General features: G+C 39.5%; 1 protein-coding gene across 3 annotated transcripts; it reads right to left on the reverse strand.

Moving 5' to 3' along the window:
* Positions 1 to 9,411: 9,411 nt before the first annotated feature.
* On the reverse strand, positions 9,412 to 35,473 carry AGL12 (AGAMOUS-like 12). 3 transcript variants are annotated; one of them, XM_079037816.1, is made up of 7 exons: positions 35,119 to 35,473; positions 33,173 to 33,251; positions 31,877 to 31,938; positions 31,606 to 31,705; positions 24,702 to 24,743; positions 10,086 to 10,127; positions 9,412 to 9,726 (listed from the first exon to the last, which is right to left on the reverse strand). In XM_079037816.1, exons 1-7 carry the CDS (start codon positions 35,298 to 35,300, stop codon positions 9,634 to 9,636), a joined length of 600 nt encoding a protein of 199 aa, XP_078893942.1. In that variant the 5' UTR covers positions 35,301 to 35,473; the 3' UTR covers positions 9,412 to 9,633. The 3 variants fall into 3 exon arrangements, with proteins under 3 accessions (XP_078893942.1, XP_078893941.1, XP_078893943.1); XM_079037815.1 differs by having other exon boundaries at positions 33,173 to 33,254; positions 35,119 to 35,472; XM_079037817.1 differs by lacking the exon at positions 24,702 to 24,743 and having other exon boundaries at positions 33,173 to 33,254.
* Positions 35,474 to 72,089: the final 36,616 nt, after the last annotated feature.

A 72,089-nucleotide genomic window follows, 5' to 3' on the forward strand; every position in this document is an offset into this window, starting at 1 on the left:
CACCATAATAAGCTCTAGCTCATTTCTCATATCCCTCTTCGATACTGAGCACCAGGTCAGCCTTTGACTCCACAGCTGAACCTCCAAAGGTCACCCATAACATGATCCAAAATATCTCACTAACTTCCTCCTCATGACCACTATCCCAATTCCCTCCTGTTGCGACAATCACAACTCAAAACAAGTATAATGATTCCCGACAGAGACGAAGACCCCAGTCTCGCCCCTGGTTCAACCACAAGGCTCCAAAAACTCAATACTAGGGCTACTCAAGCCTAAAACTCTTTTGCATCATACACTGATCGGAGAACACTCCATCATCACACTCTCTTGCTGTCTAGTGAGTACTATGGCTCCCCACAACATCACGACAGCCTCTGACTAGTGAGTACTACGGCTCCCCGTAGTACCACAACTCCATCTCTCTAACTTGTGAGTACTACGACTCCCCGTAGCACCACAACACCCTCTGACTGGTGAATACTACGGCTCCCCATAGCTTCACCCCATACTCTCATTCTCATCACAACACCACACTACGTCCACTAACTCATGCTTCGTAGACTATCATAGATAGCTACACACAATTGTCCCAAATATGCATCACAGACTATGGCGGCAACCGCTATAACAAAGTACCTATCTCTGTAGAGATCCACTTCCTTAATTAACCCCTCTTGATGTCAATACCTGAAGGGCTCCCAATGGAACCGTAGATACATGATACACCACTAGTCGTCTCAAACTCAAGATTCTAAATAACTCCGAAATCGGGACATTATACCCGGGTACCACAGAACACCATTACAGAACATCACAATGTCCTACCTCTACCACTGATCTCCTACTCCCAGCCCATACATATACAACAATACATTCCCTATGAACCCCATAAATAATTCTTCATTTTACCCAATGCGCAACTTGAGTGTATCCAAACACTCAATTGGAATACAAAGAAAGCGCTAACGCTTTAGAACACACTGATGATCCTCCGAAACCCTTTCCTCTAGTACTCAAATCCAAGCAAGAATACACATACCATCCCAGGAGTTGGCTACTCAATATCTTCTATCCACCCCAAAAAGGGGCATAAACAATCCATACTTCGACCAGAAGTTCCCAAGTGCCCATACCATCATTTTGAGCCTTCCACTTGCAACGACCCTGACCACCACCAGATTCCTGACCATTTGCCACCCGACGTGCAGACACCCTTCCCTTTCTCAGACATATACCACATGCATTATCTTGCTCTGCACCTTTCCTTGATCACCAATGACCTTGGTCTCATGAATTCGGGTCGCAGGTTTCTGTGTCCAACCACTAACCGCTCTTGAACAAATCTCTAGTTCCCTCAATCAAATACCCGGTTCTCCCCCACTTAGGTTCGGACCATCACCAATTGACGCATCAACAATCTACCCCACAGACAGTTTACACCAGAAACATTGCACCTACGCTTGGAAGGTGCCACACAACGCCCAATGATTTCCCCACATAGAGATCAAGAACCCTCAATTACCCTAAATCTCCGATGAAATCCTCAGGGACTCCTCATTACGACTGCCTCTAGCCATTCGAAGTCTCATACCATCCCAATACCGAACATCTCAACTGCCCAGTACTATCACTGACTCTTAGACTGGAACAATAAATCATCATACTCCCCATCCTCGACTTCTCAACCCTCAATCAAACAGATGAATCATCACAAGAATAGGGACTCCACTACCATACTCAATACTTATCATAGACAAAAGAGCCACCGCTCTGATATACTCGACTAGATCACTCACTGATACTGCTACCACACGCCCTGCTATACTTAATTAGGGTGTAATGTGGTCCTTGACCGTCTCAGTCCCCCCTGACTACCTGCTCATGGTAGATCATTTCCTTGTGGCAGGCATGCTGCCTGATACTCTGGTGGAAAGATCGTCATCAATGTCAACCCGTAGGGTTTACTCCTAAACCCAAAACTGAAATCTCATGCCTCTCCTACTTCCCATAGGAAACACAAGTAACACCCATCAGGTCACAGAAGGTGACATCTCCTCCATCGGCTGATTACTCACTCATACCGCAATCCCCCATAAATTTCTTCTTTGCTAATGCCTAAGTCTTGTGACTACATCTGACATCTTACCAAAATACTCTGAAATACTCTCGACCTCCCTCTCAAGGGATGCCGCTTTGGACTCAATCATGGCCCTCAGGCCTAAAAACCCATCGCGTCAAAATTCCAGCAATCAATCCTGACCGGACAACTAGAGAATCACAAGCATCATTTGCTAAGAACCATGGTACTCAGCCCATGACATCTCTTCTCAATTTGCTACAATATATGGTACTCGAACCATAACAGCACTCCTCAATCTGCTCCGATGTATGGTACTCGAACAATAACATCACTCCTCAATCTGCTCTGATGTATGGTACACGAACCATAACATCATTCCTCGATCTGCTCCGATGCATGGTACACAAAACATAACATCACTCCTCAATCTGCTCTGATATATGGTACACAAACCATAACATCACTCCTCAATCCGCTACTTAGAACCTTCAAAATACTCCCTGTATCGAGTATGGGTCCTCTGCTTTCGGTAGTACTGGCCCATACTACCTGCCACATCTACCCATACTTTCCACATGGGCCATTCCAGAGCTCCTAAGTAGCTGCTCAACCTTCTCGTTCACTGATTCCACCACGTGTGCTCGCTCCTCAGCGAAATGATCTACTCTGCCAGCGTACTCATCTGACTAAGGATACTCCCTAAGCTACTCCATAGTCCTCCCACTTCTCTGTCATCAGCTGCTAAAGAGCTCTTAATGATGCCAACCATCTACCTCCTGAATATTGTTATATTCCCTTGGTAGCTAACTCCCATCATCGAGAGTTCCACAAAACACGAAGCAAGCAGCATTCGGGCATCGAAGAATACATAGGACTCACTCTGGGTGATAACTCCGCTTGCTCTGCTCATTCTCAAAAGTACCACCGAACTCTGCAACTCTACCCCTCGCGGGTACTAACTATTCCTTCGATAAGCACCTGAATACTCATCTAGGCATCTCTCCTAGATTACTCCTCTACTCAAATCCCCTAAAAGGATTCCAACTAAATACTCTCACTCATCACATGCTCAAAAACACATCACACATAACCGTAACTCCTAGGCTAGGGCATCACAAATCAGGCCGCTCTAGTCCTAAGATATGAAATACCTAGCATGTCTCTAGCATGCATAATATCTCATAAAATGTATCATAAATATCTCATAACACAAAAGTAAGGGTATTTTGGGAAATCACCGTTCGGGCTCTGGCTGATTGTACACACTGCTCTTTCTCGCTTTCTCTTTGAACTGTTATTCGCTTTAGAAAATCATTTCTTTGAAAACTTTTCTTACTTCCTCAGTTTGAGTCCAGATTTACTCGAAGGTGCACCCGAATCCCTCAAACCAAGGCTCTGATACCAACTTGTAACACTGAAAATTTCAAAACAAAATTTTCATTTAAAATCGTTTATCTCTTTAACACTTTTCATAAAAATCTCCTTTTTGTTTAAATTACAATAAATGACTCTTTTGTTCAATCAATTAATAAACCAGGATCCTCAAAACAAATGCTTCCTCCGGTGTGTACAATCGAGCCGGTGCCGTCCCGTGATCCTGAGGAAACCTGAAACATATAACACAAAACACAGTAAGCACGAAGCTTAGTGAGTTCCCCAAAATACCACTCTAACACATATTAGCCATTCAAGTCTATAAGTCGGTTGGCCCTCTGGTCAGTATGTCTCAGTGGGACCCTCTAGTCCTAGCTCTCTGTGGATCCTCTGGCCCTAATTCTATAGACCCAACGGTACTAACTCTGATAACTCTGAATCATGCATATCAAATATCATAATAAATCTCAACACATAAATAGCATACAAATACACTGGCACATAACTCTAAAAAATATCACACATAACACATATTAGCCACTCGAGGCTATAACTCTGTGGGCCCTTGGGCCCTACTCTGTGGACCCTCTGGTCCTAGCTCTATGGACCTTCCGGCCCTAACTCTGATATACACACAACATAAATCACATAGAAATAATGTTGTGCCACACATCACATAGATAGCATATAATAACTCTGTTACCACTCTAGGTAAAGTATAGTGAGAAGACTCACCTGGCAAGCAGAAAGCAGATATCTTCACACTTGAATCTCGAACTTGCCACCGCCTAACACATAAGGAAAACATCTCTAATTAACACTTGAAGTCTCAACTCTAATTAAACCGGCGATTACTCTTTCCCTCTCTAATTAGATAGTGGGTAAAAGACCATTTTACCCCTCCATGGTCTCTATTAACTATGTTGACCAAACCCCAAAGTCGACAAAAGTCAACCGTCAACCTTGACCAGACTCGTCGAGTGCACCAATGTGACTCGGCGAGTCCATGTGTGTCCTTCACACTCCTGGTCCTTATTTGACTCACTGAGTCAACCCTCCACTCATCAAATCAACGCTGATCGCGAATCGCGGGACAACTTTTCCCAACTCGTCGAGTCCGAAACTTGACTCGACGAGTCCAGACGTGGACCAAGTCCTCTAGTTCCCTTCCAACTTACTGAGTCGTTCCTCAACTCAGCGAGTCACCAACTGTGTGATTATCGGGAAAACCCTAGCCATACTCGTCGAGTCTGCCCTTTGACTCGACGAGTTCATGCCATGCTCAAACTGAAATGACCTCCTGAGGGCAGATCCGTTCCTCCAATCTATAAATCTGGCCTTCCCAAGCATGATAATCACGGAAAGTTCTGATCTTGGTGCACATGCAAGGGCTCAAGAACTCTATTTGAAGAAATGACCCCTAATATAACATCCTAGTCTCATTCCTTCCGTTAATACACATACAGCTTAGAGGGTTAAGGTCTCTGGACTTCTTTGGATCCAGATCCAAAGCCTTAACACAAGAAGGGGCCAAATGTTCACCAAATCTAGTCTCTAAAGGGTCTAGAAAACCCTAACTCCAAAAATAATCACTAAAACTGAAGAAGGGTCGAATCAATACCTCAAGAATGATGTCTCTGGCTCTGAACATCACATCATAGAACCCTCTTCAGCGCCCTCTTGCCCTGGTCATCTTCTTCTTGCAATAACACTAACACAAGGATCAAAAATAGCCTCTTCTCCCTCACAAATGCTCTAGCTCTCTTAGGGTTTCTCTTTAGGGTTTGGTAGCCGCAATTAACAGCCATAAGGGCCTTTAAATAGGTCCCAAACCCACGAAATTAGGGTTTCATTAAATAGCGCGGACTCGCCGAGTCCGGTCATTAACCTGGATAAGAATTCGCGACCCTACTCGGCGAGTCTAAGCACCAACTCGTCGAGTCCCTCCACAAACCCCAAAATAAAATGAATAAAATAATATACCTGGGATCCCGGATGTTACAAACAAGCAAGGGGTGAGCTTCTTACAATTTTTGAGGAGAAAGGAGGGTTCACGGTTGATGATACTTAAGAGAGAATGGGATGATTGCAGTCAAGGGAAGAAGAAGTGAAGGAAAAAATGAACCAAACTCATATATATACATAGAGTTCACGGCCTAAGGTGGGTTCATGGCCGTGAACCTGGTTTGTGGCCATGAACCTCACTTGATGAGGTTTAAGGCCCGAATGTTATACTCCAAACTCATTTCCTTAGTGGTTCACTCCTTAACACACAACCCTACCTTATATTAGGCATATAAACCTATAAGTTTGACCTTTCATTACTGTGTTTGTCTTTACCAGACAGAAATTTCGGGTTGTGACACTGCATAACTACAACAGGTTATCGATGCAGGAGACAAGCCAAAAAGAGGAGGAAAGAGAAAATCAAAAGCTTCATGTTCAAAAATTGTGAGGGTTCCGAAGAAAACCAAGAAACCTGCTCTGAAACCCCGAACTCCCAGTTCTATTCTGCAACAACATTTAGAAGAGAGGACTGTATCGAAAGTACAAGTAACTAATACTTAACATCATGAGGAAGAGGATACAACCCACACTTCAGAAACACCAACTTTAGAACCTATTTCGAAGGCATCATCTCCTCCGTCCTCGTATGTTCCCACCTCAGATATTTTTAACTCCTTTATCAAAGAATCGTTTTTAAACCTCACCCTTCCACCTCCACCCGACCATTTAACCCTACATCTTTCGAAACCAAAACCTCATCCATCCCCACAACAATTCTGATCTCATCCATTCCACCCTTACCCGCAAATTCCCCAACAACAACCTATATTCAAACCTCACTACCCATACTTTTAGCTCCCCTTTCCTCACCAATCTTTACCGAATCCACGATAACCATAACATCACCTGTCTCAACTCCACCGAAAATCCCTGTAATCAAATCCGTTTTAGAGGAGATACAAACTTCAAGCATTCCTATCAATGCATCTGATGTGGGGGAAAATGTCAATATCGGTGTGACTTCCGAACAAGGCACATCAACTGCTCCTCCTTTCAACGAGGATGAAGAAATGATGTTTGGAGACGATCATGAAACGTTTACTGATTTTGTCTTCAACGCATTCACTATCAATATCAACAGTAACGAAGATGACGCTCCAATGACAAAGTGTCGGTTCAAGAAGTTGAATGGGAGGCTTGACTTGATCCTAGAGCATTCCAACGCTTTCCCTTCAACAAAGTGGGAGATACGCTCACCACTCACAAGGCCACTGTTGAGATGCTCACCTCCACAAATGAAAAAGTCATTAAAGAATCCTCCAAGGTCATCCATGATTCTGAGAAGAGGATTTCTGAAGCAACCGGAAAAGTCGAAAAATTACATCAAGAAGTGAAATAATTTATGAATGATTTCTGAATCTCCTCCGACAAAAACACAACCAATATGAAAAAGGTTATCGAAGGATTTCATACTTCATTGAAGTTTGAGAAAGAAGCTCTCTCCAAACTCCAAGCAAATGCTAAGCTTGATAACAATCATCTTAATTTGTCAATTTCTCAACAGCTTACAAAGTTACAATATGACTTACCTAATGAGAATAAGATCATGGATGAATTGGTAAAGAAAACTCAGAAAACCAAGGCTCTTAATTTGAAGCTGAAGAATGCTACCCAAAAAATTGCCCAACTTTAAGAAGAGAGATCTTTAGTTAAAGGGTGCATTTTTTATATTAACCAATATTTGATGCAAATCGTTGAAACTCACGATTCCTCATTCACTGTCTCTATTAAACATAACCTCTCTGAAAAGATTCAACTTGTATTCACCATGCTAAATCAGATACAAGGTGTTTCAGGAAGCAGGGCTCCTACAAAACAATGGGGAGACGAGGAAGAAAATATCAAGAAGGTAACTGATCGGAAGGATAATGAAGCTTTCGGTTCAGGTAAAGACAAAGGAAAAGGTTTTTTGGAAGAAGATAATGATGATAATCCGATATTGTATAAATCGGAAAGGATGGCTAGGGAGCAAAGAGATAAACAGCTTGACGAACTCATGGATCTTCAAAAGAAATTCGAGGCAGAAGAAGTTGAAGCCAAGAATGCAAAACTAGTCCTTGAAACTCAGAAATCTTTGTTTCCAGTTTGGTCTCATGAGCGTATACAGAAAGAAGCCATAGATGATCTGAATATCTACTAGCTGGAGCCAATGATATCGTTCGACTTAAATAATGATGTGGAAGGTCAATTTGATTTTCCCATTACTCTAAGGGCATTTCTCTTTTAGTGGTTTGAAAATATTAAGAAACCCATGCTCTTTGATGATGCAGTAAACCGAAAGCTCTTTTCGTTTAACTTGAAATATGCGAAACCGCAGTATGAGACATGGAGCTTAAAGAGAATCACGGCATTGAAGGTAGGATTGCCGATTCAGACTGAAGACTTCTTGAATATTCAATTTAAAGGATTTCGAGGTGCCAATCATGTGCTTCATGAGTTCACATTGGCTGACTTGCCATTCATGAACCCCTACGATTGGTTATCTCTATTCTACATTATGGCGAAGGATGTTCAGAAGTATAATCCTAGTATTGAACACTTGAAGCGGATGATCAAGTGTTATATTCTTGAAATAGCGAAGATGGATGTTGAGATCGCATCTATTCTGAAGAGGAGGCCAGAAGAACAACCAAAAGACATCCAACACTTGAGGATAGGGATTATTCGAAAGAAAAATTGGAGCATTCTTTAAAAGAGAAAGGAAGGTGAAGTGGTTCAGAACTGCATGTTTTTTTAAAGGAAAAACACCTATACTCATCGTCGGCTCTCAAAACAATCATGTCCTCTGCTAAAGCTCATAAAGCCAATTATGCTGCTGATGTAAAATGTGTTTCGAATATGATATATTGGTATCTATCATTTTGAGGCTCACTTCAGAAAATTATGCCAAGGATTTTTGATGCGAAAAAACAACCATGAAGACCTCCCAATTTGACACAAAGGAGAGATTGTTAGGTCTATTATTTGTTGTGTCAAATGGTTATGTTTAGAATTTTTTTGTACATATTCTAATTCTGAAATGGGCCTGTCCATCTTCAGTTTCTTAGCATAGTCTGTCTATACATAGTGCACTGCACACTTTCCTTTGTATTGATCTTTTTGTAGCCGTCTAGCACTCATAGAATAGTTCCAAATTGCGAAATGTTCTTTGTGCTTTGTTATTGGAGATTGAGCTCATTTCATTCCATATCATTCTTGTTAACTGATTTGTTTTAGCACTTCATATTGAATATAGAATATCTCGGTCTTATCAGAAAACATAATATGACTACTAGTATCTATGTTGCAAATCACTTGTAGAAGCTTATAAGTTTTATATTTACAAACATATTAAGATAATGGAGGTAAGTGTTTTCTTATTATTCAACACTATAGAACTTATATAACATTTAAGATGATTTGTAAGGATTTTTCTTCACGCTTACTCTAGCATCTTGGATTCCAAGTTGTATCGTTCATCATACAATTTCAAAGATGATAATAATTTGTAGAGATAATCATGTGCTTAATGTGAATATTCGAGTAACCAACAAACAAAAAGAATCCCAAAATAGGTAACAGTAATTTTGCATTCGAAAAACCAAAATAAGTATATAGTGGTATTAGACTCTTATCTAGAGTTCAAGGTTTCTGAAATGCAATTTGAAGATGTCATAAACCGAATCATTGAATATATATATATATATATATATATATATATATATATATATATATATATATATATATATATATATATATATATATATATATATATATATATATATATAGAGAGAGAGAGAGAGAGAGAGAGAATAGTCTAAAATTAATTTTGCATTTTGTTATTTATTTCCTAAATACACCAACAAACAAAAAAAAAGTGTTGCTAAATTGCCAATTGGATATTCTAATAAACTACAACAAACCGATTAAAATATAAATAGTCAAGAAAGTTATACATACCATAGAATACATATCGAATGAAGAAATATCAAAGCTAAGCATTCAACAAAGTGTTACATACCATAAGTCGATAAATTCATTTATTAAGCAACCATTATATGTTGTTGCATGGCTAGTCTGTGAATTTTACAAGAAAACCTTTGTTAAAGCTTCTAGTTTATTGTCTTTTATTAGTACTGATATATTTCATTTTGAATTGTTAGTGAATACGGTATGTTAGCCATTGTCTGGTCAGTGGTTACAGCACCATATTGCATCTCCATCTGTAGTTTGTTAATAACACATTTTAACAAGGGTTGATGTCATGAATAAGTAATGAACTGATTGTTTTTCTTAAACATCATTATTTTAAAAATGCCATAAATAGGTAACAGACTATTTAACTTTATTACAAAATACAATTCAAATATTGGAATTTGTGAACACATAATTTCGGTTGTTTAACATTTTAAATATATGTCATTTTGTGATACAATATAGTTTATTACCTATTTATGAAATTAACCCTTTTAAAAATATAATGCAATAAATTTAATAACAAAAGTTTTAATTTATTTATATAAAGTTGTATCTCTATAAGTCATTACTATAAAACTATAAATCCATTTAAACAATTTATTACCTGCTCTTGGAGGCACTTATTTGCTGCTTTTAGTATTCCTTCCTGGAGTACAGTAAATGAATTGAGATTCAGATATATGTCCAAAAAGAGCATCAATAAGAATTATGTTTTCATGGTCCTTAAGTTTTGCATAAAAAGTAGCACGTTATACTTAAAGTTGATAAGCGTTACGAGTGTTTTCTCTAAGTAAAAAAAATATTTGATTGAGTTCATGTATTAGGACCTTGAAGAAGCATTCTTCAACTCAATTAGAAAAAATGTAATTATAAATTATTAATATGTAGAGATATATGTGTTCCATTTATAAGACCTAACTGGAATTCTTAAACTATAAATTATAAAATTCATCATATAAATCCCATTTCTTCATATTTTACCATGGAGGCTATAGTTTAATTCTCATTGTTCTCTTTTAAATCATTATGTTTTATTTAATTTGTGTGTTCGTAAAACTAAACTTCCTCTAGATTGAAGCATGCTATCATACCAACGAAGAACTCTATAACATGTTTAAAGAAAATAAATTAAATGTAAGCATTGATTTTGTAGATACATTTGAAGAAGATATTAACAGAATCACAAGAAATGTATTACTATTATGCCCACTAGTCAAACCGAGGATTTGAGGAAAACTTTTAAAATAAAGGCATAAACTTTTATAAATGATTTTGTGGTAAACAAGAAAGAAGCAGTGTGTACGATCAGTCAGCGCCCGAACGGTCAAGATCTCCAAAATACCTTACAATGTTATGTTATGAGATAAGTTATGATATGAATTGTTATGCATGCTAGAAGACTAGGTATTCATGATAGGACTAGAGTGGCCTGATTTGTGATGCCTTAGTCTAGGGAGAATTGCCGATATGAGATGCTTTGATAGCGTGCAGATAGATAGTGCATATCAGAGGTAGAGTACTCACTATCCGGGGTTTGGGGAGGAAGATTTGGGATGAATGCTGATGCGGTGTGGTCGGTAGTATTGGGCCCGTACTACCGAAGACACCGGGTCAGTGGGAGACCCAAGTAAGAATCCCTGGATATCGGAGACTGAGTAGGGTTGCGTTATCGAGTGCAATTACACTCGATGGAGTCTCTGATAGTTTTATGTTGTACTTCAGAGACATCATGGTTAGACCACGCCACGGAGCGAGTACGAGCGGTGTGAGTGACGAGGAGATTCGTCAGATGATTCATGAGGAGGTGGCTGCAGCGATCCGGGCTGAGATTCCGGAGATGTTTGGGTCTATTAAGACCACCTTGATGGAGACTTTTGAGGAGCGGTACGCCGCATTGACTTAGGCTGCAGCCGCTGCAGCTACCGCAGCTGTGGCCGCTGCCAGGCCACAGGGGGGTGACTCGTTGCTGTTTCGGGAGTTCAGCAACACGAAGCCACCTGAGTTTGATGGGACGCAGGATCCGATTGCTGCGATGAGGTGGATCGCTGATATTGAGGGGTGCTTCTACACTTGTTCATGTCCGGAGCATCTGAGGGTACGGTTCGCTTTGAACCAGCTCCGTCTGGGAGCGAAGGATTGGTGGAAGTTCGTGACGGCGAACTTCACTTTGGCAGAGATTTCAGCAGTGACATGGGAGGGGTTTACCTCTATGTTCAGAGACGAGTACGTTCCCCCGGTGGAGAGGGAACGATTGGTTCAGGAGTTCTTGACCCTCAAGCAGGGTATTGATTCGGTCGCGGTGATCACGCGGAAGTTTCATGAGAGGGCGATGTTCTGCCCCGAGCTGGTGTCCACAGAGCAGGCTCGGATGAGCCGGTACTTGGGTGTTTTGAGGAGGGATATCCGGGAGTTTGTGTCAAACTCCACCTATCATACCTTTGCTGAGCTTCAGGCGAATGCCAGGAAGCGCGAGATTGAGTTGGAGACCCAGGCCAGGGAGGAGGCCGAGTCTCAGCGGGTGGACCGGCGGCCGGCTCAGTCTCAGCCGGCAGCCAAGCGGACTAAGTCCGCCGATTCGAGGACGGGAGGTCTGAAGGGCCGCACTTGCGGAAAGTGCGGCAAGGGTCATGATGGGGCATGTCGATCTGGTGCTTGCTACAAGTGTGGCAAGGAGGGGCACATTGCTAGGGAGTGCCCCAAGGGGTTTACGGTTTGCTTTCATTGCAACCAGATAGGCCATCGGAAGGCCGAGTGCCCTCAGCTTCTTCAGGGATCTGCACCTACTGCCAGAGCTACTTCGACTCGACCGGTGAAGGCCGAGGCCCCGAGGGCTCGTGGGAGAGCCTTTCAGCTGACTGCGGAAGAGGTCCGCGCTGCGCCCGATGTTGTGGCAGGTATGCTGTATTTCATGTATTTATTTTGATGTCAAGATGTTATGCTTATGTTATGATATGCGTAGGTACTTTCCTTGTGAACTCTGTGCCTGCTTTAGTGTTATTTGACTCGGGTGCGAGTAGGTCCTTTGTATCCTTAGCTTTTAGTCAGCATATCAGCGTTAGTCGTGAGTCGTTGAGTCGGCCTCTGAGAGTTTCTATAGCTGACGAGAGAGTGATTTGTGCCACGAAGATTCTCCGGGGATGTGTGTTAGAGATTTTCGGGGTGGAGTTTCCGATTGACCTGATTCCTATTGCGATGGGTGATGTCTGTGTCATTATGGGCATTGACTGGTTGAGCCGATTCGGCGTTGTCATCGACTGTGAGCGTCAGCTGGTGACTATACAAGAACCTAGCGGGGGAGTTCTTTCAGTGTACGGCGAGGGTACCCGTTCAGGATCAGCTTTTTGTTCGGCCGCTAGGGCGAGGCAGTGTCTACAGCAGAGCTGTAAGGGTTTTGTGGCGTATGTGATGGATACGCGGGAGGTTTCCGAGAGACCGATCAGTTGAGGAGGTCCCAGTGGTGCGTGAGTTTCCAGATGTGTTCCCCGAGGAGCTGCCGGGAGTACCTCCTGTGAGGCAAGTAGAGTTTGGTATCGATATGGTTCTGGAGGCCGCGCCTATCGCTAAGGTGCCTTATCATCTTGCACCTCCAGAGATGCAAGAGTTGTCCTCGCAGCTTCAGGAGTTGCTGGGGAAGGGATTCATCCCGCCGAGCAGCTCGCCGTGGGGAGCACCTATTCTGTTCGTCAAGAAGAAGGATGGTTCACACCGGATGTGCATTGATTACCGGGAGTTGAACAAGTTGACGGTCAAGAACCGTTACCCATTACCGAGGATCGATGATTTATTCGATTAGTTGCAGGGAGCATCTTGGTTTTCCAAGATCGATCTGAGGTCGGGGTACCATCAGGTGAGAGTGCAGGATGAGGACGTCCAGAAGACAGCGTTTAGGACGCGATATGGGCATTATGAGTTTGTGGTGATGCCTTTTGGGCTCACCAATGCCCTGGCTGTGTTCATGGATCTCATGAACAGGGTATGCAGGCCGATGTTGGATCGGTCAGTGATTGTATTTATCGACGATATTCTAGTGTATTCGAGATCTAGAGAGCAGCATGAAGAACATTTGAGGGAGGTCCTTGGGGTTTTGAGATCGGAGAAGCTTTATGCAAAGTTCTCCAAGTATGACTTCTGGTTGCGGGAGGTCCAATTCCTAGGACATGTTGTTAATCAGGAAGGGATATTGGTCGATCCGGCCAAGGTTGAGGCAGTGATGAGTTGGGAGGTGCCGAAGTCACCTTCTGAGATCAGGAGTTTCCTTGGATTGGCAGGGTATTATCGGAGATTCATTAAGGACTTCTCCAAAGTTGCAGTGCCACTCACTAGATTGACCCGAAAGGGGGTTGCATTCTCATGGGGACCCGAGCAGCAGACCTCCTTTGAGACACTTCGCCAAAGGTTGCGCGAAGCTCCGGTATTAGCTCTCCCGGAAGGGATGGAGGATTTTGTAGTATATTGCAATGCATCGATTTCGGGGCTGGGTGCAGTGTTGATGCAGAGGGGTCATGTGATAGCTTATGCGTCGAGGCAGCTGAAGCCTCATGAGGTGAGATATCCCACGCATGATTTAGAGTTGGGGGCAGTAGTGTTCGCTCTCAAGATCTGGCGTCACTACTTGTATGGGGTTCGATGTACGATATACACGGACCATAAGAGCTTGAAGTATTTGATGGATCAACCCAACCTAAATATGCGTCAGAGGAGGTGGTTGGATGTGGTCAAGGATTATGATTGTGAGATCTTGTACCACCCAGGCAAGGCTAATGTGGTAGCCGATGCATTGAGCCGCAGGGCGGAGAGCACTCCACTGCGAGATGTATGTTTGAGATTGACTGTAATAGCTCCAATATTGGATGCTATTCGTGGGGCACAGGCCGAGGCTGTGCGACCAGAGATGCAGAAGAGAGAGCGGGTTGTCGGTTTGGTTTCAGAGTTCGTTACGGATGAACGAGGGCTTATGATGTTTCAGGGTCGGATTTGGGTACCATTCGTGGGTGGTATGCGTATTACTTTGATGGAAGAGGCTCATCGATCGAAATTCTGGATCCATCCTGGGGCTACGAAGATGTATTTGGATTTGAGGAAAGAGTATTGGTGGCCCTGTATGAAGAGGAACGTCGCATGGTTCGTGGAGAGGTGCTTGACCTGCCGTAGGGTTAAGGCCGAGCACCAGAGACCGCATGGCAAGTTGCAGCCATTGGAGGTTCCCGAATGGAAGTGGGAACAGATCACCATGGATTTCATCACCAAATTGCCGAGGACTGCCAGAGGAGTCGATGCAATTTGGGTGATTGTGGATAGGTTGACGAAGAGCGCTCACTTCCTTGCCATCAGTGAGAGTTCTTCAGCGGAGAAGTTGGCGGAGATATATGTGAGAGAAGTGGTATCTCGGCATGGGGTGCCAATCTCGATTGTTTCAGACCGTGATGTGCGCTTCACTTCCAGATTCTGGAAGAAATTCCATGAGGAGCTGGGTACTAAATTACATTTTAGTACCGCATACCATCCCCAGACAGACGGTCAGAGCGAGCGAACGATTCAGACGCTGGAGGACATGCTTCGAGCATGTGTGTTAGATTTCGGGGGTAGCTGGGATGCGTATTTACCCTTGGCAGAGTTTTCCTACAACAACAGCCATCATTCGAGCATTGGTATGCCACCCTTTGAGATGTTGTATGGTAGGAGGTGTCAGACTCCCATTTGCTGGGGAGAGGTGGGGCAGAGAGTGATGGGCAGTACAGAGATCATGCTTCAGACGACAGAGCAGATTCAGCAGGTTAGACAGAGGTTATTGACCGCCCAGAGTCGACAGAAGAGTTATGCAGACAGACGTCGATCCGAGCTTGAGTTTCAAGTCGGCGACTTCGTTCTCCTGAAGGTCTCTCCTTGGAAAGGAGTGATTCGATTCAGGAAGAGGGGCAAGTTGGGACCCCGGTATATTGGGCCATTTCGTGTGATTGCGAGGATAGGCCGGGTAGCCTATCGTTTGGAGTTGCCAGCAGAGTTGGGGCAGATCCACGACACTTTTCATGTGTTGCAATTGAGGAAGTGTATAGCCGACGAGTCGGCAGTGGTTCCATTAGAGGATATTCAGGTGGATGCGAGCCTGAATTATGCCGAGAGACCAGTGGCCATCAGGGATCGGAAGATCAAGGTTCTGAGGAACAAGGAGGTACCTCTGGTGTTGGTTCAGTGGCAACACCGGAAGGGATCGGAAATGACTTGGGAGCCGGAGCGTGAGATGCGGGAGCAGCATCCGGAGCTATTTTCAGAGTGAGACTTCGAGAGCGAAGTCTAGTCCTAGTGGGGGAGAGTTGTAACAGCCCGGAATTTCAGGTATTGTTATATTTATGATTTTGAGTGTTTTAAGAGGGGACTCGGCGAGTTGGAGCCTAGACTCGCCGAGTAGGATCGCGGATCTGGTCGCGGGTTCACGATTGGACTCGACGAGTCCGGATATGGACTCGGCGAGTCTGCGCTGTTTAGCGAAAACCCTAACCGTCCAGGTTTGGGACGTATATGAGGGACCTTATGGCCGTCATTGTTCACCCTAGTCCTCTGAGAGAAACCCTAATTCGATTGTGAGCATCTGGAGCAAGGTAGAAGACCATTGTTGATTTTGGAAGTGTTGTTTTGCAAGGAAGAGGAGGCTTGGTTAAGGGAAAAACAAGGGAAGCCACGTTCTGAGGATTGGGGACACAGAGAGCACGTTATTCAGGTAATATTTCGAGTTGCATCCTTCTATGTTGATGTGTATATGGATTTAGGGTTTATTGAACCCTTTTGTGGCTAGATTGAGTGTTACCTTAGTCCCCCAAACGATTGGAACCCTGTATTGGGATCTTTGGAAGTCCAGAATGTCCCATGCCTGAGCATTTCGTGAATCAATGGAGGTTTTGGATTGGAATCCTTATGCCTTAGGTCAAAATGTAAATTATGAGTCGTGGGGTGTATTATGAGCACCGAAATGAGGACCTTACGTGATGAATCAGTCTAGGAAGGCCAGACCTATGAATGGTCGGAGCAGTTCTGACCTTAGAAAGCAGTTTGAGCGGTTGCATGGCATGGACTCGCCGAGTCCGATGAACAGACTCGGCGAGTAGCTTGAAGATTAACTGGGACTCGTCGAGTTGTTCTTCAGACTCGGCGAGTTGAGTCGGGGTGGCCCCGCGATTCTTCCAGGAGAAACTCGTCGAGTCAAGGAGGATACTCGACGAGTAGAAAGGGAATCTTAAAGAATTGGTGAGGACGTCTAGACTCGCCGAGTCGCCCTAGCACTCGCCGAGTCAGGTCAAGTTGACCGTTGACCGTTGACCAGAGTTAACCTATGTTTGACCTCTTAGGGATAGTCAAACTTAGAAGATAAAAGTGTTAATAAGAGATGTATGATGACATAGGGAGATTGTAGCTCGGTGGATCGAGTACGAGTGACTTCAGGATTTGCTAGCTTTCGACATTCACGAGGTGAGTCTTCTCACTATACTGTACCCGGAAGGGTTTGACTGTGTGACCGGAAGGTCGGATATGATATGAGATATATGTGCTATATGTGATAAGCTAATTTTTATACGTGCTATGTATGTTATGTGGGCCGGAAGGCATTATGTTATGGGCCGGAAGGCATTATGTTATGGGCCGGAAGGCGATTATGTTATGGGCCGGAAGGCGTTGTGTTGTGGACCGGAAGGTCGGCGTGGGTAGGACCGGAAGGTTTACCCAGCAGGGACGGAAGTCCCCTGAGACACATGAACCGGAAGGTCAGGGCCTGGAAAGGCGTATGTGCGTAAGTTGTATATTAGGGAACTCACTAAGCATTTATGCTTACAGTTGTTATGTATGTGTTTCAGGTACTAGCGAGGACCGTGGGAAGGCGCCGGCGTGATCTGTACACACTGAAAGATGCTTTGTGATCTTGGGATTTAGATGATTAGTATTTTGACATGACACTTGAAATGTTTATGCCTTGTTTTGAATGGAAATACTATATTTTGAAATGAAAATTTTGTTTGAAAATTTACGGTGTTACAATTGTGTTTATCGTATTCCAATGTTGTTTGAAAATTTATAAATTTGCATTAAATCCCAAGGATTTACTATGATGCGTACAAACAATAGAAGTGAAGTAAAAATCTTTAAGAACATGAGTCCAATTTGTGTAGTTCTCTGATATCAACATCAGCCGTTAGCATGTCAGCTTTACCTTTCTGTATCGCATTTACTTTTGTCCAATAATATGACACTCTTCTTCTACCTTTCTTATAATCAGATCTAATCGAGAAGGATTGATTTGGCATATGGACGAAACTTGGTAATTAGAGAAATAATAATTGGTTTTATTATTCACAACTAATCAACATATAATTCTCAACATTATTTGTTGGTTTCCTTGTATTTTTATTAATCTCTGATTAAAACAATATTAAAGGGTTTTTTTAACATTAAAATCAGAATACATTCATTTGCTAATAAATATTAGTTATCATCATTCAGCGAACGAGAAGGAAAACGGGCAGCAAGTTGTGCCACTAAGCCTTTTTGTATGATAAAGCAAATTCTTTTGAAGACTACATCCATAGATCTAGGGGATATAACATTGTTATGCAAGATTTGTTGTACTCTATTAAGAAACTCCACTTCACTCGAAAAAGGATACCAAATGTATCAAATGCAAATGGTATGAACACGTGTTGATTTTCCATACATGATTTCTCATGTTTGGTGACCTAGCACCTAACAGCTTTTAATGTAGCATGTCCTGTCGTAATATCCCCGACCTTCAAGCCCACAAGAGGGGACACCCCTGTAAGGTCCACACATGCATCTAATGTTTTTATAATTTATGTTTATAAATAATCGACAAATGGACACCCAAAACCCAACTTCTAGTCTCCACTACATGAACCAAGAGTTTGCCAAGCTTGACCGATTCGATGGTCAGAACTCCACCCGCTGGTTCGACAAGGTCAAGTCCATGCTTCAAGTGTTGAAGCTCGCCTATGTTTTGGACCGAAAAGTGACCCCAAATCTTGCTGATCCAATTCCCGAGGTGGGAAAAAATATGGATCCAACGGTCATATTTGATCTGGGAAAGCAAAGGGCTCTATGTAGAGAGTCTAAGAAACTATGTGTGGGTCACATCAAGAAATCACTGTCTGATTGGCTAGAGTTTATGTCTAAGTAGCTAGAGTTTGAAATGGCTGATGATAAACCTATCATGGAGCAAGTGCATGAACTCCAAGTCATAGTCAACAAGCTGAACGCGCTCTCCATCTATATACCAGAACTCTTTTAGGTTGGTGTCATGATTGAAAATTTTCAACTTTTGTGGAAATACTTCTCTAAGAGAATGATGCACAAATCTGAGGACTACTCCTTGGATGATCTGACGAAACAGCTTCGATTAAAGAGGAAACTCGCATCAGGGACAAGCGTGGTAATGTCAGATCGATTGTGTACCATGTATCAGTTGGGGGTTCTGGTCATTAGGCGAAGTCTGGGGGACAAAACAAGAAGGACTTCGGACCCATGAAACAAATCTTCATGAATCCGGGTCATCATAATCCTAACTCACAGCCAAATAGGGTCAGACCTTACTATGTCTGCGGAGAGATTGGGCACTATGCAAGAGAATGTAAAGATCTCAAATCAAGACCGGTAGCGCATGCAGTCAAGCAAGTGACTGATATTGTGGCAAGTTTAAAACTTGGAGAGATTTTCATGATCTCTTCCCTTACCCAAGCAATCTGTTCTCAAGGATGTCTTGTAAACACTAGAGCCACCGTGTATGTTTGTGGGTAACGAGAGAGCTTCCGCATTTACCATCCAACACCACCATAGATGATTATAGTCTATTTAGATGGTCATAGAGTTGAAGTTTAATGGAGAGGCGATGTACGTTTGAAATTCACATGTGGTGAATGGGTTACCCTTCGAGATGTTCTTCATGTTCTTAATATATCAAAGGGGTTGGTTTCTACAAATAAGTTTGACAAAGGTGGGTTCAAGATGGAGCTTAAGAAAGGAAGAATTGTGATCAGTAAGACTAGAAGGTATGTTAGGAGGGCAAAGAACTATTCAGGAATGTATCGTCTTTCCCTTAGTGATGAGGGTAGTGCGAGTACGCTAAGTGTTGAAAGTGGTGATTTTATTGTTGAAAATGTGTCTTTTGTTAGTATGAATGATGTAACTAATGGAATGATTGCTAATGTGAATGACATGAACTTTTCTGGTTACTTTGTTTGTTCAATTTCTTTATGGCATAAACGTTTAGCACACACTAATGTTAAAACCATTGAAAAAAAATTGCAAACTAGAGGAATCTTAAAATGTGACACAATAGATTTTGAAAAATGTGAAACTTGTGTAAAATCAAAGTTTACAAAGAAATCATTTCCATCAGTTAAGAGAAATAAATCATTACTTGAGTTGATTCATTATGATATATGTGAGTTAAATGGAATACTTACTTGAGGAGGAAAAAGGTATTTATCACATTCTATGATGACTCCAATCAATATCTACATGTTTATCTGCTGAGATCAAAAGATGAAGCTTTTGATGCATTTAAACTGTATACGGTTGGAGTTGAAAATCAACTTGAAAGACGAATCAAAATTCTTCACTCGGACAGAGGTGGAGAATATTTCAACCAAAAGTTTGACACATTTTACAAATAAAATGGAATCAAACATGAGAGAACTTCACCATATAATCCCCAACATAATGGTTTGGCTGAAAGAAAGAATAGAACCCTTTGTGAGATAGTCAATTGCATGTTGAACTAATCATGTCAACAAAAGAATATGTGGGGGGAGCACTATTAACTACTTGTTATCTACATAATAGGATCATTAGTCGTGTGATTCCTACAAGCCCTTATGAGTTGTGGAAAGGTAGAAAGCCTAACCTAGACTATTTAAAAGTGTGGGGATGTGTGGCTTATTATCGGACACCTGATCCTAAGAGATCGAAATCGGGAGCTTGAGTGATGAAGAGTGTGTTCATTGGATATGCTCAGCACAACAAATCTTAAATATTATTGGATGACGAATTTGGTGTTGTTGTAGAATCCAAATATATGGAATTCTTCGAATACAAGTTTTCTAGAGATGGTGATAACTCCGATAATACAACATCTACAAGTACTTCATGAGAAATACTCCCACCTCCTCCTACTGTAGTGGAACCACGAAGAAGTACTCGGGCTAGAATAGAGAAAGTTTTTTTAGATGACTTCTATTCTTAGTTGGTTGAAGGAACAAAAAAGAAAGTGACAAGAGAGGATATCTTTGTCATTAACATGGATGATGATCCTAAGACCTTTACTGAAACCATAACGTCTAGACATGCTCCTTTGTGGAACAAAGCCATCAATGATGAAATGGATTCAATTATGGGTAATGGAACTTTGGAGTTAGCTAATCTACCCAAAGAGAGGAGACCCATAGGATCCAAATGGATATTCAAGAGAAAATACCATCCACATGAATCCATATCTGCCTCTAAAGCAATATTAGCTGTTAAGGGCTATAGACAACGAGATGGGATCGATTATTTCGATACATATGCCCAATTGCTAGGATTAATTCTATTAGAACACTGATAGAAATATCAACTTTGAAAGAATTTTACATTCATCAAATGGATATAAAGATAGCCTTTCTAAATGGTTATCTCAAGGAGGAAATTTACTTGGAGCAACCTGAAAGTTTCGTGATACCTGGATAGGAAAATAAATTGTGTAGACTTATTTAGTCCTTTTATGGATTGAAACGAGCTTCCAAATAGTGGCATGAGAGATTTGACACCACTGTGACTGCTTTTAGATTTCAACATAATAGTACTAACATGTGTATTTATTCCAAATGCACTTCTAAATATATAGTTGTTATATGTGTGTGTGTTGATGATATGTTGATCATTGCAACTCACCTAGAAGGTATTCTTGAGACGGAGAAGTACCTATCCTCGAACTTTAAGATGAAAGATCTTGGAGAAGTCAATACAATACTTGTTATCAAGGTGAAAAAGACAGGAAATCAGATTTCTCTAAGTCAACCACATCATATAGAGAAAATTCTAATAATGCTTCAACATTTGAATATTAAGGAATTCAACACTCCTTTTGAGTCAAATGTGAAACTAAACGTGAATTTTGGCCGAGCAGTGGCTCAACTAGAATATGTAAGTGCAGTTGGGAGCATGATGTATGCTACACATTGAACTCGACCAAACATCACATTCGCTATAAGCAAACTGGTTTAGTATACTGTCAATCCAGGGACGGAGCACTAGAAGGCAATGGGTATAGTATTGGGATACCTGGAAAGGACAAGTACTTTTGAGTTGACTTATTCGTCATCTAATATAATAATAGAAGGTTATTTCAATGCTAGGTGGATAGATCACACTAGTGATTCAAAATCAACAATTGGTTGAAGTTGTACTATATTTGGGGTGCTATTTCTTGGCAGAGAAAGAAACAAACATGCATTTCTCACTCAAAAATGGGAACATAGCTAATTTCCTTAGCAGTAAAAGTCAAAGAGGCAAAGTAGATCCAAGATCTACTCATGGATACCTGTCTATGGGATATTCCAATTCCCTCTATACCCACGTACTGTGACAGTGAGGCGATCATGTCTAAAGATATAATGCAATATATAATGGGAAGTCGAGACATGTAGGTCTAAGAAACAATTTTGTGAGACAACTAATTGAAAGTGGTACCATCAAATTTTTCTATGTCAAGACAAGTAGGAACTTAGCAGATCTGCTTACCAAACCTATGACGAGAGATTTGGTTACATTTACCATGAGAGCCATGGGTCTAAAACCACAAGAGCATCGCTTAGTGATGGAAACTCGACATGACATTAGTGCTCCTAATTCTCAAGTGTAGAGGGTGACAATGAAATCACTAATAATAGAAGGTACTATCATTAATGATAGATCCATGTGAGGTAGGACAGTACATCGTTACTGAGAATTAGGTTGAGTTGCGACTCTTAACAAAGTTTTAGAGACATCTAAGCAACGAAGATGTTGTAAAACTTCACCTATATGACCTAGAGGTTGTGTCGCCTCGAGTGAAGATTAGTGGTTTATCTTCTAAAGGTTCATGAAAAGGATTTATAGCGCATGGCCATATTAGCTCTTAGGGAGAACGCAAAGACAACATATTATGTGTGGGGGTAAACCAGAGAGATCACACGGTTCATGGTTTAAACCTATAAGGATACCATGAAATTGGTCTTTTCTTGTTTGTTCTCATTAAACTAAGGTTTAATCTTCGTGACACCCAAGTGACATCATGTGTCTAAGTGGAAGGAAACTTTCCAACTTGGTGGGGGATTATTAGAAATTATAGAGGAAATATTGCAAGTTAGCAAGTTTCCTTTATCTCACGTTAGTAGGGAAAGAAACATTTAGTGGGTTTATAAGGTTTTTCCCTTGATAGGCCTTCAAAGGCTTTAATGGATCAAAGGAATGGGCCAAGCCCACACACGCACACCTAGCCTAGCCTAGCACTAGCCGACGCTGCGAGTGCACTTAATGGCGTGATTTACGCGCACTTGGCACTTGGCACGGCGTATCGGTCACTGGGAGCTGAGAAGCTTTTATTTTTGACGAGTTCATGTCAAGTCGGTTTGACCGATCCGGTCAAACGGTTGACCATCGTTGACTTCATGGATAAAGTGACTGAATGTTCCAGAAGGCTCAATAGACGGCATGCTTAGAGAGCAAGTCGTCACCCTAGGGTTTCTAGGGTCTGACCTATGAGGGCCCTTTATTTCCTTCAAGTGTTTCGATACCTATAAATACAACTTCCTAGGAGCCGTATGCGACACACAAATTTTAAAGCTCTCTCTCTCTCTCTTGGCGATTTCTTCTAACTTTCCGAGTATTCACTTTGCGTTTATCGTTTTCCAATGCTGCTGGAAAACTGATAAGTCTGCATTAAATCCTCGGGTTTTACTCTGTTTCTTACGGTCAATAGAAAGAAGTAAAAAACTTGAAGGACAGGAGTCCAATCCGTATCGTTCTTTAAGATCAAGATTAGCCGTCAACATGTTGGTTTTTCTCACATTTACTTTCGTCCAATAACATGACACTTTTCTTCTACATTTCTTAAAATCAGATCTAATCAAGAAGGATTGATCTGGTTTCTGGATGAAACTTGGTAATCAAATTAATAATAATTGGTTTTATTATTCGCAACTAATCGACATATAATTCTCAATATTATATTTCAGTTTCCTTGCGTGTCTATTAGTTCTAATTTACGACAAACACACCATGCATGATGAATATAATGCTCTTTCTGAAAATAAGACATGAGAGATGATGCTCTTGCTCGTGATGTGAATATTATTTGCTCTCTTTCATTTTTTTTACTCATAAATGTCATTGTATGGGTTTATAGAGACGCAATGGAAGGTCATAATAGATCGGTTTAGATTTTGATGAGACATTTGGCGGAGTTTTATAGCCTTTATTAACTAAATCACACTTAGTTTATCAACAAGATTGTATTTTTGCATGGAAAACTTTATATATATATATATATATATATATATATATATATATATATATATATATATATATATATATATATATATATATATATATATATATATATATATATATATATATATATAAAAAGAAGCTACTTGTGCATGGTATCGTAGTTTTGATCAAACACATCTCTAATCATTCCTAATTACTAATGGATAAACCATGATCTAAAACTAAAAGAAAACAACAGAAATGAACGTTGATGTACTATCATAGCAACGAATAATGTTATATCATTTCTTATATAAAATAAAGGATTTATGTTGATAAATTTGCATGATAGTAAGAAAATCATAAATAAATGTATTACTTTTAAACCCACTCGTCCATTTAGTTGTCCTACTGTAATATACACTTGCATAAAAGGTTGCGTTGTCTAACCCATAATGGAAACATGTCATTCATGATGAATATAATGCTCCTTTTTTAAATAAGATATGAGTGACGATGCTCCTTGCTCATGATGTTAATATTATTTGCTCTACGTGATTTTTTAATTCATAAATTTCAATGTAGGGGTTTATTTGAGAGACGCAATGGAAGGTCATAACAAATTGGTATAGATTTAATTTGATGAGATATTTGGCCTAGTTTGACAATCGGAGATCAAGTAATAAGACATAAACACGTTCGTAAAATTTCGTACCTTATTTTTCAACAGCTGGATTTCTTGAGCCATGATGTCCATCTGTGTAGAAAAATGTTTGAATGACATTAAATTTAAAAAATATTCAGCTAAAGTAGTTACCTATGGTAGGCACACCTGATTGAATTGCATGTTCATACTCCATTTAGTATTTCCAAACTACTTTACATGCTTTCTCGGTTGTTTTTTATGATTTTTATCGCAAGATAGTACTCAAGTGATAAAAAAATGTAAAAAGATTTAGATTCTTGGATCTTAGAGATTGTAAGATTAAAAACATGCATAAATAGATTGTATAGCTCGAAGTGATTGTAAAGTTGTGAAGTTGTGAGCAAAATACTTACATTAATTTAAGACTAAATTTCAAAAATGATTGGTATATTTCTATGATTATTTCACTCCAATTCCACCTTCTTTTCACTCCAATTCCACCTTCTTTTTCTAACTATGAAGCCTTGTTGTTCTATTTTGTTATGGATATTGTCCCATTCTTGTGGCTACATTACTAATGTAAAATGTCTAGATTAGTCTTTTTATTTATTTATTTTAACAATTTGGTATTTAAGGTAATCTCTATGTTCTTAATTGAGAGAGAGAGATTTCTTTAAATTACACATATATATAAAAATGAAAACAAAGGGTAATTTAGACGTTTCATATAGGTGATTTAAATATATTGACCCTCTCCTTTACAAAATAGAACCACATGAGAAATTAGTTGGAAAAAGAAAAGTTTTAGCTTCAAATAAAATAATCATACAAACATAAGGACCATTTCTTTAATGTAGTCTTATTTTGACGCTCTAAGATTTGTAGGTTGGACAGGTTTCTTGTCAATTTGAATTTTCATGACTATTGGGTAAATGTGTGGTTCTTGTTTTTGCCTAAAAAGCCATTCCAAACATAACCTGATCAAATCTTAAAGAAATAGAGATTGACTTTCGTCCGTTACCTTTTAAGTTGTTGAATTCGTGGAGGGATAATGACTTAAAAGTGTAATATATTTTTTTGATTTGTACACATTTAGTTATCGACTTTTTTTCGTCCATATTTACCCCTTTAATTTGTTAAACTGTACACATTTAATCCTTATGACTGGCTACTTCAGGTTAGCCGGCAAAAATGACTTGATAGGGTAATATATTTTTCAGTTTGTACACGTTTAGTCCTTAATATTTTTGTACACATTTAGTCCATAATATTTTTTTTTTGTTGCAAAATAAGTCATTTTTGTTTTTGTACTCATTCAACACTTATAAATGATTTCTTTCGGTTTTTCTCATAACATCTTAAGTGGGATAGCCATATGGTGGCGAGAAAGTTTGAGGTGGTCCTGCTATATGTTGTAGGCCAAGATACCTGGTGCGGATCGGCTGTAAGTTGTAGGTACGGAGGCTCGAGAAGAACGGTTGGGTTAAGGCGGCATACCGACAAACCCTGGGTATTCCAGTCCGGTGATTGATTGAACATGTTGTGTGTTGGCATTCCAGTCGGATGACTGATTGGGTCAAGGTATTCCAATCTGATGAGTGTGGGTCTGTTATGCATGATAATATGTTTGTTGTATCGGGTATTTTGGGGGAAACTCACTAAACTTTGTGCTTACCCAGTTGTTTATGTTTTCAGGTTCTATTGTTGATCATGGGAAAGCGAAGACATGACTGTACACACTCATCAATAGTATTGAGGATTACGAGTTTCTTATATTACTCTGATTTTTGATAAATTTTGGAATAAACGTTTTTGCTTAATAATGGATTTATAATTAGGGAGTTTTTCCTTATTTAAAAATGAAAATTTTTTGTTGTTAAAATGAGATGTTACACATAAACATCAACAGCCGCACACACTTCATCAATGATTGTCCCACGTAAGATGTCGTGAGAAAAACAAAAAGAAATCATTCATGAGTACTGAATGAGTAAAAACACAAAAATGACTTATTTTGAAACAAAAAATATTAAGGACTAAATGTGCACAAAAATATTTAGTAGTAAATGTGTACAAAATGAGAAATATATTACCCTATTAAGTCATTTTCTCGGCTAACCTGAAGTAACCGGTCATAAGGACTGAATGTGTACAGTTCAACAAGTTGAAGGGGTAAATGTAGATGAAAAAAAAGTCACTGACTAAATATGTACAAATCAAAAAAATATATTACTCTTTTAAGTCATTATCCCATTCGTGGATGCAAAATATTGATATTTAGATGGTTACAAAGGATTGGATCAAATTTGCACTCGTTCAAAAAGTTTCGGAATTCCTAAGCTTCAAAAGAATCTTTAAATGTTGAAAGACAAAATAAAATATGGGGTGAAGGAGAAAATGAGGACCAAAAAAAGGCTAAAAGTAAAGCATATGAAAAAAATAATAATGACATAGATTAAAAAATAGATGGGTGTGTGGTTTCGGAAGCTTATATTGAGGAAAGGTTCCATGTTCCGAAACATCTTTTAGAAATGGAGGAAAAAGACAGTTTTGACCGACCAAAGAATTGAAGTTTAATTGGAATTTACACGGTGATGATAATTCTAAGCTCTTCTATTCTATTTTAAGCAAAGGAGGAAGAGAAAAGGTATTAATGGAATCCTATCCGAGGGTGAATGGAAGATGGATTCGAGTGTTATTAAAAAAGAATCTTTAGAGTATTTTAAAAAATATTCCAAAAACAACATGGAGACAAGTCGTACCAATCTCGTGAAGGTTTCAAGAGTATATCTGATGAAGATATGGGTATGTTAGAAGCTACGTTTTGTGGAGTATGAACTAGAGGTCGATGTTTGGGAATGTTGGTTAAATAAGTGGTCGGGTCCTGACGGTTACATAATTGAATTTTTCCAAAAAATCTCAGAAATCAAAGGAGAGGAAGTAATCGAAGTTGTTAAGGAGTTTCAAGTCTCCAAATACATCCCAAGAGGATGTAATGTGTTGTTTATTTCATTAATCCCTAAGGTGACAGATGTGACACTCGTTTCTGAAAAAAGGTTGGCCAATACTTAAGGAATCAAAATAAGGTTTTTAGAGAAAACCCTCTGCCACGACGTGGGGCATGGATTCCCACGACGTGGCATGATATTCAATGAAATGTGTGTTTTTGAGATGTCACGACGTGGCATAAAGTGGCCACGTCGTGGCAGCCGCTGTAGCTCAAATCTAGGATTTTTAAGGTTTCCCTCATATATAAACACCTTAAATCTCTTTCTAGGTTATCTTCTTCAGCCTCTACATCCCTATCTCGAAACCGTAGCCTTCATGCATGCTTGAGAGTCCATTTCCTTGATTTTGAGCCTTGTTATTGGATTTTTTGTAGTGCCTTAGAAGAGGGAAGTTCACAAGGGAGCAAGGGAACAAGAAGCAAGTTTGAATCCAACATTCTCTTCAGTTTTCTAAGTTGTTGAAGGTATAAAGTTTATACCTTGACACCTTTTCTTCTAGATTAAAGCTCTAGGTCATATATGGGTGGTTTTTGTCCCTTTCATGGATGTTCTTGGAGTTTGAAGAACTCTAGAACTTGTGGTGGCTTTCTTAGGTCCCTGGACTTTTTTTGATTAAGAAAAAGGACCATACTTGGTGTATTTTGGGCCCATGTTCAAGTTATACATTTATTAAGGACTTAATGGACTTTGAATGCTAGATCTAGCCTTGGAATGGAGCCCTTATAGATACTTTGAAACTTTATCCAAGTATGGAAGAGTAGATCTGAAGGTATGAGCTTTAATCTAAAAGGATTAAGCTCTTAATGAGAGAAATGGCATTTTACCAGTGGCCACGATGTGATGAAGGGTAGTCACGACGTGTCGAAGTTTAAAGCCACGATTTTCTTGTTTTGGCATTGTCATGTGCCAAGGAGGGCCACGACATGGCGATGTCCTGCATGTTGACTGTTTGACCTTGTGTCCCCATAGCGTGGCCAAGGAAGGCCACAACGTGGCGTTTACTTTGACCAAATTGACCATTGAATTTTGACCAGTTTGACATAGGGTCAAACTTAAGTATTTGGGTCATTGATTAACATTTTACCAAGTTTTGGTGCTAGTATGTTCGTGGGAGCAACCAACACTGAAAGGGAGTGTGTCATAGTGTTTTTGGGTTCTTCGATTCAGGTGAGTTTCCCCTTACTATACCTGTGGGTCGAAAACACAAATGTCGGCCCACTAATTTTGGTTATCATTTAGTAGAGGGATGCCCTAGGGACTGTATGTAGTTATGTAGGACAGATTGGGGACTCTTGATCTAGGCTTTCTTGTCTATTCCTTGTTTGGTTGTGGCTCTAGAGTATGATCATTTGTTCAGGTGTCTATCTCACATCTAGTTACTTATGGTTATGCATTACTTAGAGAGTTGGTTAACAGGGATCTTATAACTGTGAGATTTTACCTTAATAAAAATGAAAATTTTTTGTTGTGAAAATGGGACATTACAAAAAAATCCATCTAAAGTTGATGAGTTTTAGCCTATAAGCCTAGTTGGAGTGGTGTACAAAATAATTTCAAAATCATTAGCAAATAAGCTACAGTTAGTTGTGCGTAAAGTGATAAGTAAAGAGCAAAATGCATTCATGATGGGTGGGTAGATTCTTGATGGCTCCTTAATCATTAATGAACTAATTGCTTGGACTAAAAGGAAGAAGAATGAGATGATGGCGTTCAAAGTGAATATTGAAAAGACTTACGACTGACTGGACTAGGAATACTAAGGGCCATATATAGGAAAATATCCATAAATATGGATAAAAAGTCAATACATATCGGTGGAAGGCAAAACTAGTTTTTATGCAAACAACATCTGTGGGTCTAAGTGATATAACATTAGTATGCGTGACCCGTTGGAATATGTTGATGAGTTTCACCACCTCTAGTGCGAGAAAACCAAAGATATCAAATGCGAAAGGTATAAACACATGTTGATTTTCAGTTCATGCATCCTCATGCTTTGCCACTTTGCACGCGATGACTTTCAAAGCAGCATGTCCTGCTGTGAAACCCAAGTTCCTCAAACCAACGAGAAGGGAGACCCCAGTAAGATCCACACAAGCGTGATTCCCTTCTACCCATCCAAAAACCAAAATGTTAGTTGGTCTGAGTGTGGATCTTCCATCTATGGGGTCCGTCAAAAAGTTCACAGACACTTGTTAAATTTGATGGGGTTTAGGAGAAGATGGAGAATTTGGATTAAAGCATGCCACAAATCCTCTACTACTTTGGTTCTCGTCAATAGATCACCTACGGAAGAGTTTATGTCTAAATGAGGCATTAGACATGGAAACCCGCTCTCACACTTTATATTTTTCATTGCAATGTAAAGTTTAAATGTTGCTCTTACGATCGCTAAAAGGAATGATAGTTGGATGATATAAACGTTGGTGGGGACGGGTGTTATACTTCTCGCATATTTTATGTCTACGATGCTATATTCGTTTGGCCTTTGGGTCATACAAATATGTTTGAAATAATCTGTCTTCCTAGAATGTTTCATTTGACCTTAGGTTTAAGGATCAACATTTTTAAATCAAACTCAATGGAGTCGGAGGTAATGCCCTAGAAGTAGATCTAGCAAACGGTGATGTGTTTTAATCGTAGAGTCGTTGTCTTCCCTAATATGTTTTTGGGCATACCGGTTGTAGATAATATGGTGAGAAAAAGCTCATGGTACCAATTGTGGAGAAGTTTGAAAAAGGAAATCCTAAGAGTTCGATGGGAAAAAGCAATGGTAGATAAGGATAATCGTGGGCTCGGTGTAGGTAGTCTCTATGCGCTAAATAGAACATTGGTGGTAAATTGAATTTGGAGATTTAAGTTGGATAAAGAGGCACTTTGGTGTAAAGTCATTAGGTGCATTCATGGTGAATATGGCTTCTTACTGAAAATAAAATCCATACAACACGTGAATGCACATGGAAATTTATTGTTCGATCAGTTTTTAATTTAAGAGATAAAAGCATTGATTTTTTCAGGTTCTCTAATGTCAAGCTCGGAAATGGGTTGGAGAGTGTGGGGAAAGAAGTATAAAAGACTATTTTCCTATATTGTTCAATCTTGAAAGGCGTATAAAATACAAGGTTGTTGAATGCTTTGTGAATTGACTGCGGAGATGGAACTGGAAGAAACAAATTGGAGACGTGGCCGAAATAGAGGAACTTCATAATCTTATAGACCAAGTTAATGATGCGGAGTTAGATCTGTCAAAGAAAAATATTTGGAGATGGAGCCTAGAAGGGGAAGGAAACTTTACGTTTGTTTCGTTAATGTCTTCTAGTGATATGTAAATTCTACATAACAACAATGCATGTGCTAAGCGGAATAAGTGGATGGTGTGTAAGGCTAATATTCTTAGGTGGAGAATAAGTCTTAATCGCATTCGTACAAAAGATAACGTCGATAAAATAGGTATAGACGTAAAGATAACCTTGATAAAATAGGTATAGACATGGATAACATTTTCTGTAATTTATGCTTGAGATCATTTACTATTTGACTTTGGGTCTATAAAAATGGTTTGGAGTAAAACTAAGCAAATGGTGGGATGTAAAGCTTTCAAGAATTCAAAACTATGGCGATTTATTAGGGAGATTGGACATGTGGAAGGATTCAACCCACTTTCAAATGGCTTTTGACAGCGCCATATGTGCCATGTTCTGGTGCACGTGGAGGTTAAGAAATGACATGTCTTCAGAAAAAAAAAAAAAAGATGCATCAAGTTGCTCTTTAATGATGTTACATTTCTGTCTTTTTAATTATGTAGATTAGCTCTAAATGTAAAAAGTTCAATATTAAATTGTTAGATTTGTTGAGGAGCCCTCCAAAAAATGTAATTCTTGTTTTCTCTAGTTAGAGCTCTTCTTTAATATATATGGTGTTTTAAAAATATAATAATTCAACAGAATAAACACATCAAACCTTACCTTTGCTGAGCGTATGTGATACATCCAGACTTCAAGGTTGTTTTCAAGTATTCGAAGTTCATCCAAACTCATTTTTCCAGCACCACCTTCAAACATATACCTACCGAAACAAAAATTTAAAATTTAAATTAATAGTAATAATACTTAACGATGGTGAATCATGAGTGTTAAATATGCTACACCCTTATTTGTATTAAAACATGAAATTAGAGAAAATTAACGATGGTGAATCATGAGTGTTAAATATGCCATTATTTAAAATGGATGATACCTGAGGCCTTTCTGAAGTACGTCAATCTCATTTTTCAGCATGCTGACCTCCATTTTCGACTCCTAAATTCCAAAATTCATAACATCAATTACAAAAATGTAACAGAATGTGATATATAGTAGTAATTAGTTTAGCGATGAACTATAGACAATCTAACAAGATAAAAATTATTTTTGTGATCCATATAATATACTATCATATCATTTAGCAAAGCTGTTGTAACAAAAATAAAATAAAACATGATTAATAGTTTTTGTCATATGTTGTCATAATTAACATGAAATAAAAAAATATGTAAAATATGGATAAAATATTGATATACGATTTCTTTCTTTGTACTTAGTGTTTGCATAATTTTCCTTTTTTGTTTTCGGCTAATTAATTAATTTCCGGTCTCTTTTATTTTTTTCGTCTACTTTGTTTTCGCTGGTGGAGGTTATACCACACTCACCAATCACCATATTTTTTAAATATCACATCAATTTTTACCATATCCCACAAAAGTGACGGAAGTCATATCACACCTTACCAAACTCACCATAGTAGACATATTTATGCATGAATTACAACATCTGAAGGAATACATTTTTTTTCCTGTGCGGCAAATCAATACCACAGACCACCTTTACCACATTTCTTTTTTACCCCTCGATGCGGTGTTTACCGCATATTGCAGTATACCGCAGTATGTGGTAAAAGACGCACCGCATAGCCTAGTGGAATTTGGTGGCACACCAATTCTTTCTATAAGCTTAATTATTTCCCCAAGGGGAAAACTATCTTAATTATATATTTTCATTTAAATTTTGTCAAGAATAATTTTAACAATGTTGGGAAATTACATGTGCTAGAAATGATATGAACAGAAAGGAATTAAACAAACTCCGTAGAGTTAACTTTACTTACTTTCTTTATGTCTACAAAAACGTATATTCAAGATAAAGTACAAAATAAACATTATTTATTTATTTATGTGCCTAAACAACCTATTTTGTGAAAAAGAAACTCTTTTACTTCTTAAGCTTAATCCAATGAAGTAAAACTTTTAAGCCAATCGAAATATACAACGTGTAATTAGCTAATGCATGCGTACGTGCTGCGTGTAAGGAAATAGTCAAGACATTTATTTAAAAAGATAATAGAAGATGCTCTCTAATGTCGAAAAGTATGAAAGTTACTTTATCTTGAGTAGACATATTTTTCCAGATATTCTCCTTGACTAATGAAGCATCTGATTCTTAAAACAAGCTGTATATATACTGTGTGTGTGAGAGAGAGAGAAAGAGAGAGAGAGACCAGAACATTATTTTCATCAGCTTGTTTCTCCACTGAGCAACGGGCAGATTTCATATACTTCTCTAAAAGTCCCTGCATGCTTCTTTAATCACAAATACACAAAATATGATAAGCACAAGGAAGTCGACACTGACTAAAAGGGAGCAATATTGGTCCTTTGCTTTGAATGATAATTTATAGAATAATTGAATTGTAAATTAACGTACGGTGATCTTAAAAAAAAATGATATTTCTCTATTTTAATAAAAAAATAATTTTTATTTTTTACTTCTTATTTATTTAATTTTATATGCCATATTTCATTTTATCGGTCATGATATTTAATGTCATATCATTTATCAATTTATTGACTTTTTATTTTAAATTTTAAATTTTTTCATTCTAATTATATTAAATTTATAAAATTACAATAAAAATTAAAAGAAATCAGTACGCATTATAAAGTCACACATTTATTTAAATCAATAATGGAAATTTTATATAACTAAGAAAATATCTCTTAATTAATAACTTATTTAAAATAATTAATTGGTAATTTTGAATTTTTTATTACGAAAATTTTATTAATTTTGTACCTGTGGTTTTTTGAATACTAATATAGTTGACAAACTGAAAAACAAAAATAAAGAAACAACCGAAAGAAATTAATCTTAGTTAACTAAAATTAATTTTTGTATACTAAAAAGTAAAAACCTATAGAAAATAAATGTTGAGTTATAAAATATATATTAGTTAACTAAAATTATTTTTTGTATACTAATAAGCAAGGTGTAAAAGTCATTAAGCGGTGGATGCGGTCGACTGGGTTAAGGGACTAATCCGTTTAAACGGAGATTAATAGGTACCTACACAGAGACCCTTAATTATAATAGAATTTATTATTTAAAAATTGAATATTACCTATATTATAAATAAAGTAAAAAACCATAAAATTTTGGCATATTTAGTCGTAAATATAACTAAATCATTATATATAATAACTTTTAAACTAATTGAGAGTTTTTTTAACGGTTTTAGTCATCAATCATCATAATTTAGTCACATAATATCATAAATTTGACTAATCAGAGATTTTTTTTTTTTTTTAAATTTTGAGTGTCTAACTTTTTTACCGGCTAGGTTGCCTATGGCCGCCTAGGACTATCTAGAGCCACCCAGAACTAACTCCGCCTAACTCGACCGACTATCATTAATCATAGACAGTAAAAAACCGTTAAACACCTAAGCGACCGCCTATGTAAATTTTGCAACACCGCTAATAAGTAACTTTTATAACAATTGAAAGAATTGTAAATACAATTTATTTTAATTCAATATTCAAGATATATATATATATATATATATATATATATATATATATATATATATATATATATATATATATATATATATATATATATATATATATAATTTTTTAGAATCACAGAATATATAGTTATACATTTACATATACATTCATATTGTAAGGTGTTTATAGGTAGAGGGACATGTAAGATAAAAAAAAAAAAAAAAAAAAAAAAAAAAAAAAAAAAAAAAAAACCGACTTATGTACACGTGTAGAACGCACATCAATAAGTAATTATATAAGTTATAAAAGTACAAAGTGTGTAAACTATAGCAATAATTAATTAAAGTGTTATGTACATATATAATTTATGTCCATTATCTTAACTTTTTATAAATCGACTAGTTAGTGCTTCATTTATTTATTTTCCACTGACATGATCTTGTATATATAATAGAATATTTCTTATATAGAAATGATGGAACTCATTTATTATGCCATCATAATTAACTTCTTTTAATGTTCTTACTGATATAGATATGTTACTTAACATTACACAACTTTACATATATTATGCATTCACCTAGTTTCTAGTTTATTATATTTGTCATTTAAAAAAAAAAAAAAAATTATATGCATTTACATGTATATGTGTGCATACCCGTTGGTGGCAAGCTCATAGAGTTTGCCATGGGACGAGAAAATGATGAGACCGATTTCAGCATCACATAAAACAGAAAGCTCTTTAGCCTTCTTGAGAAGCCCCGAACGGCGCTTGCAGAAGGTCACCTGCCTATGAACTGGGTTCTCGATCCTCCTCATCTGTACCTTACCTCTTGCCATATCAATTGTTGTTGGAATTAATCAGGTTTTTATCTAAAAAAAATTGAAGAAATTTTTTGAAGTCTGCAAAGTTTATGCAGACAACCTCCCACTAGTTTGAACTAGCTTCGAGGTTGTTGCAATTCTTCTCTTGTCGTCTCTAGCTTAGCTTAACACACATTAATCCATTGCGTCTTAAGGAACTCCCTTATATACCACACGGACTAAAAAAATTGGATTCTCTTGCCGTGGTGAAATAAACAAAAATAAAACAAACAAAAGGAATATTCCTTTTCTGCGACTACTTTTACAGTTCACTATTTTATTTTATTTTCAAAAAGGGACCATTGAAGGTAGAGGGTTTCTTTTCATAATTTTTTAATACAATCAGTATTTTTTATTCTAAAAAAAAGAATCAAATTTTCAAATAAAGTTTTTATTTTTAGAATAAGATTAAACATGGGAAATTGTTACTTTAGTCCAATCATCTTTCCTATATTACTTTAAATGGTCCATCGCAACTGTCTTTTGCTTTTAAAAGGATTGTGCTTGTGATTTTATGGTTTAAAATGTCATATTTTAAGATTTGAAGGGTGCAACCGGAAACATCCATCCTACTAGGATGGTTGTTTATTCCATGTCAATGTCAACTAGATTAAATATGTCAGGTCATTGCCATGTGTTTTGTTAGTAAATGAAACTTAATATCCGTTTAAGCCCTCTCAACTGTCCCTTTCATTTATTCTGCTACCTTTTTCATCGGTATAATTTTTTCAAACCGTGATTGACAAGAATCCGTTACTTAAACTCATCATTGCTCAAATCGGCCAACATAATCAATCCTATGGCTGTCTACATGAAGATAGATCTCCATTTTGCCGAAAATTTTTATGAGGTGCCCCGCTATTTGTTACTGAGATGATGCAGAGTAAAGGTTCAATGATGTCGATTTTGCTGGAATGGACAAGAACAACTTTGTGGTGTTCCTTTAAAGATTCACTAATGAGGTATGCTTCAATGTTTACTTTTGCATGCCCGATGTGGAGTTCCCTGATGGCTTGAAGGTAATAGCTATTGATATAAACTACATGGAGTTCATCGAAGTAGGGTATGCTTCTGCTAGTGTAATTCATGTATACATGGACCATCTTGGTGTTAATGTACATCAATGGATTCTTGACGAGCAAGCCGAATTATGCAGTTCATTAGACGAATTGTCTGCTAGAAATGAAGTTAGTGAATAAGTGCAAGGTGGTATGGATATGGATGATGGAATTGACATTGAGGATTTGGTAGGTCATAGTTGTCAAGGTGTTATGGAGGATTTGCAAGGCACTAGGAAAGATTTGCAAGATAGGGAAGATGATTGTAACACCCGAAATCAGAAAGGTCAAGAAAGGAAAGGAAAAACCCTAAGTTAAAGAGGGTTGACTCGTCGAGTCCAAGGAGGAACTCGGCGAGTTGGAGCGGGATCCGGGTGTAAAGTAAGTGGCCGACTCGGCGAGTTGGCAAGTGGACTCGACGAGTCTGGTCTGGGTTGGGAAACCTAATTTCGGGACTTGGTACCCTATTTAAGCATCTTATTCTCTTCCCTAGGGCTCATTTGCGGCCCCTATAGTCCAGAACCAGAAACCCTAAGCCTCCATTGTTGCTCATTCAAGCTTTCTTGCCATTTTGGGTGATTTGAAGGAAGAAGGAAGAAGGCACCCATTAGGGATTCGAGGATTGGCAGTAGATCCAGAGTTTGTGAGGTCTTCCAGAACATTTGAAGGTAATGAGTCGCTACCTTCCCTCTTTTGCATATAGATCAACCTTTATCATGAGATTTGGGGCTTTTAGGACAAGTTTATGAACCATCTCGAGTTAGAAGCCGGATATGGAGTTGCTACTTCAGATCCAAGCATATTATGGTTTAGAGAAGCATAAAGTTTCAGCCCTTGAGTTGATTGTGGAGCCTCTTTGCCTTAAACCCTAGTTTATGGTATATTTTGCCTAGATCTCCATCTCTACACGTAAAGTTTGCAACTTTACGTGAGGAATAGGCTTGGGAAGGGTAGATATACAGTTTGGAGTCCATGCATGACTCAAAAGTCCTCTGCATGTATATAGATCTGAATGGACTCGGCGAGTAGAATGAAGATGAGGAGGAACTCGACGAGTGGGATGAACAACTCGTCGAGTCGAATGAAGTTGGGCATGAACTCGGTGAGTTGGAAGAACAACTCGATGAGTTGGTTGAAGATTGCCTTGGATTCGGCGAGTCTATTCGTGGACTCGGCGAGTCAGGTCGCGAAACCCCAAACCCTTCGAGTTGAGACTCGAATCAGTGAGTCAGGTGGAGACTCAGCGAGTTGGACAGGACAGGACTCGGAAATCGTTGGACTCGGCGAGTCATGGACTGACTCGGCGAGTCGAGTCGCGAATAGAAGGACCCTGAGCATATGTTCAGGAGTGAAATTGGTGTCCGGAACAATGCATATGTTCCAGAGTTGTTGTTTTGTATTGATGTTTTCTGAATGTACTTTTCCGTCTGCATTAATAATCTTTGGCATTTTGTCTGATGTAACGAATCATAGGACTTAGTCTTTTGTCAACTTAGATAATCAGAGTGTCAGAAGTAACTCTATTATCCAGTCTTATGTACGTTTACGGTTTGTACTATGTGCCTTATTCTCCTTTAAAAGGAACATTCAATGACAACATCAATATACAGATTGTTCAAACAAATATAGCATCATTCTAGTGTACTTCACCTTTCAAATTATTCTCTAAAACATTCTTCTTGCTCTTCATTTATTGTCTTTAGCTTGATCATTATCTTCACTCTTCATTAATACTTTGTTGAATGTATTAGCTCAGACTTGACAAGTCTTGCCAGACTCGACTGGAACATTCCTTAGTAAGCAGACATTGATCTTCAGCATTAACTCATGGTTTGAGTTTTCAAACCTTGTCCCTCTGCATCATATCTCTTGTTCTCACAATTAGTATCAGAGCCTGAGTAGTTGTCCTTTGATTCCATAAAATTAGATTATAGTTGGTTTGAAGTTACCTTGGTATTTTAACTATATATGTGTTTAGGATAAAAGTTCTTCTATATACCACTTTTGCTTGAAGATATCTTAACTTCAATGGCTGCTTCTAATCCTCAGCAAATGTATTCAATGGAAATAGAAAATAGCGTGGGTTGCCCTACTCATGCCCCAATGCTAGTTGTTGAAGAATATGATCATTGGAAAGTCAGAATGGAAAGTTTTTACTGGCCAAAGAGAAAGGTGAAGCTATCTGGAGATCCGTCAAAGAAGGTCCTCATGTTCTAGTTCGAACAACAGTTAAAGATGTTGCTGATCAACTCATGGGTCAAGATGAACAACGTCCAGCTCCTCTCACTGCTGACGATATCGAGAAGCTGCATGTTGATCAATTGGCATTTTCTGAAATGGTGTTTGGCGTTCCAACATCTCTCTTTGAACACATTAAGCTGTGTAAATATGCCAAATAGATTTGGGACACTCTTCAAGATTTGATCGAAGGTTCAGAAAATATGAAAGATAAGTGTCTGACATCTGTTGTAAATGAGTTTGACACCTTTACAACAACTCCTGGTGAATCAGTTGCCTCAGCCTCCAATCGATACCGAATCGTAGTCAACAACATAACTGCTCATGGGATTGTCTGAACTCCCTTGGAGTACAATCTTAAATTCATTAACAACCATGGTAAAGGATGGGGAAATGTGAAGTCTTGTCTTCAAAGCAACGAATCTCTAAAGAAGCTAAAGCTTTACCAACTATTTGATGAACTTCAAGGTCAAGAATCAAACGTTGCTCAGACCTTAAGAGAACTCTCCGGAGGTCCTCTTGCTCTCGTTAGTTCATTCGAACCCTCTATTCCAAATCCATCCATCTCGGACCCTCTCAAAACCGTTGTTCCACCTACTCAACCTTCCTTACCTATCCTTTCTACTCAGAACTATCCTATTGATAATAATATTGATTCAGAAGCCATGGACTCTAAACTTTATTTCCAGAAAGAGTTCGCACTACTCTCCATGAAATACAAATGTCGATTTAATCCCTCTCATAAACCTTATAACAATTTTTTTAATGCTCCTCATCAAAACAATCCCCAATCATACTCTGCTTTGCAACAACAATCTACTCCGGAAAACCCACCAGCCTACAAACCAAACATCACTAAACCCAACTCCACCCTGGAACCTCAACCGACGTCGAAATCTGACAAACCTAAAATTGTGTGTCATAAGTGTGGTCATGCAAACCATTTTGCAAAATATTGTCTGGCTGATATTGTAACGACGTGAATTTTCAAAACAATTTTTCGTTTTTCAAACACAATAAAACATATCCCAGAATCTTAAAACATAATCTTTTGCTAGTGTGTATGAATCATGTCGGCGCCTTCCCGCGATCTTCGATGCTACATGAAACACATATCACATAAAACGGTAAGCATAAATACTTAGTGAGTTCCCCCAAAATACCACATACAACAAATTCGCCACTCGAGGCTATACTCCGTAGGGCCCTCCGGCCCATGTATCTCAGCGGGACCCTCCAGTCCCATAGCTCGTTGGACCCTCTGGTCCGTTCTAGCTCATTGGACCCTCTGGTCTGGTTTGGTTGAGCCTTTCGGCCTCATATATTGTTTGACCCTCTGGTTCGGTCTGGTTGAGCACTCCGACCTCATAAATAGTTGGACCTTCCGGTCCGGTCTACAATAACACATAGCATAATATCACATAGACAAGATGCATAACTCAAGTAAGCATGTAAGACCTTCCAATCACACATAAATACCACTCTAGGTAACGTATATTGAGAAGACTCACCTCAGGTAATCGTGCAAAGTCTCAAACTCGAAATATTGATCTAGCCTCCGCCTAATCACATAAAGTAATTTAATTCTAATTAACGATTCTCAAAGGCTAGGCAAATCCCTTCCTATAATCGGAAGGGGAAAAGACCATTTTACCCCTCTAATGGTCCAAATGTCCAATTGTTGACCAAACCCTAAAAGTCAACGAAAGTCAACAGAGGGCAGTACGTAGGGCGTACTGTGACAACCCGAAATTTCTATCTTGTACACTTATTCCAATCTATAAAAGTTAGATTCGTTTTGCTATCTTCAAGCACTACTTAGAGTCAATTGGAGTGTTTAAAACCTAGTATAATCAAGGTATGGGTCGTGGGATGAGTATTGTGAGTGTAACACCTTGCAAATGAGCCAAACACACCCATCCCAACTGCACACTCCCACCTATATATATGATACTTAGTCATTTTGAACACCTTTTCAACCTTCTTCAAGACTAGAACTCGTTTTCACTCAAGTATCATCCATATTCCTCTTCAAATCTTTAAATCAAGTAAGTGTTGCTTCCTTGATTCGTTAATACAAGGCCTTAACTAGCCTTTCCCTTTGATTAGATCCATGACAACACCTATTTGGTGTTGGATCTTCAAAAACACCAAGAACACACACTACCTTTTTGGACTTTAACTACACTTTTAAGCCTCTCAATCGGGTATACACTTGAAATAGCTTGATATAAGCTAGGGACCCTCTAAGTTATGCATGAAAAACGCCATTTCATATGATCTTAAAGTGTGTGCGGCCGCACACACCATGTGTAACCGCACACACCCTTTTAAGGGTCCAAAATAGCAACAAACTTCCATTTCGGCTAAGTAATGGTCAAAACACCTTCCCTAGAACATTCCTAAGGCTTGGAAACAAGTTTTTGACACACTTCATAGGGAGTGTGCGGCCACACACACACTTGGCCGCACACACATAAAACCCTTGGTTTAGTGGCCTTACACTCCAAATTAGGGCCATACACCCCTTATGTGCAAACATAGGTGTTAGTAACACTTGATTCTAAGTGTTTTTATGTCCCTAAGGCGTGTACCTATCACTATTAGTGGTTATATACATTAAATGTATTCATATATGTGTAATTATATGTTAAATAGGATTCATTTGTGCTCAAGACTCCAATTGACACCCAACAATCCTATATCAATCTTTCATTCGAGTTACTTACTACAGGTGAGTTCATACCACTTAATCTACCCTTTAAATGATTTTAAATTCTTCTATGGGGGGAATAAAAGTTGAAACATTATAATTATTATATCAATCACATGTGATTAATAACTATCAAACAAATGGATTTACAATATTTGTAACTGTTTTATCAAACAAACTACTTCAAAATGTTTATCAAACTCTATTACATGTTAAAATCTTTATTAAACTTATATATTGTCAAAACCATGTCTAATGCATATATAGTTATATAAGTAAGGTTGGAAGGTCTTAGGACTGATAACACTCTTTATTTCCTGCTCCTTGTTTGGTTGTGGACTTAGAGTACCCTGTTGTTTGTCTGAGTGTCGTTTGATCCTTAGTTATATATTATGTATATATGTATTGACATAAAAGCTTTTATCTCAGTTCAACACACTCAGTTATACAAACAACTCTACTAGCAAACTATAATAGGTATAGTTTAGGAGGTCACTATTCACTAGTTCTAGTTCAATGAAACATACAAAGAGTCAGTTCATACATGAGTCAATACATAATATAAAGAGAAACAGATAAAGAATACTATAACGAGAAACAATACATACCATACACTATACAAGAGAACATAATGTGATGAGAAACAAAGAGAACATACTACATACTAGACAGAGAGACATACACTACACTAGTACATACAATACATATACAAGAATACTATAACATAAATGTGAGTCACTACTTTTGGGCATGGAATCACTGCTATGGCTCGTTTTGTAACCAGAGTCTCCTGGAGGGAAAGCGTGAATTTGTGTATAGATCTATACGGGACTGACCGTCCTACACCTTGCTGCTAGCTACAGTGGAACCTGCAGGTCTATGGGTGATAAATGTCATACCATTTCGATGTCTTCGAGCGTCATGTTTTACTAGTCAATCAAGTATGGTTACAATCATATCACATTATACCTTAATTAAAAAATGGCTTAAGGTAGTCAGTACAACAGTAGTCACTATAATACAACACTACAGTACTTTGTTATTTTCCCATTGCATGCGCATTGTGATCTTCTTACATAGACGATAATGTATAAACTATATCTTGTTAATGATAGTTACACTTGGGAAAATACACACTTTTACAAGAAACAGACATACAGAAGATTTGATGCCTTGGTAGAAGGCTATGCTTAGTAGAAAATATAGGATTTTCTAGGAGATACAAACATTTACTACAAACTTTTACAAACTTACATCAAACACTTACAAACATTTTCATAAAAACAATGACACTAAAATGCTTATGAACTCACCAGCTTTAAAGCTGATCAAGTCTTTCAAAATAACTTGTTTTCTCAGGTCATCAGTAGACAGGTACCGATGCTAGGTTTTGAGAAGATGGAACACATTTAAGACTCATCTTTTATTTTGAATTCATATTTTTGGTGTCTTATAAACTATACAGAACACACTTGTATTAAATATTATTATTAATGCAATTGATGATGTTGTTGCTTGTTTACTATTATGCTTTGTCGTGATACTGTACATGACGTCCTCCGCCCCAGAACATTTCCGCCATTCAGGTTTTGGGGTGTGACAGATTGCTATCAGAGCATTGTTTATAATGAATCGAGTATATCAACCCATAAAAGATATACAAACTATAAACACAACGAGATTAAAATAATCTGACCAAGAGTATATACTTTTAAATAATAAAATATTTAACCGAAGTATACATACCTGCATTTATACTAAAATCAGTGTCACTAGGACTGAAAAAAAGTATTAAGATTGTTGAACAACACAATTAGGCTTAGAGAAATATATTCAAATCTAGGAGTGATATAGCCTGATCAAGTATATTTTCCGAGGAGTGACTAACATGTGCCTAAGAATGGTTGTGAGGTTGCAACAAGTCTAAAAACTTACCAACACTACTAGAATGAGAACATTAGAACATAACATGAACCTAAAATACTATAGGAGTATTTTGTGTTACTATAATTACTTACCTGAGAACTAAAGGTCTTTATTAGTAGGTCAGTAGTTTCTAAGTGGATACGCTAAGGTTATATGTGACTAGGATGTCATAGACTAAGAATCTTTGGTCTTTGCTTTACTTCCTATTCCTTGTATGGTTGTGGATTTGGAGTTAGGGTCACTTATTCGAAGGTCTATCCTATTTTGATTACATGTAACTGGTATGCACTGTACAAGTAATGAAGTAACTGATAAAGATCATCCTATAATTATCTTAATTAGTATGTCTATTGATTATTTCTTTTATCCTTATTCTCGCGTAGATAACATGGCTGGATTCCATCCCCACGACGACCCATACTTTCCCAACCAAGGTAATAGAGGATGGCTCGATGTAGAGCCATAAGAGAATCATCCAATCCCTCTGGATGACAACTTTGTAGAGAACTTCTCGGAGGATTCTGACTCCAAACCCGAAGTCAGTAACCTACCCTTAGTGGCTCAAATACCAAATGCTAACCCCCGTCCAGCATTTCAAGGTCCCACACCCTTGTGGGCAACAAACTTGAATCGATGGAGCCACGAACAGGGTTAACCCTTACCTTAAAACGGTGATCGAAGCTTCTACAATCTAAGCGAGGGAGGCTCAGGTGACCAAGTCCTGCCTATTATGGTCCACAAGATTGCTTAGAATGATGAGCAAGGTCGAGCAGCCATCGACCGAGTCACGGAAATTGACGCCAATTCGGGCGTTAACACGGTCCGCATTCGCCATCTCGAAGAGGCTATGGAACGGACTAAGAGAGCCAATGAGACTCTATAGAGAGATCTAGCTGCATACCAAGCTGAAGTCAGGGAACATCGAGCTCGTCAAGCAACATATTAAAGGCGCATGATAGACATGGAGCGCCGTCTATTAGAATCAAGGACTCATTCCAACGGTTCTCGTCGTAGATAGAGCCTACTCAACTTTCTCTTTTGGATATAACTTAGATCTATGTAAAAACTCTAGTCTTAGTTTCCTATCTACGATAAGACTTTGAACTTGTAAAGTCTTGTTAGGTCTTTGTTCTGTCAAAATTTTCATATCTTGGTGTGATGTAGGACCTACTCCTAGGTCATTTTTCCCAAACTTGCTACATCTATAATACCAATATTATTGACAGATATCAAATCTCATGGAAATTATTATCCAAATGCTATCATCTTTCTAGTGCTAGGTCTACATTCAATCGTACTTTCAATTGATTCTTAATATCACCATAAATCTTTGTAAACTTTCAATTAAGCAACGCCTCCTAGAAGAGTGATAAGGCGTAATCCTTTGATAACTCCTATGCAACCACCTCCACCTCCTCCTCAATACAACTCGGTAGCCATCCAAGCGGCGGTAAATGCGGCTGTTACGGCAGCTCCAGCACAATTCACAAACTCTGGTACTAGTGGGAGTGGAACTAATGTGCCTCCCACTATTTCTGAAACTCCAGTGCGCTCTAGGGAGTGCTCGTATAAAGATTTCACAAACTGCAAACCCAAGGCCTTCAATGGAATTGGCAGAATCATTGCCCTCTTGCAATGGTTCGAGAAGACGGAGTCGATCTTTGAGATATGCTCCTGTCCGGAAGGGAGCAAGGTTAAATTTTCCGCCTGCACCTTTGCAGACCGAGCTTTGACGTGGTTGAATAGCCATGTCAAGTCACTATCTCTTATAGTGGTGAATGCTATAGGCTGGGAAGCTCTTAAGGAGCTCATGATCGAAGAGTACTGCCCGAGGGGTGAAGTTCAACAATTAGAGCAAGAGCTCTGGAGCCCAACCATGAAAGGCTCTGACATAGTCTCCTACACTGCCAGGTTCAGCGATCTGGTAGCGCTATGTCCGGGAATGGTCCCTTCTGAAGCAAAGAAGGTGGAAAGGTATATCTGTGGGCTGGTGCCTCCATTTCAGGGGAATGTACTCGCTTTAAACCCCACTACCTTCCATAGTGCCAAGCGATTGGCACAATGGCTCATTGGCCATGGGGTCTGTACCCCATCAAAAACAACAACCCTAGCCATCTTGGAACCATCCAAAGCCACTAATAACAAGCGGAAGTTCTAGGATGACAAGAAGAAGCAATAAGCTACCAAGAAGTAGTAGGTCGTGGCAGTTCATGCTGCGATAGCAACTGCGGCTGCTGCTCCGGTAAAACAGTACGCTGGAAACTTGCCAAAGTGCAACAAATGCAACTTCCACCACACTGGAGCCTGCCGGGAAATGCAGTGTTCTAACTGCACCAGGAAGGGGCACATTGTTTTGTTTCTGCAAGGCTCCGGCAAGGCCAATCACCCAGGCCCCCGACGCTGGTGTGGGCCAGTCTTGCTACGGTTGTGGCGAGGTGGGCCACTATAAAAGGAACTGCCTGAAGGTAGGGAATGCTGGTGGAGTGGGAAGAGTTTTGGCTATACGCCATGAGGAAGCAGTTGCCGACCCCACAGTGGTTACTGGTATGTTTCTCCTCGATAACTCTTATGCATGCATTCTGTTTCATAGTGGAGCGGATAGGAGTTTCGTGAAACAAAAATTTGCTCACTTACTTAAGGAAAAATCACGAGTACTTAAAGAACCGTTCACTGTAGAAATGGCTAACGGACAGATTGGGAGCACTAGCATTATATACATAGGATGTACTCTAACTCTAGATAGCCATTCATTTTCAATCGACCTCATGTCGGTCTCAATTAGAAGTTTCGACGTCATTATCAGCATGGATTGGTTGAGCCTGCATCGTGCAGACATCATGTGTTATGAAAACGCTGTTCACCTTAATCTGCCGTCTAGCGAAACTCTAGTAGTCTATGGCGAAAGCCAACACAAGCCTTCGTATCATCTCAAGTATTCAAGCTCAGAAGTACTTGCGTAAGGAATATCATGCATTTCTTGCTCACGTTGTCAATACAAGCCAAGAATCGAAAGACCTAAAGAACATTCCAGTAGTACGCAATTTTCCCGACATCTTTCCAGAAGAAATCCCATGATTACCTCCGCAACATCAAGTCGAGTTCAGAATCAACTTAGTTCCAGGTGCTACCCCAGTAGCCAAATCACCCTATCGTCTAGCACCAGCTGAGATGCAGGAACTATCCGGTCAACTTAACGAACTGCTCAGCAAGGGCATTATAAGACCAAGCTTCTCACCCTGGGAAGCTCCGGTCTTGTTCGTCAAGAAAAAGGATAGATCGTTTCGTATGTGCATCGACTACATAGAACTGAACAAGCTTACCGTTAAGAATCGTTAGCCTTTGCCTCGCATTGATGATTTGTTCGATTAACTTCAAGGGGAAAACTAATTTTCAAAGATAGATATGAGATCCGAGTATCACCAGTTAGGAGTGCTTGAGGAGGATGTTCCGAAGACAGCCTTCTGAACTCGTTACAGACACTACAAGTTCGTAGTGATGCCATTCGGATTGACTAATGCGCCAGCAGTATTCATGGACTTAATGAATAGGGTATGCGTCCTTACTTGGATCAGTTCTTCATTGTCATCATTGATGACATACTTATCTACTCTCGTAGTAAGGAAGAGCATAGTAAGAATCTGCGTTAGATCTTGGAAACCTTTCGAATAGAGAAGCTCTACGCGAACTTCTCTAAATGCGAGTTTTGGATTCGAAGAGTCGAATTCATGGGCCACGTAGTTAGTGAAGAGGGAATTCATGTCAACCCTTCCACAATCAAAGCCATTGAGAACTGGTCAGCACCAAATACACCTACATAAATTCGTCAACTTCTAGGCCTTGCTGGCTACTATCGCAGATTCATTCAGAATTTCTCTTGGATTGCGAAACCTCTTACAACATTGACCCAGAAGGGCGTGGCCTTTGACTGGGAAGAGAAACAAGAGAAAGCGTTCCAAACTCTGAAATGAGCCTTATGCACTGCAAAAATACTATCGCTCCCAGAAGGAATAGAAGACTTCGTAGTCTATTGCGATGCATCCAATCAGGGGTTCGGTTGTGTTCTGATGCAACGAGGTAAGGTCATCGCCTATGCCTCAAGACAGCTGAAGACACACGAGGTCAACTACACCACACATGATCTTGAGTTAGGAGCAGTAGTGTTTGCTCTGAAGATCTGGAGACACTACATGTATGGTACGAAAAGCACTATCTTTACTGACCACAAAAGCTTACAACACATATTCGACCAGAAGGAGCTCAACATGACACAACGACGGTAGGTCGAGCTACTCAGTGATTACCAACGCGAAATTCGTTATCATCCCGACAAGGCCAATGTAGTAGCTGACGCCCTAAGTCGGAAATAATACTTTGGTCATAAAGTCAAATCATTGACTATGACTATCCATTCACACTTGTCCACATAAATTAAGGAAACTCAGCTCGAAGCTTTGAAACCTGAAAACATGACGGGTGAATCTCTAAGAGGGATGGATAAGAACTTGGAAGTCAAGGGTGGCGGAGCTTTATATCTCTTGGATTGGATCTGGACATCGAAACATGGTGGTTTCAGAGACTTAGTCATGACCGAAGTACACAACAATCGATATTCCGTCCACCCAGGTTCGGATAAGATGTATCTGGATCTTAAAAAGTTATACTGGTGGCCTAACATGAAAACAGAGATTGCTATCTTCGTGAGTAAATGTCTTACTTGCGCCAAGGTTAAGGTCGAATACCAGAAACCATCAGGTTTACTTCAACAACCGGAGATACCTGAATGGAAGTGCGAGCTGATCATAATGGACTTCATAACCAAATTGCCTAAGACAACCGGTGGTCTCGATACCATATGGGTGATCGTGGACAGGTTAACCAAGTCCGCACACTTCCTGCCTATCAATGAGACTGACAAGATGGAGAAACTAACACGAACATACATTAGGGAGATAGTAAGATTGCATGGTGTTCCCATATCCATTATATCGGATAGAGATAGTAGATTCACCTCGAGGTTCTGGCAGTTGCTACAAAGTTCCCTAGGAACTAGGTTGGACATGAGTACATCCTACCATCCGCAAACCGACGGACAAAGTGAGAGGACTATTCAAACATTGGAAGATATGTTGTGAGCCTGCGTGATAGACTTTGGGAAGGCATGGGATACTCATTTACCCCTTGTCGAATTTTCCTACAACAATAGTTATCACACGAGCATAAAGGCTGCTCCATTTGAAGCCCTCTATGGCTGAAAGTGTAGATCCCCTCTGTGCTGGGCTGAGGTGGGTGACACGCAGTTAGCTAAAGAACGAGTACCTGACAGCACCCTTACAGGTTCAGAAATCATTTGGGAAATGACGAAGAAGATTGTTCAGATTCGAGAACGATTGAAGGCCTCTAGAGACTGACAGAAAAGCTACGCAGACAAGAGAAGGAAACCGTTGGAATTCCAGGTGGGCGACCCTGTTCTATTGAAGGTCTCACCCTGGAAGGGCTTGATATGCTTCACAAAGCATGGGAAACTAAATCCCAGATACGTAGGGCCTTTTGAGATTATCGCTAGAATCGGACCTGTAACTTACAAACTCAAACTACCGCGCGGACTCAGTAATGTACATTCTACTTTCCATGTCTCAAACTTGAAAAAGTGTTTGTACGGCGAGACTCTGGTAATCCCACTCGATGAGATCGAGATCAATGAGAGCCTCAACTTAGTGGAAGAACCTGTAGAGATCATGGACCGAGAGGTCAAGCAAACAAAGCAAAGCCGTATCCCGATAGTGAAGGTTCGCTGGAATGCCAGGCGAGGACCTGAATTCACTTGGGAGCATGAGGATCAAATGAAAATGAAATATCCTCATCTTTTCGCTTAAGTTAATTGTAACTTCTTATTTGCTTAAACTATAATTTCGGGACGAAATTCCCTCTAACGGGGGGATGATATGACAACCCGAAATTTCTATCTTGTACACTTATTGAAATTTATCAAAGTTAGATTCGTTTTGCTATCTTCTAGCACTGTTTAGAGTCAATTGGAGTGTTTAAAACCTAGTATAATCAAGGTATGGGTTGTGGGATGAGTATTGTGAGTGTAACACCTTGCAAATGAGCCAAACACACCCATCCCAACCACACACTCCCACCTATGTATATGATACTTAGTCATTTTGAACACTTTTTAAACCTTCTTTCAAGTCTAGAACTCGTTTTCTCTCAAGTATCATCCATATTTCTCTTCAAATCTTCAAATCAAGTAAGTGTTGCTTCCTTGATTCGTTAATACAAGGCCTTAACTAGCCTTTCCCTTTGATTTGATCCATGAGAACACCTATTTGGTGTTGGATCTTCTAAAACACCAACAACACCAAGAACACACACTACCTTTTGGACTTTAATTACACTTTTAAGCCTCTAAATCGGGTATACACTTGAAATATCTTGATATAAGCTAGGGACCCTTAAATTTATGCATGAAAAACGTCATTTCATATGATCTTCAAGTGTGTGCGGCCACACACACCATGTGTAACCGCACACACCCATTTAAGGGTCCAAAATAGCAACAAAGTTCTATTTCGGCTAAGCAATGGTTAAAACACCTTCCCTAGAACATTCCTAAGGGTTGGAAACAAATTTTTGACACACTTCATAGGGAGTGTGTGGCCGCACACACACTTGGCCGCACACCCTGGCCGTACACACATAAAACCCTTGGTTCAGTGGCCTTACACACCAAATTAGGGCCATACACCCCTTATGTGCAACCATAGGTGTTAGTAACACTTGATTCTAAGTGTTTTTATGTCCCTAAGGCGTTTCCCTATCACTATTAGTGGTTATACACATTAAATGTATTCATATATGTGTAATTATATGTTAAATAGGATTCATTTGTGCTTAACACTCCAATTGACACCCCACAATCCTATATCGATCTTTCATTCGAGTTACTCACTACAGGTGAGTTCATACCACTTAATCTACCCTTTAAATGATTTTAAATGCTTCTATGGGGGGAATAAAAGTTGAAACATTACAGTTATTATATCAATCACATGTGATTAATAACTATCAAACAAATGGATTTATAATATTTGTAACTGTTTTATCAAACAAACTACTTCAAAATGTTTATCAAACTCTATTACATGTTAAAATCTTCATTAAACTTATATATTGTCAAAACCATGTCTAATGCATATATAGTTATATAAGTAAGGTTGGAAGGTCTTAGGACTGATAACACTCTTTATTTCCTGTTCCTTGTTTGGTTGTGGACTTAGAGTACCCTGTTGTTTGTCTGAGTGTCGTTTGATCCTTAGTTATATATTATGTATATATGTATTGACATAAAAGCTTTTATCTCAGTTCAACACACTCAGTTATACAAACAACTCTATTAGCAAACTATAATAGGTATAGTTTAGGAGGTCACTATTCACTAGTTCTAGTTCAATGAAACATACAAAGAGTCAGTTCATACATGAGTCAATACATAATATAAAGAGAAACAGATAGAGAATACTATAATGAGAAACAATACATACCATACACTATACAAGAGAACATACTCTGATGAGAAACAAAGAGAACATACTACATACTAGACAGAGAGACATACACTACACTAGTACATACAATACATATACAAGAATACTATAACATAAATGTGAGTCACTACTTCTGGGCATGGCATCACTGCTATGGCTCGTTTTGTAACCAGAGTCTCCTAGAGGGAAAGCGTGAATTTGTGTATAGATCTATACAGGACTGACCGTCCTACACCTTGCTGCTAGCTACAGTGGAACTTGCAGGTCTATAGGTGATAAATGTCATACCATTTCGATGTCTTCGAGCGTCATGTTTTACTAGTCGATCAAGTATGGTTACAATCATATCACATTATACCTTAATTAAAAAATGGCTTAAGGTAGTCAGTACATCAGTAGTCACTATAATACAACACTACAGTACTTTATTATTTTCCCATTGCATTCGCATTGTGATCTTCTCACGTAGACGGTAATGTATAAACTATATCTTGTTAATGATAGTCACACTTGGGAAAATACACACTTTTACAAGAAACAGACATACAAAACATTTGATGCCTTGCTAGAAGGCTACTCTTAGTAGAAAATATACGATTTTCTAGGAGAAACAAACATTTACTGCAAACTTTTACAAACTTACATCAAACACTTACAAACATTTTTATACAAACAATGACACTAAAATGCTTATGAACTCACCGGCTTTAAAGCTAATCAACTCTTTCAAAATAACGTGTATTCTCAGGTCATCAGTAGACAGGTACCGATGCCAGGTTTTGAGAAGATGGAGCACATTCAAGAATCATCTTTATTTGGAATTCATATTTTTGGTGTCTTATAAACTATACAGAACACACTTGTATTACATATTATTATTAATGCAATGGATGATGTTGTTTCTTGTTTACTATTATGCTTTGTTGTGATAGTGTACATGATGTCCTCCGCCTCAGAATGATGTTGTTGCTTGTTTCCAAAGACACATGATCCCAACAGGAACTCCCGACCACGAAGAAGGACAGACCCAACTGCCATTGCAGTACTCGATTTGACTCTTTCCAAACTTAAAAACTCTAGCGGTCTGTCTCCCTGCCAGACCACCCTCGCAAAATATCATGTTAATTTCTCATCGATTAACAGACTCTAAGAACACTCTATCAACTCTGTTTCCCTAATCGATCCTGGTCGAACTCAAGCGGAATGGAAAGGTCATAACCCACTAATGACCCACCACCTGAACAACTATCAGAACTTCTCGGAAATAATAAATCCCAAAAATTTGGCCTCAAACACAAGAAAAGAGCAAACTCACTTGGAAGTATCCTCTGAGCACCAAGTCAGCTCCCGACCCAATAGATGAACCTCCAAAGGTTACTTATTGCAAACCAAAACGTCTCACTAACTTCCTTCTCAAAATGACTATCCCGGCTCATCGCGACACACAAGTCACGAAGTTCGCTTTATCCCAAGCAAGTGCTACAACTCATCTAAAATCATCTCACTTCCGACCCTTGGTCATCTTCCTCCCACTGGTTCTATGCGCCTTACGAGTATTCTCATACCAACGAATTGAGCCACCCCAGTCAAATAAATCAGATGAAGATCAATATCCCTCAAAATGAATCCCACCTAAAAAACCGAAACCTCATCTCGCCTACTCAACACACGAACGAATCCAGACTCAAGCTCGAGAGTCTGATTCAACAGCAGGTTTGGAATCACTGAATTCAAATATGGTACTCAACTCATGACCCAATATTTGCGAATTTAAGCACACACCTTCTCCCCAATCCCTACCGATTATGACAATCCCCACTCAACCTGGGATATATCAATTCCCAACTAACACGGAGACCCCCGTCTCGCCCCTGGTTCGGAAACCAGGCTCCAGAAGACTCAAACGGTAAGGCTACCCAAGCCTAAGAACTCATCTACACCATACTCTGACTAGTGAATACTACTGCTCCCCATAGCATCACAACACCCTCTCGCTGACTAGTGAGTACTACGGCTCCCCGTAGCATCACAACGCCCTCTTGCAGACTAGTGAGTACTACGGCTCCCCATAGCATCACAACACCCTCTTGCTAACTAGTGAGTACTACAGCTCCCCATAGCATCACAACGCCCTCTCGCTGACTAGAGAGTACTACGGCTCCCCATAGCATCACAACACCCTTTCGCTGACAAGGGAGTACTACGGCTCCCCGTAGCATCACAATAGCCTTTCACTGACTAGTGAGTACTACGGCTCCCCGTAGCATCACAACACCCTTTCGTACTAACTCATGGATGCTACAGCTCCCTATAGCCTTACAGAACTTTCTCTTACCATCCCACGGTCTCATCCTCTAGTCGACGCCATACTCTGCATCCATTAACCCATGTTCCACGGCCCAACATAGATATATGCACACACCATCCAAAAGTAAGTATCACTACTCCTGAAGGCAATCGTCATTCCAAAACTCCTTTTCTCATTGCAATTCCATTCTTAAATAATCTCTTTTGACCTCAATCAGTCGAAGAGCTCCCGTTGGAACCATAGATACTTGCTACACCGCTTGCCATCTCTTAACTCAGAACTCAAAATAATCTAGAATTAAGGACATCATACCCGGATACCTCGGTACACTATCACAGAATCTCCTGATGTTTTACCCAAACCACAGATCTCATACTTACGGCACCATACTCGGATACCGCATTGCTCTTTAAGAATTTCACAACCCATCTTCCTCTCGCAGCACTTGAATCTCAGAGTATTCCATCTCCCAATTGAAAACATAGAGGCATCGTCACTGGCTCAGAACATGATGTCGAAAACCTTAAACTCCCCCTCTACTGATCATTAGTCACACGAAACTACTCATATCGACCTTGAAATTGGTTTACGAATCAACGGCTGCCCTTCCGGCAGTATAGATTACAATCTATACCTTCACTTGCAAATCTTAGCTATTGCATCTGCAATCCAGCAACCCAATCGCGCTCGAACTCGACATATGCTAACCCCAAAAAGCACAGGCCACACAAAATCTTCCAATTCGCTCATCTTTTCTCAACACATACCACATGCATTATCTAGCTTTGCACCTAGCCTCGATCACCAATAACCCTGGACTCATGAATCCACACCGCAGTTCTCTATATCCAGATCTTTAACCGTTCTCGAATAAATCTCTGATCCCCTCAATAAAATACCTGTTTCTCCCCCACATAGGGTTCGAACCATCACCAATTGGCGCACCAACAATTTATCCCACAGACTGTTTCCACTAGTAACATAGCACCTACTCTTGGAAGGTGCTACGCAACGCTCGATGATCTCCCCGATAGAGATCAAGCAACTCCGAATACCCCGAATCGCAGATGAAATCCTCAGAACTTCCCATCATGACTGCCTCTAGTCATTCAGAATCTCACACCATTCCATCACCGGACCTCTCAACTGTCCAATATCAACCCTGACTCTTAGTCTGGAAATAATTAACTATCATTTTCCTCATCCTCGACTCCTCAACCAACGCTCCATCATGTCTATGATAAGAGGAGAACCCACATTACCGCTCTCGATACCCATCAAAGACAATAAGAGCCACCACCCCGATATACTCCTCTTGATCGTCCGACGGTGCAGCTAACACATGCCCTACTATACTCAAATAGGGTGTATCCTGGTCCTTGACCATCTCAGTCCCCACCAGCGACCTGTTCAAGCTATATCTTTACCTCGCGGCAGACCTACTGCCATATACTCTGATTGAAGATCACCATCAGTGCAATCCCACAGCGCTCACCCCCAAACTCAGAAACCGAAAATCTCAGCACCTTTTACGTCTCCCACAGGAAACGAAATTAGCACCACTCAGGTCACAGAAACTGACATCTCCACTATCAGCCGGTCGCCCAGCCCATACCGTATTCTTCCATAATGAACCATCCTAACTCATCCCTGAGTCTCGCGAATCCAACTGACATCTCACCAACAATCCCTTGGAGCTAACTCGATTTCCCTCTCAAGGGACTCCACTAAAACTCGTTCATCATGGCCCTCTGGCCCCACACTCTTTCACATCTGTTCTCAGTCTAGACAATCACACGAAATATCCGGTAAAACCAGAAGCACTAACCGCCACATGATGTGGTACTCAAGCCAGCTCTAGTTCTGCTATGAATCATGGTACCCGAACCATGACGTCACCTCTCGATCTGCTACTTATGGTGGTACTTGAACCATGACATCACCTCTCGATCTGCTACAAATCATGGTACTCAAACCATGACGTCACCTCTCGATGTGTTACTTATCATGGTACTCAAACCATGACATCAACTCTCGATCTACTACAAATCATGGTACTCGAACCATGACGTCACCTCTCGATTTGCTACTTATCATGGTACTCGAACCATGATATCAACTATCGATCTGCTACTTAGATCCTCCGGAATACACCCTGTATCGAGTATGGGTCCTCTGCTTTCAATAGTATGGGCCCATACTACCTGCCACATCTACCCATACTCTCCACACAGACCATCCCAGATTCCCTAAGTAGCTGCTCAACCTCCTAAATCACCAATCCCAACACACGTGCTCGCTCCCCGGCGAAATGCTCTACTCTGAAAGCTTACTCATCTGACTAAGTTCACTTCCTAGGCTCTTCCTAGGTTCTCACACTTCTCCGCCATCAGCTGCTGAGAAACTCCTTATGATGCTAGTCATCTACCTCCTGAATATCATCACATTCACTTGGTAGATGACTCCCATCATCGGGAATTCCACAAAGCATGAAGCAAGTAGCATTCGTGCATCGAATAAACACGTAAACCCCACTCTAGGTGATAACTCCACTTGCTCTACTCATACTCAAAAGATATCACCGAACTCTGCAACTCTACCCCTCAAGGGTATCTAACTACTCTCTCGATTGGCTCCACAAATGCTCATCTAGGTATCTATCCTAGATTACTCCTTTACTCAAATCCCTCTCTAAAGGATTCCTGCTGGATACTCTCACTCAACACATACTCGAAAGAGAATCACAGATAGCAACAACTCCTAGGCTAAGGCATCAAAAATCAGGCCACTCTATTCCTAAATATAAATACCTAGCCTACTCTTAACATGCTTAATATCTCATAGCACATAACATAAGGGTATTTTGGGAAATCACCGTCTAGGCGCTGGCTGATTGTACACACTGCTCTTTTCCGCTTTCTCTTGAAATCTTTTACTCGTTTTGGAAAAATCGTTTCTTTTGAAAACTTTTCTCAAATCCTCAGTTTGAGTCTAGATATGCCTGAAGGTGTATCCGAATCCCTCAAACCAAGGCTCTGATACCAACTTGTAATGACCTGAATTTTCAAAACAATTTATCGTTTTTCAAACACAATAAAACATATCCCAGAATCTCAAAACATAATCTTCTGCCATTCTGTACGAATCATGCCAGCGCCTTCCCGCGATCCTCGATATTACCTAAAACACATATCATATAATACGGTAAGCATAAATGCTTAGTGAGTTCCCCAAAATACCACATGCAACAAATTCTCCACTCGAGGCTATATTCCGTAGGGCCCTCCGGCGTATGTGTCTCAGCGGGACCTTCCAGTCCCGTAGCTCGTTGGACCCTCTGGTTCGGTATAGCTCAATGGACCCTCTGGTCCGGTCTGGTTGAGCCTTCCAGCCTCATATATCGTTGGACCCTCCGGTCCGGTCTGGTCGAGCCTTCTGACCTCATAAATCGTTGGACCTTCCGGTCCGGTCTACAATAACACATAGCATAATGTCACATAGACAAGATGCATAACTCAAGTAAGCACATAAGACCTTTTGATCACACATAAATACCACTCTAGGTAACGTATAGTGAGAAGACTAACCTCAGGTAATCTTGGAAAGTCTCGAACTCGAAATACTGATCTAGCCTCCGCCTAATCACATAAAGTAATTTACCTCTAATTAACAACGATTCTCGAAGGCTAGACTAATCCCTTCCTATAATCTCTCAGAAGGGGAAAAGACCATTTTACCCCTCTAATGGTCCAAATGTCCAATTGTTGACCAAACCCTAAAAGTCAACGAAATTCAACAAACGCGGGGCGTACCAACTCTGTACGCCTTTGCATGCGATGCGTTCTGAGATTTACGCCCAGCGTAAGTCTCAGTTTCATGCTCTTAATGTTTTTGGTATAAATCGATTAAGATACAAGCTCATATTCCAGATCTAGTCCTTCTAATGCCTCTTAACCCATAATATCGAAGCCTTTACGCCTTTGCATGGCTGTAAAGGTCACCAATCACTCCAAACTCTTACCCTCTCTCCTCATTAAGTCCTTAACTCATGCATGACTCAATACTAACGAACAAGATTGGATTTTTATGGATCTAGAACACATTTTATACTGAAATGGGGGCAGATCAAGGCTTATGGAGACCATTTACTCATAAATTCTCCATCTTGGGACAAAAACCCTAAAAATTGGTCCGTAATGCACAAATCCAAAATGATGAAGAATGCTTTGAGCTTTTACCTCCAAGTGGTGCCCCAACCTCTGTAAAGCTCAGATCCAAAGCTTGCACTCCAACTCTAGCTTCCACAATGGCCCTCTCTTCTTCTTCGCAAGCACACAATGATACTTTCAAGCTCAAAACACACACACACACAAGCTTAGAACGAAGGTTTGGGTCTCTTAGGGTTTCACTCTCTGTAAAATGGTGGCTAGGATGGGGCTATAGTATTCCATTTATAGTGCTCATGTTCATTTAGGGTTTTAAATCTGGGCCTATTATGCCCCGCGTATGCAAAACCTGACCTTTATGGGAGATGTTCCGAACCATAAACATTTGGATACACCTATTTCTCCCTAGTCACCCCTTCATGAGAATTCTGGCCCTCTTGCATATTTGATTCCTGAGTTTAAACCTATAGTTGTCAAGTGTCCTGATTCCACACCAGTTCCACCTCTGACAAACCTGGACCTGAATCGAACCACGAAATTCCACCATAGTGCTTCAAATCGCATTGATTTTGTTCCAAAACACAACCCTCCTAACATCTGTATTGTTGAGGAAATTCTTCCAGTGACAACTGAACCTGTTACTTCTGAGTTTGCATGGGCATCCTTAGATGATATCATTGAAACCACTCGCAATGTCTCCTCTGATTCTTGTGAATCAGATTCCTTGGTAACCTCTAAAACAACCTTGGTGCCCATCAAGCCCAAGTTTGGCAATCTTTCAAGTGGTCAATCATACAAGTCAACATCTGACCAAAGAAAGAAACCCTCCTTGAACCTAAAAGATGCCATTAGTCCTAAGCAAGAAGCCAAAAATGCCCTAAAAAAGGAAGTTAAGACAAGACAAAATTTAAGATTCCTTGAGAACTCCAAAGTGAGTGTATCTCGGAATTCTCATTCATCAACTCACAATCAAAACTCCTTCACACCCAGTAAGATCCTCAAGAGGCCTTCCAATCCTCCCAGTCTTGTAGAACAAAAGAAAGTTGTCAGTACCAATCCAAAAAAGTCGAGTGTAAGCACCAAATCTGTCCGAAACAACTCTCCTCGGACTGTTTCACTTGCTTTCATTACTAAAGCTAATGGTACAATTTTTAAACCTCAACCATCAAACCCAAATGTGCCATCAACCAAAACTAAAAGTGTTAAGAAAACAATTTTTCCAAAATCTTCAAAAAAAACATTGTTTGGAAAGTTAAAACACACAAAAATGTGATAACAACTCCGGAAGACACAATACTTCCCACTACTCCGAAAGTTGAAAGTCCAAAGAAGGCTGTTCCGAACTCTCATGTCATTAAGTATGACTACTGGATAGATGAAAGGACCATGACATTTTGTTTGTTTCCTATGCAATCTCGGAAAAAACCTTCCAAATCATTTGTTGCTCAGAAGTCACCACCAAAACCCAAGACTCATGCCTTTGTTCCAAAACCTAACTTGGAGCCTAAAAACTCCACATCTCACTAATTTTTTGCAGGCACTTTGGTCCTACTCCTAGTCTTCCTCTATTTGATTCCAAACCATTTCAACCTTCTCAGGTTGAGGGCGAGAATGTTCACTCTTCCTTAGAATCAAATGTGGATGGATATTAAGATGCAGCTGCTGATTTCGATTCCAATCCTATCACCATCGATGATGATGAAAACTTCTTTGAACTCCCACCTGAAGATGACGTCAATCTATCTGGTTCTGAAGGTCAAGGGAAGCATCATCCAAATGTTTAGACTATTCATGTGGAGCAACGCAACCCGATTGTCGATATTGGATCACCTACTGCACAAGAACTTCCAAGGTTACATGTTTGGACCAAGGATCATCCTCCGAACCAAGTTATTAGAAACCCAAATGATAGTGTACAAACTCCATCTGCCACAAGTGTTCAAAATGAATGTCACTTCTCGACATTTATCTCAATGGTTGAACCCAAATCCATCAAAGAAGCACTTGCACATGTTTATTGGATTACAACCATGCAAGAAGAATTGGCATAATTTGACAGAAATGAAGTCTGGTCTCTCGTCCCTCCCCCTCAGAATCATCCCATTGTTGGTACTAGATGGGTATTTCGGAATAAAATAGATGATGCAGGAGTTATCATTCGAAACAAATCAAGACTGGTAGCTAATGTATTTACATTGATTGAAGGGCTTGACTACGATGACACCTTTGCTCCTGTTGCATGCCTTGAAGCCATTAAAATCTGTCTTGCTTATGCTGCTCATAAAGGCTGCAAGGTTTACCAGATGGATGTTAAAAGTGCTTTTCTAAATGGTGGACTTGATACTAAAGTGTATCTTCAATAGCCCCCCAGTTTTGTTAATCTATCATATATGAACTACTACTACAAACTCCGGAAAGATGTTTATGGCCTTAAGCAAGCTCCTCGCGCATGGTACGAGACCCTCACTGACTTTCTCAAGCGTTCAGGCTTTTAAAGAGGAATTATAGATCCCACTATGCTCCGTAGGTCAAATGGAAAACATCTCATTCTAGTCCAAATTTACGTTGACGATATCATTTTTGGATCGACCGATTCTTCAATGGTTGCTGACTTTGCTAAACTAATGGTCAGTAGGTTTCAAATAAGTATGAATCGGGAATTAAGCTTCTTTGTTGGCCTCTAAGTCAAACAGATCAACAGAGGAATTTTCATTCACCAAGAGAAGTATATTTTGGAACTTCTCAAAAAATACTCAATGGACACCTGTGCCTCAGCCATGGTACCAATGGGTTTCGTACATAAGATCTTTCCGGACCCTTCAGGTGTAGTAGTTGATGAAAAGAAGTACAGAGGAATGATTGGATCCTTACTCTATCTCACAACAAGTCATCCGGATATCATGATCTCAACATGTTTGTGTGCCAGATTTCAAGTCAATCCAAAGATGTCTCATCTTTTGGCTGTTAAGCAAATATTCTGATACCTCAAAGGCACAAAGAATCTCGGAATCTAGTACCCAACAAATGAAATTTTCCTACTTCAAGCATATTCAGATTCAAACAATGGTGGTCTTCAATTAGATGGTAAAAGCACATCTGGTGGCTGTCAATTTTTAGGTGGTCGATTGGTTAGTTGGTCATCCAAGAAGCAGAACCTCATTGCACTCTCTACAGCTGAGGCAGAATAGATTGTTGCTGCCAGCTGTACCTATCAAATTCTTTGGATGAAATCTCAACTTTTGGATTATGGTTACCTCTTTCAACGCATTCCAATCTATTGTTATTTTCAAAGTGCCATTGCGATTTCTCACAATCCAATTCAGCATTCCCTGACAAAGCACATTGACATAAGGTACCATTCATAAAAGAGCATTCTTAAATGGCAACATTGAACTCATTTTTGTTTCATCTGATGATGAAATTGTTGACCTCTTTACTAAGGCATTACACGAAACCAAGTTCAATGGTTTTCTAAACAAAATGGGTATGATGATGCCTGATCCTAAGTTATTTCAAGAAACTTGCACTCTCTGATGGAAACATCAGAAAGAAAATTAGTTCCGAACTCAAAATCATATCTCATCTTGGAACTATTGTTTCTTGGAATGCATAGGATCATTTTACTTGTCTTTGTTTCTAACCACCACTTGAGTTTTAAGTTGTACAGTTTACTTATCGTATGAAGTCCATAATCCATATAGTTACATTGGTACATATTTCACCTTGGAACTTACGTCATAAGGTCGTCTCGGAATTCAAATCCGGAAAGGTATTGTATTCTTAACTTAAAATTTTGCTCCGGAAATTCTTTGAAAATGCACTCCGGAACATCTCAATGATCATCCCGGAATTTCAAGACTCTGTTCCGGAATCTCAGACCTTGTTCATATTTTCTTCGAAAATCTTTCAAATTTTCATTCCGGACATATGTCTCAAACCTTATTCCGGAATCTAATGAAATCTTTCTCTCCAAAATCTTTTTAATATTTTGCTCTGGAATCACCTCAAAAATTTTGTCTCCAGAATTTCCAAAACAACTCTAGACCATTTTAAGCTCATATGCTTCATTTCGGAAGAAATCACAAATTTTCATCCAGGACTTCTCATTTTATGCAAACCATTTTCAAGACTTCTGAAACATCATTATTCTGGAATCAAACCTTGTTAAGTCCAAAGGATTATAAGGTGAAACATTTTCTAACGGTAACTTCTCAAGATCGTTATCATGTCCTCCTTGAAATCTGCACCACGTTTGCACGATTCATAAAGCAAACATCACATCGCCGTTTACCGTTTCCATTTCATACTTCCAATTCCGGATCTCATCATTATCTTTCTTAACCTGACCCGTTTCTATCCCCTATATAAGCCTCTTTAAACCCTCATTTATCCCTTTACACGCACAAATCCCTCACAACTCTCTCATCTTCTTCAGTGTTCTTGTGTTCTTCAAGCTACCATCCTTCTGCAACAATGGCTTCTTCGTCTCCTACCAAGAAATCCTAAACTGCTCCCAAAATCTCGAAGTCCATCACTAAGAAGAAATCCTCCAAGGGTTCATCATCAACAATGTCCACTGAACCGTTTGTCAGGGAAACTACTCAGTTGTTCTCTCTCGATCCCAATGACTATGATGAATTGATTCGAGTGATGATTGAGTTCATCGCTCATCATCCGATTGTTGTGCCCCTCTCAAAAGTTCCAAACCCTCCCATTCCTCTTTCTCTACTACACTTAGCCTTCGACCGCGTTAAGATCGAAGATGGAGTTCTGGAAACACGTGTTACTGGAGATCAAATTGTGCCAATTTACAAATCAACGTTCTTGAAGGCAATTGGGGTTGTAGAAAACCCACCAAAATTCACTGTTCAAGAACCCACGGCTGAAGAGTTTCAGTTGTTTCTAAATCATAATGGGTATAGCGAAGATTATAAAGCCAAAAACTTCAAGAAATCGGTTGTATCAAGGTTATGGACAGTCTTGATGCACTTCATCGTTCGAGGTTTATCAGGCAAGCATGGCGATACCGAATCACTAAGTAAGGATTGGATGTACGTCGTCTACAACATCTACTACGGAAGAACCAATGCTGTTGATTTTTCCGAAGTGCTATGGTAAGACTTTCAGAAGTTTGCCATCAACCGTAAGCCATACGAGATATCCAACCCTCGCTTTTGGGATCTTACTATTCAACAACTCTACTAGGAACGTCAAGAACCCATTTTTGTCAATGTCATTCCGGAAGAGGCATTTCTTTCATTTAAAATTATCAAGTCCTATCGCCTTTCGGACCAAAGGTCATTTGGACCTGTCAGGCGATTACCGGAACACATGTTTGCCCTTATTCCGTCCGAATCCATTTACTTGAAACATTACATGGAGACTTCAATTGTGTTTTGCCCAACACAATCTACCCATGTCTCCGTTGAGCCCATTTCGGACAAGGGAAAAGCAGTTCCTTCTCTTGCACCCCCTGGAACACACCCACGTGTCACATTTGATATCTCATCTTCTTCTATACATACACACTCTGGAATCCCTGTTCTGGACCCCAAGCATTCCGAAGCAGGAGCTGCCCTCCTGCTTCTGATGCCTCAACTGGTCTGATAGCCGGAAGGAGTACAAGACGACCAGGCGATAAGGACCCACTATGGGAAGATTTTATTGACAGGGCCAAATCTCGACATCCAAAACTCACAAGTTCCCAGGTGGAAGCAACCCTCATCTCTTTGAGGAACAGGGCAATTCAAAGCAACATGCCCTTCATTGTCCCCACCGATGAAGTAGCTGATATGGAAGTTGCTTCTGGAGAAACTCCCACAAATCCACCTCATAATTTCATTCATTCCGATCCCAATGAAGAACTGTATGATGAAGTGATGTTTGATGATGAAGGAGCCTCAATCGTTGCTTCCAAGATGTTTTCCTCATATCCATTTCCTTCAAAGCCTTCTTCATCTATGCTAGATTTGGAGTTTGGACTTTTATCATCCTCTTCGGAATCGGTTGATGGAGAAATAAATGTTGAGGATCGTGACCAAGCCACTCTTAAAGGAGAAACTGAGTCCACCCTAAAGAATACTGCTGCTAATTCTACTTCTCCTGGCTCTCCTAAACTACAACACAATCAAGAAGCTCCCAAGCACAAGTCCCATGATTCCACTTCGGACACTGGTTCCTCTGTTGGGAACTATATTGATCCATTTACCCTTTTGGAAATCCATTACAATGTCTCCGATACAATGAAGAAGGTGAATACCGTAGAAGAATCAGTTCCCGAACTTAACACCAAAATAGATGACAAAGTCTCCGAAATAGATTCGAAACTTGATGCCATTCTCCAGTCCTTATCAGAAGCAAAGAAGTCCTGACCCACCACTGAAGAACGTGAAGCTCAAATGGACCAACTCATTTCTTTGAGGCTCAAGCACAAAATTGAGGAAGTTGAGAAGAATTATGATGAAACTGTTGATCACTACCTTGACACCATCACCAAGATGTTAAAGGTTCATGATGATATGTTGAATGCTTCCAACGAACTCATCAAGCAAACTCATATCAGCCATGAGAAGAAGATTCAACGTTTGGAAAAGGAAATCAGGAAGAAGGATGAGATGAATCTCATCATGTAACAGTTCCTCATCAAACTTCTTCGAGCATGTTGGAACATTGTCGATGTTACGAACCACAAGTTGACAAAATGCTATCGATTCTCTCCCGACTATTTGACCACCTGAAATCTCAAGCTCCCACTACTGAATCCTATGATGCTCTCACCCTTCAAAACAACACTAACTTCCAAAAGGTGTGTGATAAGTCTTTTGACATGAAGGAGTCTCTTGTACTTGCACCGACTTAGAGGTTCACCGGTGCAAAAGGGGGAGAAGGTCCAAGTCAACCAATGAAATCTGCCTCGGAATATCAGCTCCGAGATGAAAATTCCGATGATGAAGTCCATGTGCTTTCCGGACTTCTAGGAAATGATGATGATGATGGAAGTGACGATGAAGAAGTGGAGTATGTCACCAATGCCATAGTAGGTCACCAAGCTCCAAGGAAGCTACCTACTAAGATTTTGACGGAGGAAGAACAATGAGTTTGTTCTGTAGTCTCTTGGCCAACTACACTACTCGATGTTCTCAAAACAAGTACTAAAATGGCTAAGGCCGAAACTAAATTGACGGTTGATGCCTTCCGAGCCAATGCCTCAATGCTGCCTCCTATTCTGACTCCATAAATTGCTCCAATCGACGAGGGCTCTCCACTTCGGAAGCCAGATGACATTCTAGAAGAGCCTCTGCCTTGCACTCCTACAAAGTTTTCATACGATGAGAATATGCATCTCATCCTCTCCACTCTTCTGAAGCAACAAGACAAGGGAAAGAAGCCCAACACTGAAAGCCATCAAGCTCACTACTCCGGACCTTCACCAAAGCCAAAATCAGGCTGGTGTCAAGCTGAGATCCTTCAAGCCCTTGAAGATAGCATCCGGATCCAATCTTTTAAGGATGACAATCCCCATCCGATGATATGGATCTCTCCACTCTGTCGAGAAGGAATTCTAAAGGATGTTGACATAGTGCCTTTCATGTACTATGACATTCCCAACAACGATTTTGAGCAACTTGATCTTCTTTTTTCTCCATTCAGCAAGTTCTACACCAAATTTGCTCCTCTCTATCCAGAGGATGATCCTCAAATGATCATTCAGACTAAACATGAAAGACTAGAGACCTTTTATGCCAAGAACGCACTTCCTCTTAAAGAATTTTGGTCTCAGAAAAGGATCACTAAGATTTCCAGATTGAGAAGGAAGATTCTGAAGAAGTTTGAACTCAATTGCATTCTATTCCGGTTTCACATCTTCCGGAACAAACCAACCTGCAAGACCATTACTGATGCTGATTTCCCTGCTCTTAATCCAAATGATATCTTAACTATTGTTGCTCACTTCCGAAACATCCAGTTAGATGATCTCAATATGGTAGCTTATCATTCTGCCTTAAGCTTTCTTAAGGATTGCGTTTCTATGTTCTGTAGATGCGATTATAAACTGACCCACCAGTTTGGAACAAATAAATACTTGGCCAAAATCGACTACAAATTTCCCGAAGCTGAAATCCTTGCAGAAGGACCCATTGATGATCCAATATTAGGCTTTGTCTACCTTTAAAGAAAAACAAATCAAAAGGACTTCTTTCGAGTTCAAGACAAGCACCTGGTTCCCACTAAGGATATTCAGAAGTTCATCAGTCGAGCATCAAAGTCCGAATCACCAGAGCATGTGAAGACTAAGTTCATAAGCGATATTCAATGGTACATTGCGGTTAGAGAATGGTTGTACACAACATATGTTTTCATCATGGAAGATTCAAGCTAAACCTACTAGATTGCTAAGTTGACTTAGGGGGAGATTGTTGGAACCTGAAAGTGAACCTCTAGCAATCTCTGTCCTTGTATGATCTGAAGTAAGCCAGTTTTGGAGTAAGAAGGTGTTCCGAAGTAAGAAGATATCCATGAGTCAATCAATGTTTCGTAGTGAAATTGGTGTCCAGAACAATGCATATGTTCCAGAGTTGTTGTTTTGTATTGATGTTGTCTGAATGTACTTTTCCATCTATATTAATTATCTTTGGCATTTTGTCTGATGTAACGTATCATAGGACTTAGTCTTTTGTCAAGTTAGATAATCAGAGTGTCAGAAGTAACTCTATTATCCAGTCTTATGTATGTTTATGGTTTGTACTATGTACCTTATTCTCCTTTAAAAGGAACATTCAATGACAACATCAATAGACGGATTGTTCAAACAAATATAGCATCATTCTAGTTTACTTCACCTTTCAAGTTATTCTCTTAAACATTCTTCTTGCTCTTCATTTATTGTCTTTACCTTGATCATTATCTTCACTCTTCATTAATATCTTGAACACTTTGTTGAATGTATTAACCCAGACTTGACTGGTCTTGCCAGACTCAACTGGAACATTCCTTAGTAAGCAGACATTGATCATAGGCATTAACTCAAGGTTTGAGTTTTCAAACATTGTCCCTGCGCATGAGATCTCTTGTTCTCACAAACTCTTACTAGATTTTTAAAATAGTCTAAATTTAAACAAGGCTCGGTCGACTCAACCTTCTTTCGCAAGAAAGATGGTGACCATTTGATGATCATCCAGATCTATGTTGATGACATCATTTTTGGATCTACTAATCCTAGATTAAGTGTTAACTTTTAAAAATTGATGTAAACTAAGTTTAAGATGAGCTCAATGGGTTCAATTAACTTTTTCCTTTGTTTGAATATTAGATAGAGTCAGGAAGGAATCTTTATTAACCAGGAGGCTTATACGAAGACCTTACTTGTGAAGTTTGGAACAATAGGAGATTCGAAGGTGAAGGTTCCAATGGCATTCAGAAGTAAGCTAACACCGTCGTTGGAAAAACCAGTTACGGATATGACACTCTATCGACAAATGATAGGGTCATTGATGTATCTAACTACTAGTCGTCCAGACAGTATGTTTTCTATTTGCTATTGTGCTAAGTTTCAAGCAAATCCTTGCGAACGCTACATGATCGTTGTAACGAACATCTCCAAATATCTAAAACGGACAACCTCGCTTGGAATTTGGTACCATCTAGTTCGGGGTTCTTTATGTAAGCATTCTTTGATGTTGATCTCGGAGGTTGCGGTCTTGATCACAAAAGTACAACTGGAGGATATCAATTTCATGACAGCAAACTCGTCAGTTGGCAATCAAAGAAACAAACATGCGTTTCCCTATCGACTGCCGAAGTTGAATATATTGCAGCTACCTCCTATACCTCGCAGGTGACATGGATTCAAATTCAGTTAAGGGACTATGGCATTAACATGAAAAGAATACCCTTATATTGCGATTCTGAAAGTGCCATTTGCATCTATCATAACCTAGTGCGGCACTCCAAGACCAAACACATTGCACTGAGGTAACACTTTATTAAAGATTACGTGGAAGATGGAAATGTCGAGATTCAATTTGTTAGATCTGTTGATCAGCTGGCTGGCATCTTTACTAAAGCCTTACTAGAACAAACCTTTAATCGCATTCCTCAAGGCTTCAGAATGATTGAAGCTGAATCCGTTTTGAAACCACCTTCGCACTAGGAAAATATTGTTCACACTATGAATGGGTGCGAATGCTCGTAGTATTTCACAGTCATCTGATCATTCGTATTCTACTATTCATCTGTGAACGTTCGGAACTACTTGTATACTTTTGTATATTTCGTTTTCTCTATTTATTTAATTTTTTTGTTTTTATTTCTTTTTCAGAAAATTCAAAATCCAAAATATTTTATTTGTTTTTGTTTTTATTTCTTTTTCAGAAAATTCAAAATCCACCTTCTCCTCCTTCTACTACAACTCCTATCACCATCGCTCCACGCCTACTTGTATCTATTGGAGTCCCACAACCACATATTTCCACTACTCACACTGCTCCACTGTTCACGGAATCCACATCAACCACAACAACAACCTCAAGTTCGCCACCAGTCACTACCAAGGTATCTGATACGAGGGTAAGGGCTTTTGGTTTTTCTATTAGTACATAGTACACTCCTATCTCACCACTTCGACAAGATGATCCAGATATTGTATTTGGTGATGACCGGGAAGCTTTTGAGGATTTTCATTTTAGTCCCTTCAATGTCCAACCAGAGAGTGATGAAGATGATGCTCCCATGACCACAAAGTAGTTCAAGGCACTGGATTCCAAGTTGGATTCTTTTCTTGAGTCCAACAAAGCCTCGTCAAATGATGAATACACTCAGGCTTCTGTCAAAGCCTTTCTTTAAACGATTACAAAAGAGCATGCTTCCAATCTCACTCTCACCAACAAAGTTGTTGTGGATTCTGCACAGACTTGCAAGGATACGACCGAAAAAGTCGCAAAACTAATTTTTGATGCTCAAGACTTTATGGGTACTTTCCAGACATCCTTTGAGTCAAACATTGTGAAAGCGAATCAGGTGATTTCCAGTCTTGGTACTTCTCTTTACACTAAAAAGGATGCTCTTGAGAAGGTTCACATAACCATTCAATCAAATAATGCAGAGTTTTAGACTTCCATCTCTTCAAAATCGACAAACTTCAAGTTGATCAGGCTCATGAAAACAAGATCATGGATGAGTTTGCTATTAACACTGAGTGTGTGAAGGTTCTTTCAGTCAATTTAACAAATTAAAATAACCAAATTGTTGATCTAAAGTTTGAGAACGATGTCATTCGCATTTGTGTTGCTGATGTGAATGTTGAGTTGCATAATCTGACTGAAACTCGCAGTTGTCTTCTAACCATCTCAGTTTATGAACATCTTGCTGAGAAATTATAGCCTATCTTCTCCATGTTAGACAAAATCCAAGGTGTTTCCGAATCTTCCATTCCAAAACAAGGGAGAAGCAATGAAAGGAGCAATGAAAGTGACAACTGAAGGCGTCAAGAAATCAGCCGGTGGGGGTGATGATCAAGTACAAAATCCCAAGATAAACGAACCGAAGGTTAATGCAGCTTCGAGTTTGAGAGGAAAAGAGAAGCTTATTGATGACAGTGAAGAGGAAGAACCTGATGAAAATGAAAAGCTGCAAAGGAAGATTCGTCGAGCTGAAATCGATGAAAATCATCGTATAGTCAGAGAAGCCGAAGAGAAAGCAAGGCTTGCTCATGAAGCAGAGGAAACATTGAAAGCTCACAAGACTATCTTTCCTGTGTGGTCACTTGAATGAATTTTAAAAGAATCCGTCGACAATCCGAACGTTTACTGGCTAGAGCCTGTTGGTTATTCGACATGGAGAATTCCTCAGATTTACAGCTTGATATGCCGATTACACTGAAGGCCTTTCTCTGTCACAATTTTGACAATATTGCTAACGTTTCTCCGGCTGAAAAGGGTGTTGATCAGATGCTTTGTTTGTTTTATCTAATGAATATGAGGCTGCAATATGAAACATAGAGCTCAAAGAAGGTCACAACTGTTAAGGTGTACGAACCAATTGAAACGAAGAGCTTCATCAATGCTCGTTTCAAGGTTTCTCGTGGGGCTGTGAGTTCAACTCATGAATTTACTCTCGCAGATCTAACCTGCCTCAACCCATTCGATTGGATTTATTTTCTACTTCTGCTAATAAAGGATCAACATAAATTCGAGCCTATCATCTCACATCTGAAGCGAATGTTGTTCTATTACATCCAAGAGATTACGAAGATGGATGTGGAGATTGTCTCTATTCTGCATAAGAAACCCACATTTCTCCCCACGAAGCTTTCGAAGGATCTTGATATGACGAAGTTGGGGAGCAATGAAAGAAACAACGGAAGTGAAAACTGAAGGCGTCATGAAATCAGCTGGTGGGGTGATGATCAAGAACAAAAACCCAAGATAAACGAACTAAAGGTTAATGCAGCTTAGAGTTCATGAGGCCAAGAGAAACTAATTGATGACAGTGAAGGGGAAGAACCAGATGGAAATGAAAAGTTGCGAAGGAAGATTCGTCGAGCTGAAATCGATGAAAATCATAGTATAGTTAAAGAAGCTAAAGAGAAAGCAAGGCTTTCTCGTGAAGCAGAGGAAACATTGAAAGCTCAGAAGAATATCTTTCCTCTGTGGTAACTTTAACGAATCTTAAAAGAAGCCATCAACAATCCGAATGTTTACTGGCTAGAGCCTGTTTGGTCATTCGACTTAGAGAATTCCTCAAATTTACAACTTGATATGTCGATTACACCGAAGGTTTTTCTCTTTCGCAATTTTGACAAGATTTCAAACATTTCTCCGGATGACAAAGGTGTTAATCAGATGCTTTGTTCGTTTTATCTTAAGCACATGAGGCCACAATACGAAATGTGGAGCTCAAAGAAGATCATAGTTGTTAAGGTGTATGAACCAATTGAAACTAAGAGCTTCATCAATGATTGTTTCAAAGATGCTCGTGGGGCTGTGAGCTCAACTCATGAATTTAATCTCACATATCTGCCCTGCCTCAACCCATTTGATTGGATTTGTTTGCTACTTCTGCCGATGAAAGATCAACAGAAATTCGAGCCTACCATCGCACATCTGAAACAAATGTTGGTCTGTTACAACCAAGAGATTGTGAACATGGATGTGGAGATTGCCTCTATACTACAGAAGAAACCCACAGTTCTCCCCAAGAAGCCTCCGAAGGATCTTGATATGATGAAGTTTGGGAGGATACGAAAGAAGGATTAGAGTTTCGCTTTTTAGATAAGAGAAAAGCCGGATGTGAACTTTCATTGAACCTGCTTCTATTTTCTTGACACACATCTATACTCCTCCTCCTATCTCAAATATATTATGGATTCCGTGAGTCAGAATAAAGCGAACAGTGTTGCGGACAACAAGTGTTATTCGAACATGATCAATTGGTATGTCTTGGTTCGCAAGACCTTGCTGGGAATTATGCCGAAGTTGTTCAAAGTTCAAAAGCGACAATAGCAGTGAAGAGCTACCTTCCTTATTGACACAAAGGGAGATATTGTTGGGGTTATTTTGTGTTGTGTCAATAATAATTATTGTATTGTTTTATTTAATCTTTTGTAACGGGTTGGGCCTGTCCACCCGATATTAATGTGCTAGGGTTAGAGTATAAATAATTCATGCATTCACCGTGTTTTTTTAATGATCTTGTAACCCTACATTTCCTTTACAGTAGCAATTGTTAGTCGAGCTCTTCTATGGCAGTGCTTTTCAATCATTTAGCACAACTTTGATCTCCATTCTTTCTATTTGATTATTTTACCTGTTTTGAATCTATCGATCATATAATTTTAATCTCAATAGTTGGTACACGGGGCGTACGTGGCAAGTGGCTAAAACCCTAATTTCTTGACTTGCACCCTATTTAAACAAAATTATATCATTTGAACCAAACACTAATCAGCCTTCATAGCTTCATTTTGTCTCTTAACCCTAGATTTTCAAGAGAATCTGATCCTTGAGCTTAAAGAGTGTTTTTGTGGCCATTTTAGAGAGTATTCAAGAAGGAGAAAGTGGTGATCAAGTCTTGAATGTCATTGAGCATCTAGATCCTGCATCTAGTTCATCTTGAGGAACCTCTGGAGGTAAAAAGTCATAACCTTGTCATCTCTTTTGTTAGTTTGATCTAGGGTTTATGAAGTCCTTTTTTGGTTCTTGGACCCTCTTTTGTGAGTGGAGCAACTCCAAAGACTATGATTGTTAGATCTAAGCTCTTTGGGCATGGTTGATGCATAAAGGTGCCATCTTGAAGGTTGTTTTGAGACCATGCATGAGTTTGAGGTCTTAAATGAGGTCTTAATGGGAAGAATGAAGTATTGGGGTCCCTTATGGCATGCAAGGGCATAAAGTTGCCAACTTTAAGCCCTAGGACATCTTAATGGTCTTAGATCTGAAGTTTAACGTTGAAATCCCAGGTATTAAGTCCTTAATGGTCGTTGGTGTATATTCTGCTTGTACGTCAAGCGTAATATCGTCTACGTTGCGCGTACAACCAAGGGGCTCAGTACACTAAGTGTACTGGAATGGTACGCTGGGCGTACGCACCCTAGATGGGTTTGGGCTTCGTGTGGGCTTGTAAGCTTTTTGGGCCTTATTCAGTTTTGGGCCTAATCCCATTTATAGTCAGTGGTATGTTATTCTAATTTGGACCATGTGGCCCATTAATAGCTTTTATCTTGGATCCTAGGCCTATTAGTAAATGAAAGACTTTTGGGCCACCATGGAAGGACTTAGGCTTAGGTTTTTAGGCTCTTTGACTAGGTTCA

This window comes from Lactuca serriola, chromosome 4, assembly GCF_051521515.1.
Source record: "Lactuca serriola cultivar US96UC23 chromosome 4, Lser_US96UC23_V15, whole genome shotgun sequence".
In the NCBI taxonomy this organism is placed as follows: Eukaryota; Viridiplantae; Streptophyta; class Magnoliopsida; order Asterales; family Asteraceae; genus Lactuca; species Lactuca serriola.

Bases quoted from the DNA above. Each gene is read 5' to 3' on its own strand.
- AGL12 (XM_079037815.1), bottom strand. From the start codon at position 35,300: ATGGCAAGAGGTAAGGTACAGATGAGGAGGATCGAGAACCCAGTTCAT. The intron at 33,255-35,118 runs GTATGCACACAT...TTGTGATTAAAG, and splicing joins TATGAGCTTGCCACCAACGG to AAGCATGCAGGGACTTTTAG. The intron at 31,706-31,876 runs GTATCATCCATT...TTGTTTCGGTAG, and splicing joins GTACTTCAGAAAGGCCTCAG to GTATATGTTTGAAGGTGGTG.